Source organism: Adiantum capillus-veneris, chromosome 9, assembly GCF_014529385.1.
Source record: "Adiantum capillus-veneris isolate H3 chromosome 9, ASM1452938v2, whole genome shotgun sequence".
NCBI classification, from domain to species: Eukaryota; Viridiplantae; Streptophyta; class Polypodiopsida; order Polypodiales; family Pteridaceae; genus Adiantum; species Adiantum capillus-veneris.
The window spans coordinates 113461021-113533109 of record NC_140939.1 but is presented as its reverse complement, the minus strand read 5'-3'; the positions used below and the strand labels follow the sequence as shown (position 1 = coordinate 113533109).

Genomic DNA, 72089 nt, shown 5'->3' with positions numbered 1-72089 from the left:
GCCAGTGTTGGACATCCCACTAGCTAGGGTTCACATATGCACGATGCATGCACTTTGTAGGATCATTGAGAAACCCATGTTTCTACGTTTGTTTAGCTTGGACCACTCGGCATGCACCTGCAAAGCAACGGGATATCTTGGCTCTAGAGACGATTTTCTCAAATATTGGCCTGCATGGAGGGTATGTAAAGATAGAGGAGTATGAGAAGAGGTCTAAGAATGGTCAGGATGTTCTAAAGAAGCTCTCTATTGGAAGTGTGAAAGCTCGACTTTTCCTATTAATATCGACAAGTGATAGATAGCGTAACAGCCAAAGTGCACGAGAAAGGCAAGCATTGAGATGCAATAGGTAGAAAAATCTCCACAGTGCAATGGTTGACCATGCAGACAATGGTGCAACAAGGACTTGCAAGGCAAATGTGTGGAAAAGCTTGGATGCAATATTCAAGTTCTGTGAACTCAATACATGGAGCGATGCTAACTATACACATTTTGAAGAGGCTTTAGAGACCTTCCACAAGTCTTTAATATCTATGTGGAAAAATCAGCACATCACTCATCGCATGATATAGTCAGTAATTTGTGCCAGAGTCTATGATTCCACATGCTAGACCATATGCTACTTGTGCCAAAAAATTGCGACTTTGCAAGCCATACACGCTTGGGCCTTGATCGAACATTGTTAATACCGCTTGCCTCTCCAGAAGCATAATCTTGCATGTATTCTATCTAATCATGGCGCCTCCTAGATGTCTTGATACGGTCATGAGAGGTAGCTCATTGTTATCATTGGATAAGGAGGAATGGAAGACCAGAAAGCTTGGATAGCTTAAATTCTTTGAGCAAGGAATTTTTTCCTAAGTATCCATGCCTCGCCCACGAGGATGAGGAATGAAGTTATCGGCATAAACAACCAACTGTGAGCAATTAATAGCAAGGGTTAATACATATAAAAGAACTGTTAATCCATATACAACTACAAAAGAAAAGAAAACTTCACCTTTTGATTTTCATCTTCCTCAAGTAGTGCCTCAGTTCATAAGTTAATGGCACTGTCCGCTTTGCTTGGCGCCCTGGATGTTGAGGCTGATGAGGACGTCTATGAATTCGTTTTTCCCATGTTTGTTATTCCTAGCTTTTCCTACACTTCCTTGAACTCCTCTTCCATTGGAAGTGTCGCCTCACACTTGGCTACATCATTGTAGATCATTGCAAGTGCACTTGGTGGATCTACGAACTCACCTTTTGACACATGGGCATATTACGAAATTATCCTCTTCTAGATTCTATGTTAATATGGCGAGGAAATTGTCAAGTAAAAAAGCTTCATGATATCATTGAGCATTACATACTGCAAATCACCAAAAGGGATGGTAGGAAGGACATTGATAGGCAAAGCGCCTTCCAAAAGTTGTACACCCTCCAAAACCTGTAAGGGTCCATTTCGATGAGGCATCAACTTGTCACCTTTGACAGACGGCCAGTGCCTGCTCTGTTGCATTGACATGCTCTTACAAACTAATGTGCAAGTATAGAATGAAACCTGCATAGTATTCAACCATCCGATATTTGTGGTTATGCATGATGCATTTGATGTCATTTCTTTGCATATGCGTCGGAAGCTTCAACCATCTCCTAGAGAAGATGTGTTTGTTTGAGAGATTAGAACTTATGTCCTTTGTATGCACAAAGAATATTCCGTGCATCTTAACTGTTCCACTAGTAGTTTATTGTTGGTAGGTGTGCTCAGATTTTGCAAGGAAGTTGTGCCCGACAGCTATCCATTCTTGCAACAAAAACTCTGGATTAAACATTGGCCTGATTTTTGCCTCACAGTGTTGGAGCCCAATACGGTAGAGGAAATGAGAAATAGCTTGTTGTATGGCATTTCTTGAGAGCAAGGCACCTCCTCTTTAATCTCGATTTGGAAAGGGTCCATTGTGGACGATATGGCACACAATAAGAAGTAGGGAGTGACTAAGAAATATGGCGCGAAAGATGGGGGTGCATGCTCAACTCACTCAGACGATTATGGGCACATAGGCGGTTCTTATTTATAGGCTTCTCACAAAAGGTCATGATGCCCATTGACGTGACGACCACCCTCATCATGCCCATTGACGTGACAACCACCCTCATCATTGCCATTGACGTCATAGCCACCCTCATCATTGCTTTGAGTAGATTGCAATTAATGCCCTACACGTATGCCTATACATATATTTAAATATATGAGAATGTATATATAGGTGTCTATATCTATACACACATATGTATGTGTGTGTGTGTGTGTGTGTGTGTGTGTGTGTGTGTGTGTGTTACAAGGTCACAATACAATGAGAGAGCGTGGTTGCAGTTAAAACATGAACAAGGTTGTGGTACAAAGCGAGGATAGTGTGAACAAAAAATGTACACAAGGCTCCTCGCATTGTGCGACAACAGGCAGTTGCGCTACAATGCAATGATGTGTGAAACTTTTAAACATACCCATGGCCCCTCGCGTTGTGGCACGACTGCCACATGTGCCAAATACATATGAAAATCACACTACAACACGATGAGGTGTGAAATGTTAAACATACCCGTGGCCCCTCGCATTGTGGTGCAATTGGTGGACTATCACGTGTACCAGTCGTGCCACAAGATCAACACTCATGCATGTGATTTAAACTGCCTTCGGCTCATGAGGTTTAGATACGACAAAAAATTGGTGCCTGTGGGTATATCCGACAAAAAGATGAACAACATTTTGAGAATCCTATCACTAAACAAGGTCAAGGTGGTTGATATTTCTTCAGATATCCAGCAGTAGAGTAGAGCACCCGTCTAAATACAAAGCGGGAATTTCAAAGAGAAGAGGAAGCACACGAACTAAATTTCAAGCAAAGGAGGAAGCGTGTAACATTGACCTCCATGAGCAACAATTGGCAGTGGCGCAACACAAAGCTAGTGTTGACGCCCTGGAGTGTCTTTACCCACATTTTGATGTTGCCATTGTGGTATGGAGACACATCCTCTATTTTGGTTTGGACCCCATGAAATCGACATTTTGGGGAACCTTAAGAAGGAGCCGACAAACCAATAATTAACTGTTTTTTGTGGTTAGTGATTTTTTTTTCCATCTTGAGTTGGTTGCAAGTATATTGTGAATTTTGCATGATATAATATATATTTTCTCACAATTTTGTGGTTTTGAACCTTGCATGGAATGTCCAGGGTGAGGTTGCTGTTCTTGACTCCCAACTTTCTCTAGTTCTCTCATCCGAGAATACATTGTTGGTGGAGGTAGTTGATTGGTTTCAAACCGTCAACATGGAGATATTGAAGTTTTTTTTGCTAGCTTAAAATGAGGAGCAAGAGTTGGTATTGATAAAAATCTACCTTCTATGTGTATGTTGGAGGTTACCATATACATGTGGTAGTGATGTGTGTGAACACACTTAGGACCGCTGAGGCATTTTTTCCTCACTAGGAGGTTTTCCCCCCCGTGTAGTATATTTACACCCATCATTCTAGGGCTATCTATCTTTCCAGTGCACACTAAGTAAACACTCCCTGTTGTGTGCCTTGAGCTTCCTTCGTCTTCTCCAAGCTGTGTGCGTTTTCCTACAACCCTAATTCCAACAATTGGTATCGGAGCAGGTTGCATCCTCCCGGGCTTAGTCGCCAGTAGTTCCATCACACGCCTGCTCACTTTCTCTGATTCAATGAGCTTTGGCGAGCGTTTGCAGATCGACAAACATTCTGGCTCAGATTTTTGATTCGGGCTCATATCGGCATCCGTTTCCACTACAGACAGTATTGTGCAAACTATTTCGTCATTTCGTGCAAAAATTATGTCACTGCCATTTTTTGCATAACAAGTCCTTACAGTCTTCTACAATTTGTGCTATATAGCATGTGTTGTTCCCGCTTTCCTTCTCCTCTTTTCGGGCAGTTTTCACATCAGGTGCAACATTTACCATGGTTGACAACAACACAGGTGTGTTCAAGATGTTTGTTGCTGAGGATCGATTGGATAGGGACAATTACCCTATGCGGGTTTATATGATGCAACATGTTCTTGTGTCAAAGGGCATTTGGAACATTGTGCAGGGCATTGATGTACGTCCTGGTTTTGGGGATACAGGCAATGTTGAGGATGTTGCAGGTCTTGCTGCAAGGATTGTTGTTGTTAGAGTTGTTTTGCCTATGAAAAAACTAGCACGTTGGGATGTAAAAGATGCGCAGGCTCATGCCTTGATTGCGTTGTTTGTGAAGCCCACTATTACTCCTCACATCTGTTCAGTGAAATCTGCAAAACATGCTTGGGATATTCTTGCTGGTCTTTATGCGTTGCAATGAGGCAAAAATTGCATTGTTGCGTAAAGAGCTGGAGTTGAAGATTACGCATGAGGAAGATGACATGGACACTTTTCTTGCTGGTGTCAAGGATATCAATCAACAACTTATTTTTACAGGAGAAGTCATTTCAAACAGTTCCCTTGTGCAGACTATTCTTGTTGCCTTGCCAAATTTGTACCAGACTTTTGATAGTACGTGGAGACTTATGACCCAAGGAAATCTTGAAGTTGTCAATTTTGATGCATTATGCACATTGCTTGCAAGAGTCACTTTCTAAAAAAAACATGACCAGATAGCATGCAATTGAACTAACATGACTTTATTGCTGCTTAAAGAAAAGGTGGTAACAATACTTCTTATGGTTCTGCTGCGAGTGGAAAATCACTTTTTCCTAAAGCTTCTGTTGACATAAATTCGTCTAAAAATTCTGGTGATAAGGGTAAAAAGAAGATGTGTTGCCATTATTGTAAAGCTAATGATCACTTGATCAAGCAGTGTCCTAAGTTGAAGGCCAAAGAGGCTAAGAAGAAAGAGGGTGGTTCCACTGCAAATACTGGTTCCACTATAAATGCAGCTATTGTTGAGTCTTCTATAAAAGGAGATTATGATGTTGATGTTGATGTTGATGCAGAATGGGCTTTTAGTGCAGAGCGTACCTATAATCTTGCTATCCATGATGCATGCATGTCAGTTGCTCCAGATTCACATGTGTGGTATTTTGACAGTGGTGCTACAAAGCACATTACCTCACATTGTGATTTATTTACCTCTCTTGAGTCTGTCCCTCATGGGAATTCAGTCACTTGTGCCAACGATGCCTCTTATCCGGTTCAGGAAGTTGGAAAGATTGTGCTTACTGCTGCAAATGGCAGTTCTTTCACACTTGTTGATGCACTTTATGTACCTGGGATCAAGAAGAATCTTTTGTCTGTAAAACTGCACTTGCTAGACTTGGTCTTGTAGTCAAATTTGTGGATGAAAAATGTACTATATATGATCTCAGTTTTGGTGATGAAATTGTTGCATCTGGCATTCTATGTCGTGGAATGTATAAGCTCACTTTCTATGATAGTGCGGGCAAAATTTTTCAAATGTAATTGTGGATTCCAAGGCTATTTCAGATGCAAAGCTTTGGCATGCACGTTTTGGACATTTGAATTTTGTTAGTTTGCTGCGTTTGCAAAAACCTGATATGGTTGCTTCTTTGCCGCCTCTTGAAGCACTTGTCAAACATGTTTGTGAAGGCTGTATTTTGGGTAAGATGCAGCGTTCTAAGTTTCCAAAGGATGGTTCAGTTAGGGCCACATGCAGGTTGTAGCTTGTGCATAGTGATGTTTGTGGGCCCATGCAAACTCCGTCCTTGGGCAATTACCTTTACTTTGTGACTTTCATTGATGATTACTTCAGGCATGCATGGGTATTTCCGCTTAAAGCAAAGTCCAAAGTATTTATGTGCCTCAAACAATTTTTGGCTATGGCTTAAAATGTCTCAAAATGTCCTCCCTTCCGATTGAGGGGGGTAGTATATGTCACATGAATTTAATGCATTTCTGGCTAGTCGTGGGATAAAACACCAATGTACAGTGCCTTATACGCCTCAACAAAATAGTGTTGCTGAGAGGAAAAACATGTCACTTATGAAAATGGCACGATGTATGGTCAAAAGTCAAGCTTTGCCGCATTCGTTGGCTTGAGGTCATCATGTGTGCCACTTATGTACTTAACACGTGTCTTATGAAAGCTTTGCAGTCTATTACTCCATATGAAGCATGGCATGCTAGAAAGCCTTCTATTGAGCACATGCGTGTTTTTGGCTGTTTAGCATATGCTTTGGTGCCACAAATACAACGCAAAAATTGAATGATAAGGCTGTCAAATGTATTTTTGTTGGTTATAGTGTTGAAAGCAAAGGTTACAGGTTGTATCATCCGTAAACAAAGTGTATCTTGGTCTCACAGGATGTTGTGTTTGTGGAAGATTTTGTTCAACCCTTGTTGCGACAGTAACGTCAGCTCACAGGACATTTATGACACTTTGTTGCCTTTTAGTGGTGGAAGTTTAAAAGTAAATTCCAATGAGGCAAATGTATCATTGCCGCCAGACTTACATGCTTTTTCGGACTCAGATTGGGCTGGTTGTTTTGACATGCGAGTGTCCACAAGTGGTTTTTGTTTCATGCTTGCCAGTTCATGTATATCATGGTTGAGCAAGAAGCAACCTAATGTAGCCACTTCTAGTTGTGAGGCTGAGTACATGGCAGTCTTCACAATTACGGTTGAGTGTGTATGGCTCATACTTCTTATGGCTGATTTGGTACCCTGACAGTCAGAGTGCATTGGCAGTTGCGAGGAACCCAATTTTTCATGCTCGCACAAAGCACATTGAGGTGCATTACCACTATGTCAGGGAGAGGCTCTCAACAGGAGAGATCATCTTGGCTTATGTGCCAACACAGGACAACCGTGTAGATCTTTTCACAAAGGCATTGTCCCATGAGAAGTTTGAAGCTCTCTGCAAAGCTTTGGGCATACTCCCCTTTGTGGATTTATCATGTCCTCACGGCATGGCACTTCCCTTTACTCTATGTGCCAGCTCTCGTTCACCACATCACTCGAGGGGGGATTTGTTACCATATACATGTGGTAGTGATGTGTGTGAACACATTTAGGACCGCCAGGGCATTTTTAGAAGTCCACCCATCAAATCATATCCACCATCAAATTGGGACAAAGTAGCAAAAGACAAAGGATGACCCCCCATCACCACCCTAAGAGAGGGCCTACAAGTGCAAGTTAAGAAGACACACAACATAGAAGAACTCCCCCTTAGAGAGGAAATGAGAAAGAACAGTTATGGAACATCACCCTTAGAGAGGCCTACAAGTGCAAGTCAAGAAGACACACAACATAAAAGAACTCCCCCTTAAAGAGGAAATGGGTAAGACAAGTATGGAACATCAAAGAGGATGCATCGGGAAGAATGGCCATCGGTGTAGAAGCCATAATATTGGAGTAGATAGCTTTGTCAAGAGTAGAAAGAAGCATCCAAAAGGTCTTCACCATGAAAAGTGACAAAAGGTACCTCCAAGCTACAAGAGATAAAGAAACCTTATTGATATGTACACGCCGAAATATTGTTCAAAGGAACATGTCCAAAAGATGTGTTTGATGTGCAAAGATGATGAGGCAGGGATCAACCAAAGAGAGAACCAATCAAGGAGCTAGAGGACAAGGCAATCCTGCATAACAAGGTAGCAATCGACAAGCAAGAATCAAGCAGCAACAAGGCTTGTATTTGCTTATTGCAATCTATTTTTTAACGGGGAGGGAGAGCTAGATGGTGCAAGGGGGAAGGTTGAAGAAATCGATTTGGTGTTTGTGCTTGTGTTGTTTGTGTGGATGTGTGGAGATGATAGGTGACTCTTGATGCTCAAGATTTGTGGAAATGGCCATCCTACTTGGCAGTTCACATCTTGGTTGGGAGAGGGATATGCATAGGGTACACACACACACACACACATATAGAGAAGGTCAAATCTGACATATATGGGATCAAAGCAAATTTATCATATCTATGTGGGTGTGGAGATGATAGGTGACTCTTGATGCTCAAGATTTGAGGAAATGACCATCCCACTTGGGAGTTCACATCTTGGTTGGGACAGGATGTGCATAAGGAGAGCTCATCTCTCTCTCTCTCTCTCTCTCTCTCTCTCTCTCTCTCTCTCTCTCTCTCTCTCTCTCTCTCTCTCAACTCTTGGATGATGGCTTTGCCTCCTCTGTAAACTGCCCATTTCCCTGCTGTGCGCACTTCTCGCATCTTTTGGAGTTCGGTCTTCTTTTGTTTGAGTTGGGTGGGTGTGAGATCTTCGGCAAACCAAATTTTTGTGTCCTTGAGAAGCTTTGATTGCTCAAGGAGCTTGACTCGATCCGCTTTGGTCTTGAAGGTAAGAATTGCATGGTTGGTGCGATGCTCGTGAGCGAGAGTTTTGTTCTGGTCCTATAGGTCATATATGACCTCCATGGACGATAATTCAATCTATCTATCTATCTATCTCTCTCGATATATATATATATATATATATAATATAGCCATAAGCTCTCCTTATGCACATCCTTCTCTATATATATCTATATAGAGAAGGATGTGCATAAGGAGAGCTTATGGCTATATATATATATATCGTTGAAGGTCAAATATGACCTATGGGATCAAACCAAATATATCATATTTGTGTGGATGTGTGGACATGATAGGTGATTCTTGATACTCAAGATTTGTGGAAATGACTATCCCACTTGGGAGTTCACATCTTGGTTGGGAGAGGGATGTGCATAGGGAGAGCTCATGGCCACACACACACACACACACACATGTGTGTGTGTGTGTGCAGATATATATATATATATATATATATATATATATATATATATATATATATATATATATATATATATATATTCAACAATACTTTAAAGGATGCAACTTCCTTTTGCAAGGACAAAATTTGCTCCTTTAACTGACCAATTTGCATGCTTGTGCATTGAGTTCATATTTCTCCACCAATTTTTTTGCTGATTGTACTGATGCAGCAAAAGGACCTAAGGGTGTCATTATAATATGTAGTTTTGTAACCATAGAGGGCACCACACGTGCCTGCTGAAAGACCAGAACTGGAAGACACTTTAACACTTCAACACAACTTGAAACTGAGAGAGAGACAGAGAATCCACACAGTGGACACAAAGTGGCAGATTTCCACACCCAGATGCATTGGCCCCAAAACCTTGGCGCCCTTGTTGGAATTTCTTTTATATTTATCTTCAGATGGTACAACCATTGGGGGGAGCACTCTCTCCAAACTGCAACTGCAAGTCTAAGAAGAGCCTCCCTCAAGGCTCTTATTTAAAGGCCATTGATTGAAAGGGGTCAAGTACAAAAATCTTGCATGGACAGAAAGCAATTTTCAAAATATTAGCACCCTAACACATCTTTTTGCCTTGTGGAAAATTTGCCACATCACCACCTAGAAATGCGATGTAATTTTTGGGATTTTGGATAAGGCTACTATGTTGTCCCTTATTGAGGTGCCATGTCATCAGTGGGTAGTCTTCATCTTAGGGTATCTACCACGTCATCATTTTTGTGACAAACCCCCTCTTGAAAAAAAGTAATCACCTCCCATTACAGTTGCAAAAATTCCATCCGATTTTTTTGTAGACATCGCCTTCATGCATACATGCCAATGGCCATGGTCACCAAAAAACACATTCTCTGCTGGCATGCATCACATCATACAATTACACATTCTATCCAACAATCTCATCCTCATCTAATCTATTGATATTCTAGCATAGCGATGTTAGCCATCTCACTTAGATTGTTCGGATCGTTTATTGATGTCTTGATACACTAAGACCACATACCCATTCTATCTCATTCAAGTTGGAACTATTAATGCACAAGATTCACATGTTTCACAAAAGCTATACAAATGACATTCACAAAACATAAGCACATAAACTTAGCTTATTTCGACGTCCCATAGCCTAGCCAAACAAATGTTAAATTCCAATTACAACCAAATGATCTGGAGACCACAGTCTGCAACGTTCATAAGGTTCAAGGCATGTGGCATTATGCAAGAAGTTGATATAGGTGTGATGTGAGATCAAGGCGGTAGTACATATGTTGGAAAGAACAATGCTCTTGCCAAGCTCCCGGTTCAAGACGTCCTCTCTAGGATTACACATATTGTAGAGTATGTCCCAACATGGGAAAGGCACAAAAGCTCTAGCTATTTGATGCAAAGTGAATGCCCCTTGGCAAATGTGATCACCTATGCTTGCATCTTGAAGGCAAGTATTGTGAAGTGTGGTGCACTTACACAAACGCAATCAGCCGTTGAGGGCATTGCCAAGTTAGGTTTGAGCATGACCCACAATGCAAGGGAAAGAAGGTTTATCTAGAAAGGATGTAAAGTGAGGACTCCTTTTTAGATTGGATCCTGCATGTGGAATAATGTAATAAGTCGCGAGGACTCTTTTCTATGTTCAAGGGCTCTTGGAAAGTAGGTTGTGCTTTGCAATGCTTTTGTTGACATGTACACCAAGTATGGCGTACTCACAAAATCTCGACAAGTTCACAACATCTTGATAAGTTCTTCATGAGCTTCATGTTACGAATGTTGTCTCTTGGAATGCGCTTATTGTAATATCCCCAACAAGGAAAAAGTTTTAGGATTTTTTCAGAGGAAGCAAAGTGAGAAAAATGTGAACCTTGACCACTCACCAACTTAAGGCACAAGCTAAATCTAGCAAATATATTCTTGAAGAGGAATTTGAAACATTTGCTTTGGTGTTGGGCATTGCCCCTATTCAGTTTATCAAATGGTTTTCCCTACAATTATACTGGGACATCTTAGTCCCTGTTTTCAAGCTACAAGCAATCAATCTTCACCCATAGGCTCCACCTTGGGTGGGTAGAATTCACTTCTTTAAACCTTTATGTGAATTCTTCTTTTGGATTTCTAAAGGACAGGTAGATTCATGGGGCATATGCTCGCATGAGAACCGAGGCACACCTACACATGGAGGAGGCTTTTCTACAAAGAGGAGGATTTGGATGCATAGGCTTACTAAGAGGCAATTATACCATGCTCATGAGAATTATGCACCATTACAATTGAAAAGCTATTAGTATATTTGTTCATTTATACACATATGTGTATGTATACATGCATGACATGGAACTCAATAAGCCAGGTATACCACGAGAAATTTTTTGTTATTCACTTGTGTATAATGGAATATGAAATAACAAACAGTACTTATGCCAATTGCACCTTCATAGGTAGGCGATAAACATAAAAGTAGGCAGAATATAAAGACACCTTTTTTGTTGAGCATTAAGTGCTTGTTTGAAGAGGTTAAGCATAAATTCTTTTCGAAGTTTGTTTTCAACACCTCAAGGCAAGATTGTCATCATGGACACAATATTTGGTAAAATAAATGCAATTTTCCTATCAATTTGACTAGGTTGGACACTTACTCTTGCTTTGAAAAGTCAATAGCTCCATTGTCATAAGATGTGGTTAAAGAACTCAAAAATTCCTACTTGCACACAAATAAGAGCAATGTTGCAACCACCTGTGTGCATGAAACATGCTCATTAAAAATTCAAACAAAAACTTGTAGCATGATTAAAATTGTAACCAAAAACTTTACAAATAAAAAGCTAGTGTTGCTCCATTTCCATGGAAAAAAATGTAAGGTTAACTAAGTTTCATAAAGGGATTTTCTTACTCCCAAGATATAAGAACAAACACAAGACTTGACAAAAGACAAAGTCAAGCCATAACTTTATACGATGCTGTGAATAAAAGCAAATACGTGCTCAAAGGTTTATACTCCACACAGTAAACAGCATTACAATCACATTGCTAAATTAGCTAGTAAATTTTGTTGAATTACCAATGCAACCGTATTGAAGTAAAATTGCAAGCTCCCTATTCCTCAATTCAAAAACTTTAAAGTCAAGAGCACAAAGAATGTCAAATTTCGCATCGACTAGGAAAATTCAATTTTCCTTTCTACTTAGACGCGATCCTCTTCTATGTCATAGAGGCCTACAATGAAAATCTTGCCTCTTTCTTGAAAAACATTTCAACCACATCTCTTCTTTCCTTCAAATTGCTTCACATATTCTTTATTGTCACACACCAAGTGTGATGAGAGCAGCAAGGATCCCAAGAGTTCATTGGAACTCCTTTGTACCAAAGCTAGTAATGTTAGAAAACCAAAACTCTCATTCCACCACCAACAAGGCTATCCCCCTCATCCACTGGTCAGGCTAGACTTCCTTTTAGAACATAATTGAAAACTTTAAATAAATTCCCACAGCTCCGTATAAGTTGCACTAAACCCTTTACAATTACATCTCAATCTTGGGTCCCACATATTAATCAAAGTATACATTTATTACAATTTCATTTCCTTTCAAAGAAGGTCAATAAATACAATTCATTTCACCTCAAGAACAACACTTACAAATACTACCAAAAACAATTGATTGATAACAAAATGTGGTGTGTGATAAGCAAAGAAACTGTACAAACCAACAGCACGTGTTGTTTATTTGTCAAAAAGATGTAATGGAAACAAAGTTGCATTTGAGCGTTCCTCTGATAAGACCTCATAACTGCATCAGGTCTCCAAGGTTAGGTCGTAGGTACGGAAAGTCGCCAGTATTTGTGAAAAACATGCACTCGGTGTTTGCAACTGAGAGTTTGAGGTGCAAGACAATCCATCGGTAATTGTAGAATCAAAGCCTACATTTCATACAAGCGACCCGACCCTGTTTTTGCCATCAAATTTTGAGTCGCAAGACAGCCCATTTGAGAAGACTGTAACAATGAGATGGCTGGCATGTCTGAAAATTAACCCTTTCAATCGACTCAAAGGGATCAAAACCCAGAAATTATGCAAGCTTTTAATTTTCAGCACGGATGTCAAAACCTTGGTGGTGATTGTGAAGGGAAACGATTCTCCATCATAGACAATATAGGCCCAAAAGTCACCCAAAAAACCTACCTCAACTTCAGGAAGTTCATAATTGCAGGCCACCATCCATGTCAAATTTACAATCTCATGTACAAAATTGCAACAAAAATCTTCGTAGCATCAATAATGCAAGACAAATGGTATACCTTTGCTCCTTATCTTTGCATACATAGTCTACATATTAACATACATTGTCAAATCTCTCTGCAGTTACCTAAAAAATACCATGTGCTTCAGAGTGCATGATGTTTGTCCCCAAAGTCACAAACAAATTTACTGAGAAAATTGGCTTCCAGATGAGTGTGTTGCAGCTCTTATGAGAGCAAAACTTTACTAAGCAACTATGGTTCACAAAACCTCACTTGGGAGTTGCACTGCAAAAGCTCATTATGCTTCTTGAGAAAGGGTTGAAGCAAAACAGTGTTGGCAATCAAGTTCCTAGTGCTCTTAAAGATTTCCATTAAAAATGACTCGTTTTATACATGTAATCCTGACGACTTTACAATTGCCAAGGTCTTTTCTTTGAGCTCCTATTTCCGCTCACTCTCAGACGTGTTGCATATATATGTCCTTTACAGTAAACAAACATGTGTCAAACATCCAAATAAGAAATGAATGTTCATTGGGATAGAATGAGTGGGAAGACGAACTCTAGAGACTTTATTCATGCCGAAAATCGCACGCTTGACCCTTTTTACAAAGGCCCCTTGAGTAATATTTGCAGAAAAGATCCTTTTTGGGCAAAAATCTGCCATCACTACCCTGAAAATGGTCAGAACCTCTAAAATTTTGCGAGCGACCAAACTGTCCTCGGTTATGTGCATCCCGATTGTCATGACGAGATGCACCAGGGCCACCCTGTCTCCAGGAACCGCGTGTTGGGATAACCCTGGCTCCACCCTCATGGGCTGCCTCCATCATATTTGATGGCGGCGGACCACCAAACTGTTGATCTGACCCAGACCTTCTACCTGTATCTTGCCAGTCATTCATATGCCTGTTTGGCAAAGTTGCATTTCTGAAGTCACTTGAAACTACCTGACCCATTTGGGGAGCATTGTTATGAACTGCTCCTGTTGCTGCACCCATGGGAAAATGGTTAGTATGTGGTCCACGTGGATGGCCTAAAGGTGCATTGCCTACATGAGACCCGTGCATAACATTGGGAGCCTGTGCATGCCCTGGATGAACATTAGGCCCCTGCATTTGACCAAGAGTCATGCTAGGACCCTGCGGCCGCCCTTGCATTACCATAGGCGCTTGTACTTGTCCAGGAACAACATTAACCCCCTGGGCAACATTAGGAGGATAACCTGGTCCTTGAATGGGGGTTCCTTGTAATGGAGCTGCAGAGAAGTTGTTAACATAGGGACCCTGTGTGGGTGGTGGGGCAAAAGCACGAACATTAGCCCCTTGCGTAGGGACCCCAGGAAAACCATGAATGTTTGGCGCATGTACAGAGGCAGTAGATGAAAACCCCTGGGCATTAGGTCCCTGCATGGGGCCAGGTGTAAAGGTATGGACATGGCGCCCCTGTACAGAGCTTTGAAAACTCTGAATGACAGGACGTTGTGGTGGAGGCACTGGACCAGAAAGGATTCCTTGTGCTGAGCCTGAGGGGACGACACCCCCACCATTTTGTCCTATTGAAACATTGTTGGCATTAAGGCCCTGAACTGGAATGCCATTCACATGAGTTCCTTGTGCAGAGCCAGGCAGGAGATGAGACGGACCAACTAATCCCCGGCTAGCAAACCTTCCCGCAAGAACATCTGACAACAGTACAGCAACATCTTGAGACTCATTTACTCGCCAAATTCGCAAATCTAATGGGAAGAGGTTAGTTTTCTCCCACTTTCTCAATTGCTCCATGGTGAAAGGACCCTGGACAGTCCTAGTAGGATCCAGGTAGCACCATACCTTCTCCTTCTCACTATCTATCACCATAGTCCCAGTATTAGCTCCAGAAACAAGAGGAGCAACAGGCATTGCAGGAGTTGGTGTCTGTATTGGCGAAAATACAGGTCCTGAAGCACGTTCCGCAGGAACATCTGCTTGGTGCACTGGAAACCTTGGTGTCATCTCAACATTTTCACTCCTCCTCCAACCACCCCCACCACTGTTCTGCACATTACCACCTGAATTGCTTGTCCATCGCACTTCCTTTCTGCCAAAGCTTCCTTGATTCCAGCCGGTCGCTTGATCCCGTACTCTACCACCATCTCCCCAACCGGCTTTAATTTGCCCTGGCAATGTGTTTATGTCATTTGGCATGTCAGGCAAAGAGTTCCAGCCCTGTGTTTGCAAGTCTGCAGTTTGCCTCCCATTGACACCATTACCAGGATCTTTTTGAGCCCAAGAAAAAGTTTTCTGCTGAGTATCATGCAAACTTTTATGAGATTCAAGAACACCTCCACTGTCCCGATGATTATAGAGTTTCTCTGCACTGTTGCCCTTCTCAGAAAATCTTGTCGTTGGCAGAAATTTTTCTTGTGTGCTTTGAGGTGCATTCATTTCTACTGCACATGTGAAATGCACAAAAATCAATCTCCTCAATAATCTTCCTTTGACCAATCAAGCTAGTTGCCTAGTTAATGACAGGAGAAAAGCGAAATAATGACTATAAACCTGGCACATCCTCTGCTGGCAGGTCCTCCTCATCAGACTCATAATCTGGGTCCATGAAAGGATCTGCATCAATGTCAAATGGTGCATTTAACAGTCTCTCCTTCTCTTCTGGGGTGCTTAAAAGCTGAAGTTTCTCTACACACTCTCTTAATGTGCTGAGAAATGCTGGGTCAAGGACACATATACCCACAAGAGAAACCTAAACCACAGCTCAAACAGCACAATTTAGCTAGTTCATCCGCATCAAAAGGATATTCTTTTTTTCGACCCTTCTCACTCGCTCTGTCTCGTAGATGGCTGAGCCTCAGGAGTTCAAACTCTCGCCACTGCGAGCAATCACAAAAAGGAACAGGCAATCTATTTGAGCAGAAGTACGGTTGTACAACATCTGAAGTCTTAAAACGCAATGTCAATATCTGTGCTAAGGTTGATGATTGACACAGGCAGCTTAACAATTGTTTCCAGAGTTTGATAAAGCAAGAAGGCAAGAACTGTAGTGAAAACAACCAATCGTCTATAGGGGGGTGAATTACTTACATCTTTAACTTTTGCCTCCCTGAGGGCCCGGGCCCTCTCCTCGAGCTCACCCTGCAAGCAGTGCTTCTCAAGGTTAGCAAGAAAAGAGCAAACCTTCAAGTACTTGCTTCAACCACAGGACAGACGTACCACTCTCATGGGCTTAATCAAACCACACCTTACGCTTTGCCGAAGTCGTCGGCATTCCTCCTGTTCCAGTTCACACAAAATAAGTAGAGCTATTCATACAAGTGTAAGAAACATGGCAATGCATATTTAGTGATACACATGCATGAATTCATGCAGTAGGCTATCCACACAACTGATGTAAGAAAGATGGCATGGGGTAGTTAAAATGCACGCTGTAATAGACATAATTACAACTGGCCTGAATTCATGCATGTGTAATAGCCTACTGCATGAATTCATGCAGTAGGCTATCCACACAACTGATGTAAGAAAGATGGCATTGGGTAGTTAAAACACACGTCGTAATAGACATATTACAACTGGCATTGTGCTAAACATCAAACAAGCGGTTAGATATACTATCACAACTCACACTAAGAGGATCAGTTTACAGACGGCTTCAAAGTATGTATTAGATTTCAATGTCACTCTCAGGAAAAGACTGGATGCTTATAAAAGGTCAGACTAAAAGCATAGTTACCCGGAACGGGAAATCGGAACGCGGAATGGGGAACGGCAACGGGCGTGAAATGTCATTCCCTGTTACAGATACTCACGTCTAAAACATGGAACGGAAATTCCAAACGGGAATTTGGAATGGGAACATGGAATGGAGACTTGAAAATGGCCATTCCCTGTAACTATGACTAAAAGACTTGTCCAGATTATGGCTTCCTACAGGATAGAAATTCTACTGCATGGAGTATCTAGTCAATTGTGTTGACCATAATTAGAAACGACACTGATGTATGCTTGAGAACTGCCACTCCAAAACTTTCTGCGGATACTATCAGCAGATCACCACTCAAGAGTAAGTGGGACTACTGATTATATTTAAAATTCTTAATACAAACACTGTCGAAGTTCCCTGCTCTGATTAAAAGGGGCCCGGTGAGCATAGTTACCGGGGAACGGACTTTATAGGGCCTGGAACGCCGGAATGGCGTTCCGGCAGGCCTCACAAGCAGGGAATGTCCCAGAGCTACGGGCGTTACGGCAGGAGGGCACTCACTGGAACAACGGGTCTGGAACGCCTCGGAACGGCCACGCAATGGCCAATTCTCAACGGCTATAAATGGGCAGCCTTTATAAATTGCTCCCCCCTCACCCCTTTCATTCACAAGTGCAACAAGCTCTCAAGCTCTCTCTCCCTTGAGGCTTGCTCTCAAGCTCTACCCTCGGGCCTCAAGCTCTCGAGCTCTCTCCCTTGGGCTTGCCCTCAAGGCTTGAACAGAGTCAAGCCTCTCTCTCAACTTTCAAGCCCTTTCTCTCAAGCCCTCACTCTCAATTTTCAAACCCTCAAGGAGCAAGCTCTCTCTTTCTCGGATAATCCAATTATCCATGGCCTCTACTTCTAGTACAACCCCCTCCGTTCATGCGAGCAACACCCAAAAGGCAAAGGAATGGTCGTGGTGGGACGAAGTGACCTCGGAGGGCACCTTGTCTGCGGCCGGATGTTCTCGTGCATGGGCATGCAAGCTATGCTAATACACGCGGAAAGGGGGGCATGACAAAGTCAGGGCACACTTTCTTCGAGTGTCGGGACATGAGGTGAGATTTTGCACCAACGTAATATCGAGAAGAGGAAGGAGCTTGAGGAAAAGGATCGGCAATTCAACCATAAAGCCAAGCCCGCACGTATAGGTATCGACCCAAAGACCCTCATTTTCCCTTCTTCTTCTCTACCCAGTGGCGGTGGACCTTCATCGGGTCCGATTCGTCGCCATAGGACCCTTGCCACCTCTTGGGACCCAAAGAAGGAGGAAGAGGTGGATGCTATCGTGGCCCGATTCTTCTATTACGACCATATCTCATTTGTGACGGAGAGGTATGCTTTATCAACCTTCTCTCTCATTTCTTCAGTTATCGTCGTTTACGCCACTATGATCTCTAAAGTTTAAACTATGAATAATCAATTACCTTACTAACCTCTTCTATGTGTGATTGAAATAGGTCTGAGCATTGGAAAGTTATGGTGTAGTGAATAGGAGAGTACGGCACCGGCTATGTGCCACCGTCTTCAGAGGCTCTCCGAACCACTTTGCTCAATCAAGAGAAGGCGATTGTGGAGCAAACAACACTCATATTTTTTTTTTACTTTTTTTACTTTTTTGGGCTAGAGCCGGCAAGCCAGCAAGGAACTGCCTTTGCTTCGCGTGCACGCAAACGAGTCAAAGACAAATTACCTTGCGGACTTGCCGACAAAGGGAAAAGCGCCTCCATGCCGTATCGTGGCATGTCAACGGGGAATGGAAGCAAGTTTCCCCCTCGGGGGAGTAAAAAGTCTTTTCATGCCATGTTAGTCAGTCCATGTTCCCTTGTTAGTCACGCCACCCGAGGGTAACGTCGGGAAATCACCAAACGAATTCAATGATGCATTTAAGGACCAAGGCTGAGAGAGAGGGACAAACCCTTGTAACTCACAGGATTTTCGCCTGGTAGAAAAAGGCCCCCGTCCAGCGGATGTCCGGTAGGACTGCCATACCCAAGGTGGGCGTCGGCTCAGAGGAGGCATCCCGATCCGGCCAACCATGGTCACCAAGGCCCGCTCGGAAAGCCCCAGGACTCATATTCAACGGCTTTGGACAAAACATTGTGTTTCCCTCATTGCCGATGGGTGGAGCAATACAAGGAAAAGATCTATCCATGGCCTTGTCGCATACTCGAGTGGAGAGATGTACTTTGTGCACTCTCATAATGCCACCGAGAGTGGAAAGTCCGTTGATGTCCTCTCTGCAGAGTGGACAGCCATAGAAACGATCGGTGAGCAACACGTGGTGGCCTTTGTCACAGATAGGGAGGCATCAAACACGGCAACAACAGCTATTGTAGAGGGCAACTATCCGCATGTGACAGTGTGCTTTTGCATGGCACACTCCTTGAACAACCTTCTTAAAGACATCGGAAAGCTAGAATGGATCGCTTCAGTCATTGTTGATGCAATGAAGATTGTTACTTTCATCAACAATCACAACTTGGTTCGGAGCGAGTACCTCAAGAGGTCGGGCGGCAAAGTGCTTCTAAAGTATTTAGACACCCGCTTCGCATTCAACTTTCTTCTTGTGCACAGGCTGTCTGAATGTCAAAATGCGGTCCGACAGGTCTTCATCAGTGATGAGTTCACCACCTCCCCTTATGGAAAGACAGTTGTAGGGATTTTGTGCAAGGAGAAGGCAGAGGATCTTGAGTTCCCGAAGGAGCTCAAGAATCTAGACACATAGGTAAAACCGGTGGTCCATTTGCTTCGAGTTCTGGATGGCATGGACCCTTGCATTGGCAAGGTTTATGAGGCAATGGACCGCATGATCGAGCAGCTTGCACAGCTTGAGCCCAAAGCAGAGCAATATGAAGAGATCCATGCTCTTTGCAGCTCGAGGTGGAATTCATATGCCTCTCCTTTACACAGGGCAACGTACATGGTGGATCCAGAGTTCCAAGGTGCACGGCACGAGACAGATAGAGAAGTCATGAACCAATTTACTGAGATCTTAAACAAGATGGTTCTAGACAGAGATGGACAACGCATTGTCAGAGATTAGTTGAGACAGTACAAAGAGATGCGGGGGTCATTTGGCAGTCCAGATGCTCACATTGATCGCAGGAAGATTGTCATGATTGTGACTATGTTAACAGCAATACATCTACTCCTAGTTGCAGATACGCGAAGTGGAATGCCAAGGAGGACCCTTGCGCTTGGATGGTCACACCCCTTCGCCCAAAGGACGTATCTCTTCGCCAAAAGCCACACTCCTTCGACTACTGGTCACACCCCTTCGCTCTACGGGTGCAACTCTTCGCCCAATGGTTGCAGCTCTTCGCCGAAAGGATGTGTCTTTACGTCTAAAGTCGTGTCTCTTCACCAAGAGACGTGTCTTTTCATTTATGTCTCTTCGTCTCCTATATAAGGAGCACTTGTATCACGCATTCAATCAATCAAACACAGAGTCTTCTAAGTCTTGTCTCAAGTACAGTTCAAGTTTCTTAAGTCTTAATCATGAGTTTAAGTACTTAATAAAGGATTAGTACCTAGAATCCTCAGAGTGGTATCAGAGCAAAAAAAATTTCCGAGACCCGAAGGTTGTGAGCCTCTCACCCTCACCACTACCCTCTTCCCCCCCCTTTCCCGGAGTTGCATGGAAGCAGAAGAAAGATGGTACACATGTGCATACAAGCATGAGGTAACTTAAATCTATTTTGTTCCAATTCTATACATAAAGGATACAGGACAGAACACAGATGTGTGTGCATGGCGTACCCGGAGAACCCTGCGTACCCTTCATCGGATTGCACTCCTTCGCAACCGTGTGTTAGCCCCTCTTCATGTGAAAGGACAACACCTATTCGCGAGAGGGCACCAAGGAAGGCACCCCTTCACGAGAGGGCCCCCTTCCTTCCCCCAAATCACACCCCTTCATTCACCCAAATCGTTGGCTGCTGCAAATTCCCAAGCGGCAAAATTTCTTACGCTGCACTTTATCAAACGCTGGGCAGTGATGAAACGTTGTGCTGCTGAAATCCTTAAATGCTGGTCTTTTTCACCAAACGGCAGCAAATTTCAGCCACGCTGGTCTTTTATTCTACGCTGAGGCTTTATTTTACGCTGGCAGCAACCTTATAAGATTGAGAATTTAACTTATTAAAACACCCCAAAATTTCAGCCCCAAAGTGGCCGGCCAACATTGATTGACATGCCCTAAATTTTTAAAGCCCATGTGAACACACTTAATCACTTAAAAGGCCCCAAAATTATTAGGTGCTCTAGGTGCTCCTCTTCGTGCTCACAGTTGCATGGATGCCGACGCCAACGAGTTCCGCGTGCCAGTGCCATACTCGAGCTACCTTGACGTACTCCCAGAAGAGCCTATTCCCAAACCAAATCCTGTTCCGAACTTTCCCTCAAAAATTCCATCGCCGGTCTACTCTCCTGAACTCTTGAACCTTGCGAAATTCTCGGAGCGCAAACTTATTCCAGATAGATTTTTCGCTCATGGATCACCAGTCCCATAACCTATTCCCGAACCCGAACCTGCACTTATTCGAGTTCCTTTTGAGGCGTAACCATGCCAAATTCTCAGGATGGAGGTGGTCAATCTGATGAGGCCTTTACTCTTATCAAGGAGCAGATGACCACACTTTCCATAAACCTCGCATCACTTCACACTCGCTTGGATGAGATGCACATGGAAAACACTTCTCGAAGTCGACTTGTTGTTTCTCGAACTACTAATGCAGCATCTTCAACACATTCTTCCGAAGCTTCAGTGGATGAACCGAACGAACCAGATCCCTCGAAGTCGACCTGCTGTTTCTCGAACTACTAATGCAGCATCTTCAACACATTCTTCCGAAGCTTCAGTGGATGAACCGAACGAACCAGATCCAACCGATGAGGTAGACAATCGCGAACTTCAATTACTTTATAAAATTTTTAATGCTGCACAAAAGAAGAAGCTTGATGTTAAACTACCAGAACTGTATAATGGTCGTTGCGACAAGCGCGTGCTGGACCAATGGCTGTCAAAATGGAGGTTTACTTAACAAACATGGACTTGATCGAGAGTAAAAAAGTTGCACTTGCTAGTTCTCTGCTCAAGGACACAGCATTTCTTTGGTGGCAACGACGGGTTGCTGATGGTAAACACACACCTTGGGATAAATTTCGGCGTGATATTCGCAAGGTGTTCGAACCTGCCAATGCGGATTTTCATGCCCGGTCTTCTCTTCGCCGCCTGAGCCAGACAGGTTCCTTGGCCACGTACATCACAGAGTTCCAAAGGCTAACTCTGGAGATAGAGACTCTTAGTCCCTCTGAAAAACTTCACAGCTTTATCGACGGACTCGAACCCAACCTGGAGGATGATGTGCACAAATACAACCCCACCACCTTGGATGCTTCAATTGCCTATGTGGAGCGTCTTGGCGATAATCGACGCCCTACACGAAATTCTCCCTGGTAACAGATCTTCAAATAGCGCTCGCTTTTCACAGCGCGATCGCAGAGACAAATATAGCCAAAGTCAGCAACATTAGTCTTAGTTCAGACAGCAAGCAACGCAACCTTATTCAACTTCAAGGTTCTATTCTCAAGATCGACAATCTGAAAGCAGATCTTCTATACATGTTCCTCCACTTGATCGTGGTAAAGAACGTGATTTTTCTCAAGATCGGCATTCCAATACTCAGCAAGGCTCTTCGTCAAATAGATCTTCGACTTCAAAGAAGGAAGGATTATGTACAATTTGCAGTGGTGACCATAGATGGTATCAATGTCCAAAGAGACCAAATCCGTCTAATTTGAAAAGAAATTCCAACGCGGAAACATCATCGAATTTTGAACAACCAGATTCTGCTAAGGATAAAGGAAAATCTGTGGTCGATACGATTCGTGTCTCAGAGGATACGACTATTCTTATGAAGCATGCTCACTGCTATTCTTCACTTTTGGAGCCTCTCTCAAAGCAAGTTTTGAGCCTTCTTGGAACACTCAATGGTCGCTCCATCAATATTTTGGTGGACAACGGATGCTCGAATAATTTCGTCAACACTCAGATAGTTCGACAACTTGGCTTACCAACTCAGAAGGCATCCCACTTATATGATGTGGAATTAGCAGATGGATCAATTTTGACTTGTGATCAACCAGTTCGACAGTTGCAGTTTGAGATTCAAACTTATGCAGATCAATTGGATTTCGAAGTCATGCCTTTATCTTATTACAATCTGATTCTTGGTCAACATTGGTTATTCCAATATGATCCAGCAATTAGCTTTCGAGGACATACTATCAATTTGTTCAAAGATGGACGTGAATTGACTTTACACGAGCTTTCTCATGCGGAAAGAGTGATTCAAGCCTCACGTATACAAGTCAAACAGCATGATACAGTGGATTATGAAATGAATATGATCCCCGATGCAAATGCAGATATTATTATTGATGAATTTTTGAATTCATTAACTTCTCCTGAATCAATTGATGAAGACAAATAAAAAAGATATAGTTGCAGATTCTGAGTCTGAAGACGACTATGCTTTCTTTGATTCTTTACTGGATGATGATATGACAATTGCAAGTCGTGAAGTTACAGTTCCAGAAGATGATTCTGAAGAATTTTGGGATTCGTTTTTGGAAGATGATTACAGTCTCAAGCCAAAATCCTCTCCAGTGATTACTAAAGTTGAAGTTACCCCATCTGAAGAATGTCTTGAGAAGATTTCCTCTTTGCCAAATATTTCACAGTCATTGGAAGATTTTGAACTAGAAGTCTTACATCACACGAAGGATTTTGAAGATCAACCTCTTGTTGCAGTCAACCTGATTATGCCAGATTCCTCTAAAAAGTCTTTGAATAATGCAATGACATAGGATTTAGCAGTCAAAGCAAAACAGGTTTCGCAAGAAGCAAAGATTCAAGACAAAGACTTCAAATAACTCAAAGACTGAAGAATTTCAAAGATTCAATGCCTTTCCAGAGTTCTATCAACATCAGAAGTCATTTCTTTGACACGGGCTCTCATTTTAAATGGGAGGGAATGTCACAATTGTGACTATGTTAATAGCAATACATCTACTCCTAGTTGCAGATACGCGAAGTGGCATGCCAAGGAGGACCCCTGCACTTGGATGGTCGCACCCCTTCGCCCAAAGGACGTATCTCTTCGCCAAAAGCCACACTCCTTCGACGACTGGTCACACCCCTTCGCTCTACGGGTCGACTCTTCGCCCAATGGTTGCAGCTCTTCGCCGAAAGGATGTGTCTTTACGTCTAAAGTCGTGTCTCTTCACCAAGAGACGTGTCTTTTCATTTATGTCTCTTCGTCTCCTATATAAGGAGCACTTGTATCACACATTTAATCAATCAAACACAGAGTCTTCTAAGTCTTGTCTCGAGTACAGTTCAAGTTTCTTAAGTCTTAATCATGAGTTTAAGTACTTAATAAAGGATTAGTACCTAGAATCCTCACAAAGATAGGTTCAATGCTATGTTGGGAGGACTATGGCTATGATGGCCCTGAGCTTGAAAGATTGGCGATCTGTATTCTCAGCCAGTCAGCTAGTACCTCGTGCTTGGAGCAAGTGTGGAGTACCTTTAGCCACATTACTTCTAAGAAGAAGAATCAGCTTGGAGTGGAAAAGGCAAATGATCTTGTCTTTGTCAACGCAAATTTGGAAATGCTATGCAAGAGTGCAAGTAAACAGACAAATCCTTTTACACAGTGGGAGATGGAGCAAGAGGCTCCTCAGGCAGGTGGAGATACAGAGGCACCGACACCAGGTACTTCATCCATGGATGAGGTCGAGCCGGGCCTAGAGCTCGATGATGAGGAATGGGTGGAAGTGCATGACAGCCGGCTACTACGAATTGGGAGGCTTCTTAGGATAGTGGCTCTTGAGTCTTGAGTCTTGAGACTTGAGAATTGAGACTTTAGGACTTCCATAATCCATTATCCTTACCTTTTTGTATTGCGGCTTGCCCTCTTTGTAGCTTCTTTATGCCATATGGTATATGTCACCTTTGATCTTTTTGTAGTGTGGTTTGAACTTTGCCCCCCTTATAGTCTCATTATGCCATACGGTATATGTCACCTTTGGTTTTTTTGTAGCGCCTTGGCGGGCCTTGTCAGCCAAAATTAAGCGAAAAGTGTATTTTGCTCAATGTTATGGCTCAACTTTCAAGTCTTATCTCTGACTTCTACTCTTGCAGTTATTTGAGAGCTCTAATCTCTAATTGCATGTGTTATTGTGTATGGGCATTGTGTATGTACCATGACCGCGGCGTCGCACATCACATTCAAGTCATAATAAGGTTGAATTGTCTTCAAATCGTGTTTTTTGTGGGTATTAGAGTCAAAGGACTCTAGTACTACTTGTATTCAAACACATAACGCTAAAAATTGCATTATTTGGGTGTTTTTTAAGCCTCCCGTTCCGGGCCGTTCCCGTTCCCCCGTTCCACAGGGAGGCTCGACGCCGTTCCCATTCCGTGTTCCGGGTAACTATGCCGGTGAGTCATCACGTGGACTAGACACAAACGACGATTCCAACAGTCCAGTCACTAAAAAGCTGACATTCGGTAAGTATGATGGTAGGATGGATGCATGGGTGATTGGTAAGATGAAACTCCACTTATGTCTTTTTCTAACCATTTTTTGCAGATTGGTATTCAATTGCGTAAGTTGGATGAGGATCGTAAGGAGGCCTTTCTCTTTGGTTTGGACGAGTATACTAAATACGTTGTGCAAGTCTTCAATCCTAAGGACTACAATGACACCGTCATAATTGCTCTCAAGAACGAAATGAAGTACAACAAAGGTAAGCCTAAAGAGAATAAATCATCTTGAAGTACCCCGTAGAACCAACAGAATCAGCTCAATGGTGGTAAGAACCACAATACCTCTTCTTCTCGATCTTCCACTTCACCTAACAATGATAATAAAGGAAAGGCTAAAACTCAAGAAACCTCTAAGTTGAGACTTGATGAAAAAACTGCTCAAGAAATTGTAGGAGGTTGGTTAAGTCTTGAATAAAGAACCCGTATAGAAAAGAAGAAAGATGTTTGAAGTGTCACACTAAAGGTCGCATGAAAAGAGATTGTCCTAAGAAAGAACCATAGCAACCACGATACGGGACGGGACGTTTAATACGTGGTGTATAATACACGTACTAGACGTATTTTTGAGAATCAAAAATAATATACGTCAACTTTTAGATATGATACTTTAATAAGGACAAATGAAGCAAGTCATGCCCCTCCTCAATGACTCTTCAATGTTTAATTGTAGCATACATAAACAAGCACCATGAAGCTCTTTAACGCACTTGATCAACTAGCAAAAGACATTATAATAGATTACGTTTTCAGCAAAAAAACACTAGAATAAAAAACGTTATGAGCCGTACTGTCCCATATTCTATATAAAGTACGCATATTATAGTTGCTATGTGTAGCAGACTTGGACACTCCAAGTCAAGAATCTACCACGACAGCACCAAATAACCACTTCCAAACAGTTCACAATTCATAGTTCACAATTTATTCGACACTGGTTCGGCGGAGTTCCGTGCCTAGAGATATTGGCCCCAAAGACTAGCGCCCCTTTCGGTATTTCTTTTTGTATTAATCTGAGTTTAAAGTACAGAGTGCGAGCAGGCGCTCACACTCAGACTCTGCGTCCAGATGCTCTGAGTTGTGAATTGCCTGCTTAGATATTTAAAGTTACAAGGGATGCCAAAAGCAGAGCCCCAAAAGCTGAAAATCAAAAGCCCATAAATAAAGCAAAGGCTCTTTCTCTCTCTTGCTTATAAAATAAAGCAAGTTTCCAAAAAGCTGTCCAATCAAAAGCTTTTAAAATAAAGCAGAAGCTTTTTCTCTGTCATTCTTCTATGCTTTTATAAAATAAAAGCAAAAGCTTCTCTCTCTCTCTCTCTCACCTGTAAAAGCAAAAGCCAAATCTGCCCAGCTTTCCGTAAACCACGCTGGTGTTCATACAGCAGGCCACGCGTCAGCCCACCACGTCAGCAAATCAGGGTTAGGGTTAGGATTAGGGTTTCAACAGAATTAGGGTTTCGGGCAGCCACGTCATCACTTTGTGACATACCCCCCTCTTGAAAGCATTGTAATCGCCCTCGACTACACCTGCAAAACAGACAGAGGCCATAAACCGTCTTAGCAGACACTGACTCTTAGTACCTACGTACTAGGAACACACATCTAGCACATGTACCAATCGACAGTCACATCACTCGACATCATAGGACATCACATGACATTCAACATTCATTCGGATCTTAGACCGTGATTTATCGGCAATGTAGCTAGCAATCGCATCTAGATCCAGTCGGGACCTTATCATGCCTATTCACTAACCCCTATTGCAACCATGTCTATTCGAGATCAATTAGACCAAAATGCTGCAGTCATTTCGTCTATCACTTCTTGCACTTAAAAACAAGTCAAAAACCACTCAGTTTCATATTCCGGAATTCCATTTCATAAAGTCATCCAGCAGAATACTGTCAGCTCTCAGTATCCCTGAAGCTCAAAGAGACATCAGTGACTCTAGTATTCAAAAATCGAGGCATCTGTTGACAAAGGAGCGGAGTAACTCCCCTCTTGTGCAAACCCACAGCACCAGATCTCCAGCCAAGCTGAATTTTGGGTTCCATTTGGAGTAGACTATGCTAAACCAAAAGCTTCGAGGTAAAGATTCACATTCCGAGGAATATCTGCTAGGTCTTCCTCCATTCGCTTCGCATCCAATGCGAAGTAGGTCTTGAATTTAACCAAGAACCGTCAGTTCCCTTTACCTTCTTACTTTCTTTCTGTGCCAATGTCTGTTCTGGAACGAGTATCTGCTCGTTTTCGTCCATTTCGGGTTGTTCATCATCAGGCACATCGCCTTCAAAATGACGGTTTCTTGAATTTTGTACCATCTTTGTGTGTTCCCTTCTCATAGGAAAGCCATATTGCAGGATGCATATGATTCACTCACGGGTGAGCATAGAAGCATGAAGATCACTCTAGAAAAGGTAGAAAGTTTGCATTCAGGAAATACACAATGTTTCACAATTGTTTGTCTTGTCAATAAATTTTGCATGCTCATTCCTTGGTAGGACACAATCACACCACAAGCAGTAGCGCGATTGTCCATCAAGCATGGGTATTTCCTTTGTGGTTTTCCAAAGTTTATAGTTTCAAGTAGAACAATCAAGTTTAGATTGCATTTTTTGCAAGCACTCTTTGGAAAATACGACACTCTCATCATATTTTTTTGCATTTCATATACAGCTTTTCAAAACGCATAGTCCTTTTCCAGTCATGAAAAAGGTAAAAGATGTAACTATGAATTTGCGATTGCCTGACACATGGTCAATGCACACCATCTTCTGTGTTTTTTGGTTGACATTGTTTCAGGGAGATCCTCCCAAGGAGATTCTTGGAGAGCACGAACCGGAGATCGTAAACGAAGTAGAAGACATGGAGCCGGAGCAATTTTTCCTACATCACTTTCAACGCGGCTTAAGGAAGCAAGCAAAGCAATTCTTTTTGAAGTTCAAGTATCGCAGGAACCTCGTAGCAGAGTTTGCGACGAAGATTTCTTTGCAGATTCCCATGAGTTGTTGGCAGACCACACGAAAGCCATGCAACTCAATACCAATACCTCACCTTGAAAAGAGGGGAATGTCACGTGCACATCTAATCCTATGTACAAGTGGACAAGCTAACTCCTACTTCTCGGGTTTAGGACAGCCTAGTAAGTGTTTTGGCACCCTTGTGGGCTTGTATGCAGGACCTGCATGCCCGAGCACTTTTAGAGTAGTTACATACCCTCCGATTGCACATGAGCACTGCCAGTGTCTGCTAGGTGTAGGCAATGGGGAGTGTTCCCATTAAGTTTATAGTACCCGGCCAAGGTAGTTTACGTGCATGTGGAGCACCTCTTATAAGTAATTTTAACTTACTAACAAGTGACATTTTAGCAAGTAATTACCAAATCTGAAAGCGCGAAGCAGAGGGTACCGGTAGGTGAGTGTCGCAATGTAGTGCAAGATTGGGACAAGAAGCAGGAGGCACAGTGCAGCAGAGAGCTAGCGCTAGAGATCGAAAGAAGAGAGAGAGAGAGAGAGAGAGAGAGAGAGAGAGAGAGAGCTCGTACGATTTGGGGAAAACTCAATTGATGAGTTTTTGGGCTTTCCCACTTTTATTATAAGTGACTTTAAAAAATGTGTCCAACAAAGTATAAAAATATACAATAGAGGTCATTTAGGGTCTTTAATCCAACAATCTCCCACTTGAAGGCATAAATGACGCCTTTAAGTTAACCAACTCCCACCAGTTGTATGCAATGCTAATGTTGAGCCTTGACAAGACTCTTGGTGAGAACATCTGCAGGGTTATCCTGTGTATGGATCTTAGTCAAGGTGACTAGACCATCCTCCAATACCTGACGTATGAAGTGATAACGCACATCTATGTGTTTGGTACGCGTATGAAACATGGCATTTTTTGCTAAGTAAACAACACTCTGGCTACAACAACCCAACATGGGTGTATGTATGAGCAGGCATGCCAAGTTCTTTTGCAAGTCTGTCCAACCAAATGGCCTCCTTTGAAGCCTCTGTGGCTGAAATGTATTCAGCCTCAATAGTACTCAATGCCACAATTTTCTGCAACCTAAAACACCAAGAGACTGCACCACCATCGATAGCAAATACATATCCACTGGTAGATTTCCTGGTATCCATGTCAATTGCCATGTCTGCATCACAATATCCTTGCAACTTTAAGTCACTTTTGCCATAACAAATACACTTTGATTGTGTACCTTTCAAATATCTCAGAATGCATTTGACAGCTCCCCAATGCGCTTTGCCAGGATTCGACATGTATCGACTAGCAACTCCCACTGCATAAGCAATGTCGGGACGAGTGGAAACCATAGCATACATAAGAGAACCACAAGCTGATGCATAAGGGATTTCCTTCATTACTTTCAATGCCACCTCATTCTTTGGGCAATCTGCCTTGCTAAGCTTAGTGTATGGAGGTAAAGGTATATGGAGGTAAAGGTACTCCAAGAGGCTTAGCATCAGCCATATTAAATCTGTCAAGTACTTTTGCAATGTACCTTTCTTGAGATAAAAACAACAATTTCAGCTTTCTATCTCTTTTAGTACGCATGCCCAAAATATGCTCTTCATCTCCTTCATAGCAAATGTTGAATTTAGCTTACGTTTCATAGCATCAAGACTAGTCTTATGTTTCCCGGCAAGCAGCATGTCATCAACATAAAGAACAAGTATGAAGGAACTACCATCTTCATCCCTTTTCGTATACAAACAATGATCTGCATGGCTGTGTTTAAAGCCTTGAGACAGCATAAAAGTGTCAAATTTCTTATACCACTGTCGTGATGATTGTCTCAAACCATACAAAGCCCTTTTCAGTTTGCATACAAGTTCCTCAAGTGTAGGAACTACAAAACCTTTAGGTTGTTTCATGTATATGTCCTCTTCAATGTCACCATGAAAAAACGTTGTCTTTACATCCATTTGATTCAATTCCAAATCAAGCACCGCAACGAGAGCAAAAAGGACACATAAAGTTGTAAGCTTTACAACTGGGGAAAAGATTTCTTGAAAATCAATTCTTGCATATCCTTTTGCAACCAATCTTGCCTTGTACTTGGGTTTTTCATCCATAATATTAATCTTGTACACCCATTTGTTAGGAAGAGCCTTTCTCCCTTTAGGCGATGGCACAATCATTTGCATACAAGGATTTCATTTCCTCTTGCATTGCAAGCTCCCACTTACTGCTTGACTCACATGACTTAGCCTCTTTATAAGTAAGAGGTTCACCCTCATGTGTCAACATTACATGATGCAAAGAGGGATTAAATCTCTACGATTGCCTTCTCAAGCGAGTTGACTTACATACCCAATGATCTACATTCTCCAGGCAACGGTTCTACATCATAAGGCAACTCATTTTCAGCTCTATCATGCTGCTGAAAATCATTTTCAGCAAATTCAAGTGGCTGTCCATCCTCATTAAGAGCATCAATATCATGTCCTACCTCTTCTAGCTCAAGGTTAACCGGCTGATTAAGAGATAAGCATGTCTTTTGCATTAGCGATCACCAAATCTGAGGGGCATGAAGCCGCAACCAAGATTTCCTCAACGTCTGACAACTCCTCAATGACCACACTAAAGGATACATTTGCATTCTCAGCATCCTTGGAGGAATCACCTGCTGATTTTTCCCCTTTCTTCTCGTTTTTCTTCTTCTTATCTTGCGTTTTCTTCTTCCTTTCTTGCTCTTTCTTGAAATACCTGCAATCGGGTTTCTTGTGACCCTTTCTGCCGCATTGATAACAAGTGACATCCTTATCCTTTGTCTTGCTCTTACTTCTATTTCGAGTCTTGTTGCCCGCATCACGCTTTTGATTCCTACCTCTTGCATTATGCCACCTTCCCAACTAAACTTGCGTCTAATCTCTTCATTGAGAATAGACCCTCTCACACCGTCATATGTGAGGGTGGGACTGTTACTCAAGGAGACAACCAATGTTTCCCAAGTATTTAGCAATGTCATAAGCAAGAAAATAGCTTTCAGCTTATCATCAAATTGCTGAAGCCCACTATCCTCCAACTGACTCAACACACCTGTAAAAGCACTTAAATACTCAAAAGCTGGCTTCGAGTCATCAGACTCTGTTCTTCAGTGGTTTTGACACGTCAGTAATTTGTTACATCTCCCCTTCTTGAAAGGGAGTAATTGTTCGCGATTACAGCATATCTGCAAACAACGTTAGCTGAGAAAAAAAAATCCGAGGGACATTCAGTTTGCTCTTTTTGTTAAGAAGTTAGCTTCTCCTTTCGGCTGTTTTGATCAAGGAGTTAGCTTCTCCTTTCGTCCAAATCAGAACTCTTGATATTCCGGCGTAGTCAAATTAGCCATCACACCCAGACCGTATTGATCTTCCACGTGTGTCTTGATGCACTAAAATTACATACCCAAGCAATCTCATCCAATTAGGAATATTCAGTGGTTGGCACATCACAATGCAACACAAATGCTTACATATGCATGTTACAAGACATAGAAACATAACGCCGCCGATGAACACTCCTCTCGCATAACCTAACAAGGTCCGGGCCGAGAGATATTCAACGATTCCCTCATCACTCCTCCCGCATAACCAAAAAAGGTCCGGGCCGGGAGATATAGATGCCTTTTACAACCAAACGCCCCCCAGACCGCAACCTGCGTCGTTTGGAGGTGCTGAGAGTAACCACTGCTCAGACTTCTTAATACTCCTCCCATATAACTATCGAGGTCCGGGCCGGGAGTCACAACAACAATTATTTTACAAGCATACAACCAAACGCTCCCCAGGCATCAGCTTGCGTCGTTCCGAGGTTCAAACAATACCAAAACAGTATTTCTCACTTCTCCACCCGGGAGTAAAATCACCAATCATTGAAACCAATATTAAAACCAAAGTCAAACAATTCAAATCGGCACCAAGACAGGTTCAAAACAGATACCATCCATTTCAAAACAAATTCCAAGTAGGATCACCAAACAAGTTCTCAAACAGATTTCAAACTTAAAAAGCAATCTCGACATCAGTCGAGCTCGAAAAGTCGACTGACTTTCCATCCTGAAACCTGCACCAAAAAATTAGGGCTAGGTTCATTCCATAGGGTCATAGCTGAGCACAACATGGTCCATCAGCTCTTGGACAAACAGTGTTTCTTTGGCGGCGATGGTAGTCCCAAGATAGCAATCGCACTGGACCTCCAAGGTCATCTAATCGTGAAGAGACATCTACTAGGAGATGTCGTGAAATTTTAAAATAAAATCTGCTAGGTTTTCCATGGCAAGCATTTCAGGATACCCCACTCTGCCAGAAGTTGCACTCCGAAGGAAGATGTCAGAAACCATATAACTTTGGGCAAATTTTTTTTTTCTTGAAAGCTTGCCAAGTACTTGGTATGCTGCTTGGTAGCTGTAGACATCAACATCTGCATGGCACTGCTTCTAAGAAAAACAGTGACTGGAAACAAATCTGGATCCTTCTCTTGCAAGTGATCTTAATTGGCTTATGCCATGTAAGACATGAGCGGTGAAGACGGGAGCGCGCCCGATGCACGATGAAGTAAGGGTGGGAGTGGCTAATAAGTCTCTGGTTTGCTCTGTCTGCTCTTTCGTAGGACCGGTATGCTTTCAGAAAAGCACACGCCTGATGATCTGATACCACTGTCACAAGACGGGCACCACGTGCCAATAGAAAAGAACAGACTGAACAAACTTTTAGCACTTTAATAACAAGTGTTCAATAACAACTGAACCGAGAGAGAGAGAGAGAGAGAGAGAGAGAGAGAGAGAGAGAGAGAGAGAGAGAGAGAGAGAGAGAGAGAGAGATGACACACGACACGGAGTGGCGAAATTCCACCCCAAAGAGTATTGGCCCCAAACTTTGGCGCCCCTTTCAATATTTCTTTATATTATTGCTGATTCGCAAAGTACAACAGCCGGGGAGCACTTCCTCTGCAATCTGCGTGCTGAAGAGTGCCAGAGAGGGCCCCCAAGGCTCATATTTAAAGGCCCAAAGCCTAAAAGCATCAAATATGAAAAGCTGGCCCCAAAAAATCACTTTTCTAAAATTTCGGGATTTCCCTAAAAATCCGCCGCGAATTCCGGAACGTCCGTACAGGTGCCACGTCATTATATTTTGATGTGCAAAGTCTTTAGACTGTGTTCCGCTTTATTTTTAATGCCTTTATGTCACTTGGGCCCCATCGGACGGGGTCCCGTAAGTTGGTGGGAACTCCTCTTTAAAAATAGGCCACTCGTTAAGACTTTGTAAGTCTGTAAAACTTCTTCTTCTTCTGCTGCTGCTTCTTCTTAGGGTTTTGGCTTCTCGGCCGGGATCTGCACGTTGGCTCTGTTCTTCAGTGGCTTTGACACGTCAGCAATTTGTTACACCCCCCGTCGCACTTAGCAAGTTCATGGATACTAGGAAGTGAACTCAATAAAGGCATAAAGTCAAGGTGGGATCACCAACAGAAAGTATCCGATAGTTGGGCCACATTGCACTTTTGGATGCGGTCCCAATGGGGATTGATGGTCAGATGACCAATAGGAGCCCAACGGAAGCATCTCCTAAAAATTAGGGAACTGCTATTTTAAGCCGTGAAATGTGTTCGCGTCATTACCTTCGGAATGACAAGGGGAACATTTTATTACTCTGCTGCAAAGTCAACTAATGTACCAGTTGAGAGATTTTTAAGCAAGAAGCCCAATGCGGGGAAATTGCATGCATGAGTGCCAAGTGGCACTTTTTGGCAAATTTACCAAGTTTGGGAGAACAGAACTCGTAACTGACTTTTTGGAGCAGTTTTGGAGGCTGATAATTCTGATTTTCAGCATCTCTCTCCATTTTTAAGCTTCCCATGACTTCATCTAGGACCAAGGAGCTCATTTTCAACATTGAAAGGCTTCAGATGCGTGTTTACAAGGCTGTTTGGCCGCATTTGCAGCGATACGCAGGTTTTGGCAGCCATGGAAATCTTCCCCTTTTTGCATCTATTTGTTCACAAATGCATTACAGGTCAAGGGCAGAAGAGGGGGGCGCTCGATTTATGCTTGGGGGATGCTTCATTGAGAACCGGTCACAGGTTAAGAGCTATGAAGTGCTTTCTTTCCCTCTCATGTACAATCTTGTGCTAGGAGTGATGCCCTGCACGCTACAGACTGCTCTCTCTCCCCCCTACGTGCAGTTATGTGATGCCCCACAAGAGGGCTCTTCATTTGACTGATGTACAGCTGTGTGGTTTCATGCTTTTGTGCTAAGGCAAGAGCCTCCTTGAGCAAGAACAGGGGTAGCTAATTGCTACTCCAAAGCAGGCACCGATGAGAGTCATAACCTCACCGTGCAGGTGCGTTTTCATCGCTGTGTATGCGCTGTAAATTGATTGTTTTCAGCCATATGGACGCCATAACCATTGGGAATAGTGCCCCACTAGCAAAGGACAATTAGGAGACTGTCTGGGGCTGAAAACAGGGCAAAAACCACTAAATACAACGTGCTGAATTTACTGTTTTTGGGCAGGAATCAGAGGATTTATGCCAGTGGAAGTGAGTTCTAGCAGGGGAATTGGTTTCGCACAAGTTTTGGGACTGTTATGCTACCGAAATTTGGCCAAAACAAGTGGTATCTAGCGGGATACTGGTAAACAATTCCCAACACTCTACTTTGTAATTTACCCTCTCAAAGTATAAAGAAATACCGAAAGGGGCGCCAATTTTGGGGCCTACAGGTTATCGGCGTCTGCTCGGAGCATTCTAGCTTCCAAGCCGTGTGTGTGCTTAAGTGTTAATTCCCGTTGCAGGTTTCCTTTGCACGTTCTCTCTGTGTCTAAAGTAAAGAATTTCGGGTGAAAGCCAAAGCCTACCGCCCCATGGGCCGGTTTCAGACGCCTCCCAAAAAGTGAAGATGTTGTCAAGGATACTGCGCTCCCTGACAAAACTTGTCAAGGCCCCATGTATAATGCTCTCTAGAAGTGGTTCAATCCTCAAACTCAGAGCCTTGGCTAGAATTTTGCAGGCTGAGTTGAGGATGGTGATGGGCCGCCACTGCCAAATCTCATCCAAGGATCCACCCTCCTTGGGTATGAGGTAGATCAAGCCCTCACTCATGCTGTCAGACATCTCTCCTATGTACAAGATGTAATGAAAAGCGCTACAAAGGTCTGAGCCCAGGAAGTCCCAGTACTTCAGGAAAAAACTCGGGATCAAATCAAGTGCTCTGAGGGCCGCATGGAGCTCCTCTAGCTGGAGAGGCAACCCAAGTCACGGTAAAAGTCAGTAGGAACTGCACACATATCCTCTGGCTCTGGAGCAACTGACCCGTCAGGTCTCCTCAATTGGTTGACACTGGAGTGCGCATGACGGGGTTCCACTACCTCAAAGAAAGACCCAGTCACCCTGTCACCCACTTGGGTCCACTGAGATGCATGTCGATGGAAAGCAAACTCATGACGCCTCTCATCTATGTTGGCAAGCTCTTGGCGAGCCCGTTGCAACTGCTCCTCCAACCAAGGACTGTCTGGGTGCTCCTCCTGCATCCTCTACAAGGAAGCAACGCCCCCTCGGAGATGCTGCTCCTCCTCCATTGCTGCAGCCAAGCGGGCTGTAGACTCCTGGAGAAAGAAATGACTAAGCTGAGCAAGTCGAGAGGCCACTCTGTCATCAGGAGAGTCCTGCGTGTCCAAGCCCTCTGTCCAGAGAGCTACCACTCGCTCTTTGAGCTCGAAGTCCAACAAGATCCTCTCTGGGATGTGTGGCATCGTGCTACCCCTCCTCTGTCTATGTGTCACCTTGAGGATCAATGGTGCATGGTTCGAAAAAGATATCCCAGCCAAGATGCAAACTCACCCACCCAAGTCACAGATGTGGTCACTAGCGTACAAGCGATCTATCCAAGATAGATTCACTCCTCCCGCTCTGCGGTCCGAGCGAGAGATGGCCAAGCTGTTTGGGGGTCTCACAAAGCCAGAGCGCTGCCAAACATCTGAAACCCTCAAAGTCATACATAGCCTCTCCCAGGCTACCAACTTAGCTCCGTGCACAGTAGCATGGCTACCTCCAATCCTGTCAGAGGGATCTTCCAGTGTTGGGGTTAAGGCCTATGTGCCTTGACCGGTCGCCCAGGTCATGGGCACCCGCCCACTGTTACCCTATACTTATAGTGAGTATACTGTATAGGGGGAGCTGCCACTTCACAGTCTCCCCACCCACGTCGTGTGTCTCCTTCTCTCTCTCATTCTCCGTCTGTGGTGCTCCTCGATCCCCTTCAATTGGTATCAGAGCGACAGGTGTGAGAGCGTAGATGGACGGCTTCGCGATGAACTCGTCAGCTATGGCGGAGAGGTCACCGATCTGAGCAAAGAAATAGAGGAGGTTTGTGGACAGCCATACAGAGGCTTGCAGGAGAGCTCTCAGGAGCTTCCTAGTGCTCACAGATCAGAGTTCCTCTACAGATCAGCCCACAGTGTACATCATTTTCCCTCTTCTCGGCAAGCTTTGCAACCGCTACATCGGCGACAACAGGTTGGAGCTTGGAGCTTCCATAGACATGGAAGCATTGTGAGATTGATGCATTCAGATCATGCATCGAGGTGGGAAGTGAGTTTGAGCCTTTCTATGAGCTCAAAGAAGCACAGAAGAAAGTCGTTCAGTTTTTGGCAGTTTGACAGCAGTCTACTGTTTTGCTCATAACTTGAGCTACAGAGCTCTGATTCCAAAACTTTTTGGTTCAAAACGGAGCTGGCTTCGAGCTCTACGACTTTGTAGAAGGAATTGTTTTCTAATTCAGAGTGCAGGTGGGTCTGAAATTAAAAACACAGAGACTGTTTTTCATGACAGTTTTGGGCTCTGTTGTTTTCTTTGCTGCAGACAGCTTACCCGTGTACACTGCAGGTAGCAGGCACATATGAGGTGTTACAAGATCGGGTTTGACTCCCAGGTACAGGTTGAGTCTAGTACTCCCACAGGTGTTGCGAGTTGCAGTTGAGTGGTTCTTCTGCAGTGTTGTGGCTTGCATACATGGTGTTTCAGCGGGTAATGCTCTATGTATGCTTATGTGGTGAGCAGTAGATCTTATGAGCAAGTGCAGAGGTTGGTTATGGATGACATGTATGATCACCTGTGGTACTCTTTGTGAGCATTTGTTGGACACAGGTTTGCAAAGCTTATGCATGTATGTTGAGTGTAGTTTGATGCGCATTGATTGCTCGTTGTATTGAGCTTGCAGGACAATGGTTATTTTGTGTTGATAGCCATTGTGCGTCAAAACTTTGGCGAAATTTTCCCAGGAGTTTTATGCGTATCATTTATGCGATCTAGGTAGAGATTGCGGGTTGCACTCAGCATTTGCGTGCGGTGTTCTCTGCAGGTGGGAGATTTGTGTGTGTGTATGCATCGATACCGCACAGTGTGGGCTTGGTGATTAGCTCACGGTTTGACAGGCGTACAGTTATCTTGCCACACTCACAAGAGTGAATGTTGTGATGTATGCTTGTGTGGCTACGAGCTAGGTAGCCGGATTCGAGCACTAATGGCTTGAGGTTTTTCAGCAGGTTTCAGCTGCAGGTTTACAAGTTTACAGGTAGGTTTGAGGGCTTATTTGGGCGTTGAATTTTCAGCCATTGTTTCCTCTTTGCACGTGTCCATGTATGGCTCAGTTGTAGGCTGATTTGGGACACATTTGTGACTTGTTTATGCAGCTGTTTAAGAGCTGAATTTTGGGGCTGTTTTGGGGCTGATTTACAGCCATATTTGCAGACTTTTGTTGATGCGATTCGAGCCAGTTTAGGGCTAATTTGGTTGACATTTGCTACTCATTGTTGGTTGCTCTTTTGCGAGCATTATGGCTAATTTTTCATTTGACTTCCAGCGTTATGGTCTGACACAGTTTGATGGTGTAGATTTTGTTGCTTGGAAGGAGCATATGCTTGTTGCATTGGCGGATTTGAGGCAGGATAAACCCTTGCGTGGTTTATCGGCAAAGCCCAATTCTATGCGTGATGATGATTGGCAAGATCTTGATGAGTTAGCAACGTCTACGATTCGTTTGCATCTGGTTGAGTCTGTTGACTGGCAGGTCTCGAGGGAGACTACAACTCATGCTTTATGGCAAAGTTTACATGCTATGTACGCGACATCCATGCCTACAGAGGAGTCTAGTCCCACTTCTATGTCCATGGGAGAGATTGGTCCCACACGCAAGTCTGGACGGCATAGAGACTCGACATGTTGGCATTGTGGACATAGAGGGCACATTAGGCGTCGATGTTTCAGGCATTTGAGACAACGGAGGCGACAGATGCGTGATGCAGATTTGGGCATGACAGATGCTAGTGAGATCAGTACGGTGGTTACTGAGTATGCTTGTGACGGCGATGTCACATTTACATCTAGCTTGTCTTCAGACGATCTTATGTCTACGGATTGCATATCGGATTGCACATTGTCTTCACATTGGTTACTAGATTCAGATGCTACTTTCCATGTCACGTCGCATCGTGAGTGGTTTAGCACATTTTCTAGTGGGAGACTTGGTTGTGTGCACATGGCTGATGGTGTTGTGTATGACATTGAAGGTGCAGGAGACGTACGTTTGTCCTTGCCCAGTGGTATGAGATTTACCCTGCGTCATGTGCGTTATGTGCCAGATCTAAGACGGGATTTGATCTCGATTGGTCGGCTTAGAGATTGTGGATGTCAGATTTCACTACGAGAGCGAGATTTTGTGATGCATTTGGGTTCGCTAGTGATTGCGAGAGGTGCCAGGAGTGGTACAGGTTACCCATTGCATGTGGATCACGGGAGAGACGGTGTTGTCTCTGTGATCATGCAGCCACGTAGAGAGCGAGAGAGCAGACGAGTCTCTTTTGCTCATGGGTTGCAGGGTACTTTGCATGGAGTGCAGAGTAGTGAGCTCGTTGTGCACACAGTTGGGGCACGACTTGAGCAGTCACATAGAGAGGTGACAGAGTCAGACATGCATGCTTTGCTAGTGACTGACAAAGCAGAGACTCAGTTGTGCTAGATACTTCTATGCAGGATAGACAGGTAGAGCGGTCTTGCTCTAGTGAGTCACGACAGGAGGACGTTGTGCAAGAGTCTATGTATACGGAGTTAGAGCATGAGAGCTCTAGTGAGTCACAACAGATTGAGTGGTCATGTTTGCAGTGGATGATTGCAGAGGAGACTGAGATGTCAGCGATTATGCAGTCATTCCTTTCTATGCTCGACAGTGAGCATGGGGATATAGTTGTGCAGGATATGTCTTCCAGCAGACACCTAGAGCAGCTGGTTTGCTTTGAGGTTGCACGACAGGTTGATGCGTCTTTTGCGGACAGTCAGGAGATGCATATGGCTGACACGCCTTGTCAGTCAGAGATGCCTATTGCCAGGGATATATATGTTGATGCATGCTCCGTAGAGCTAGCAGGGCCCGCTAGCATTGCATCGGCATTCGGTGGTCTCATGTGTCACCAGCGTGTGACTACTATCTATCCTTTTTGTTGATTTCTTTCTTATTATCTATTTACTTTCACTTTTTGGAAACACCCCTCGGGAAATCTAACTGCCCTGCATTGCATAGCTAGTGTGGAACTGTCCAGAGGGAGTCCAGGCCTGAGGGCAAGAGAGCACTAAGGTTGGACAAGGACTATGGTTAGCCAAGTGGGGTCATTGACTAGCCAAAGTGGAATCCTTTGCTACAGAGGCTACATTTCAGTTTTGGATGTGGCCACAGTGTACAAAGAGGGTCGGATGACCTAGAAAGATATAATGGCAGCATCTCCTAAAATTTAGGGAACTGCTATTTTGGGACCTGAAAATGTCTTCGCGTCATTACGTGCAGTTTGACATGGGGATCATTTTGTTACTCTGTGGCCAAGTCAACAGAGGCTGCAGGTGAGATATTTTTAGACCCGAGGGTCTAAAGCGGGAAAATGCACAAATGAGTGACACTTGGCACTCTGAGGCCAGTTTACTACTTATAGAGAAGGCAAAAACGTGATTTATAGCTGGGAGGCTCATTTTACAAGTCTCTGTCACAGGTTAAGAGCTATGGAGTGCTTGCTTTCCCTCTTATGCACAGTGCGGTGCCAGGAGTGATGCCCTGCACGCTACGCACTGCCCTCTCTCTCCCCTTTGGCAGTATGTTATGCCCCTCTAGTGGGCTTTTCATTTGACCAATGTACAGTTGTGTGGGTTCATGCGCGATTGCCGAGGCAAGAGCCTCTTGCACAGGTACTGGATTAGCTAGCGGCTAATCCCCCCGCAGGTACAGGTGAATTCGGAGAGGTTTCACGCCAGAAATCTCGTCCGATTCAAAGGGCAAGTAGCCCTACAGGTGCGGGAGCTCGAGGACTTGCTAGGGATGCGACCGGCACGCGAAACGGAGCCCGAAACAGTGAATTACAGCCTGCTGTGTATTTTTGCAGGTTTAGGGTTTTGGCCCTAAACGGACCCTAATACCCCCAGGAGGTTCGGGGACGCAAGGGGACCGCTGTACAGGCGATCTGGAGCATTTTCAGGGCTGAAAACAGAGAATTCAGCGTGCTGCAGATTCTCGCCAGGTTTTGCAAAGTGCCCGTAGGCGTCGGGAAAGTCAGTCAATGCGTGGGAATACTGACCGTGAAGGGTTCTAGTACAGTTATGCTGCCGAAATCGGGCTGGAACAGTGGAAATTCAGCCGAGTTTGTGCGGGGCAGCTTGTAGGAACCACAGCGTTTATTCCCTCTTTTGAACAATAAAGAAATACCGAAAGGGGCGCCTAAGTTAGGGGCCAATCTGGTGTCTGTCCACTCATACAGGTGCAATCTAGCAGCCTGTATCCCTCTCCCCTTTGTTGTGTCTTGAAAGTACAGGTAAAATAGACGACTAATAATGGGTGAAAGCTAAATCAAGGTTTAAAGTTATGAGATGCTGATCTTGAGACCGGATATAGCAGCTGCAGTGGGAGCATTTGCAGCAGGGTTGATTAGTTGTTCGATGACTGATCTTGGCATAGAGCATAGGGGAGGTTTGCAGGTATTGGACCGATACTTGCAGGAGTGCATGAGCTCTTGTAGACTCTTTGCAGAGCTTGGAGCTAGCTCTGTGTGGCTTCCGCAGCGGGATGTTTGTCTATCAGTAGAGCCGGATGCACTGGCTCATCGAGCGTCAATGGGCATAGGTTGAGAGAATATCTCACCTTCTATTAGTTGTACACTAGTAGATCTTGCTTAAAGGCACATTGGCCTTTAAGTGGGAGGTTGTTGGGGTTAAGGCCTATGTGCCTTGACCGGTCGCCCACGTCATGGGCGCTCGCCCACTTCATGGGCGCCCGCCCACTGTTACCCTATACTTATAGTGAGTATACTGTATAGGGGGAGCTGCCACTTCACAGTCTCCCCACCCACGTCGTGTGTCTTCTTCTCTCTCTCATTCTCCGTCTGTGGTGCTCCCCGATCCCCTTCATCCAGCATGTTGAAGTCACCCCCAATGCACCATTGCTCTGCATGCGGTAGAGACTCTACAATGTGAGACCAAAACTCTGCACGTGCACTTGCCACATTGGGCGCATAGATGTTCAGAAAGTCCAAGAGGCAGCCGTGAACCTGCATAGTAATTCACTGAGCCCTGCCAGGCACAATAATACCTCTGCCCACAATGGCCTGCTGCCAAGAGTCCGCAATAGTCATACATACCCCTCCCTGGATACCACCAAGTCCGAATGCAGCTGACCAAAATGTCTCAAATCGCCCACGCAAAAGCTGACCACATCGTCTAATGCGACTCTCACAAAGATGATGCAGGATGCTCCTGCATCATAGGAAAGTCAATCTCTCCGCCCACAAGGCAGTGTTGAAGCTCTTGACGCTGGCAGGGGGGCAGCACACTGAGGGCTGGCGGGGGATTACGCGCAAGGCACAACACACTGGGGCGGGCGGGATGGTTGCGCGCAAGAGGTGGGGCTGGAAGAGGCTACACGAGGGCAGAGAATGTAGCGATGGCGAGGGGGGGGTGCGGGCAGCAGCAACAAGCGCAAGGCCAGTTCTCAATCCTTTTTTGTTTGCTAGGGGAACACTCTGGGGCTCTACTAAAGTGTGAAGTTTGCAGTTATCTTTGTATTTCCGTCCGACCCCTCGTCGGAAGTGATTGCAGTGGTGTTAAAGCTTCAGGTGTGTGCTTTTCTGAAAGCATACCTGTCCTACTAAAAAGGAGACAGAGCAAGATAATGCTTCCAAATTTTTCAGAAATTTTCTATCAAAGAATCTTCGTGTCCCTACTCCGAACTTACTAGCCGCTCTGTCTTAAAGGACATAAGCCAAAAAGAAACCAAGATCTTATTGACATGGACGGAGAACAAAGAGTTTCTATAGAAATTATCTATTTTTTTACCCTTTTCAGGAGACAACTGATCCTACGTCAACTTACACATGGGAGCTATGGAGTGAGATGAAGAAGAAACGAGAAGAGAGTGAGGAAAAGAAGATACAAGAGTTCGTTTTTGCCCTACAAAGGTCTAAAAACATGCTTTTTGACGCTAACTTGTGTTGCAAAGACCTTTAAAAATCTCTTCAACCGTTGAGAAGTTGGATATGCGACAGAAGGCAAAGTTGATCCTCTCGATGAGCCCTACACATTCACTCAAACGGATTTTAATTCCAACACTACTGAAAATTAGGGTTTTCATGAGAAAACTAGGGTTTCTACAAAAAAACTTCAGCATGTGTAAAATTAATGTTTTGGAAGCTCTTGTTATTTGTGTATATATAATGTGTAATAGGAGCAAGGAACACGCATCTGCAAGCATTTGGAAGCATGGAGCTGGACATCTACTCTTTTGCAACGAGGTGAGTCATCTCCTTGAAATTTTACCTCTTTTGCAGGTGAAATCGAGGATGAGATGGTGAGGAATTTGCATCAGAAAGCAATCGAGAGCGACGATAGCTCAGAAATGAATCCGATAACTTTTTGATTCAAGATAAGAATCATGAATTTTGTTTTGAAATTTGAATGTGATGATGCATGAGGAATAATGAAATAAGATTCTAGTGCATCAAGATTTCCATATGAATGAGATGACTGGGGATATTGTGGTGAGCCATGGAAAGTTCCAGCGGGATGAGATGGCTACACAGGAATCTAGGTGTATCAAGACTTCTGGATGAGATGACTAGACTGAATTATTGAAAAATTGTGTTTAGAGTGAAGTAAGTGTGTGATTTAGGAACTGCATGTTCAGTGAATGTACGTTGTTGTGGACTCTAGTACATGGGTACTTAGAGTCGGTGTCTACTAAAGAAAGTTTCTACTGTATAGCTTTTTTGCACGTGTAATCAAGGACGATTACTCTTCTATAAGAGAGGGGTATATGACAAGTCAGTGATGTGGCATCTGGATGGACATCCGGATTTTGCGATGGCCGGTGATGTGGCATATTTTCGGAATTTGTGTTGATGCTGATGTCATGAGACGGGCACCACATGCCAACGGAAAAGAACAGATTGAACAGACTTTTAGCACTTCAATAACCATTGAACTAAAAGAGAGAGAGAGAGAGAGCACACGTGACACGGAGTGGCGGAATTCCACCCCAGAGAGTATTGGCCCCAAACCTTGGCGCCCCTTTCGGTATTTCTTTATATTGATTCAACTGAGTACAATGCCGGTACTCCAATCCTTGCACCTTCACATTGAAGCATGCCAAAGAATGAGCCTTTGGCTCATATTTAAAGGCCCTTGGGCATAAAAAGCAGTTACATGAAAATCTTTCAAACTTAAAAGCAAATGGTCCAAAAGCAGGTGCTCAAAAGCTACCAACGCAGAAGTAGGAATCTGTACAGCATTGCCACGTCAGCAGCTAGCGTAAAACGCGGAAATCTGTACAATCTGCCACATTAGCAACCAACGTAAAATCCGAAAATCCGTACATTCTGCCACGTCAACAAGCCAACGCAAAATGCAAAATTTTGTACAAGATACCACGTCATCAGCTTCTACGCTTTTTTATATGTGTGTGTGTGTGTGTGTGGGTTGCTTTACGTTTGGCCCCATCAGACGGAAACCTTAAGTTGGTTGGATCTTCTACTACTACTTCTGTTGCTTCTCTTAGGGTTCATCCCCTCGGCCGGGATCTGCAAGTCGCCTCCGTTCTTTAGTGGCTTGACACGTCAACAATTTGTGACAGCTGATGTGTCAGCATGTACGAATTCGCAAATCATGCTGGTTGAAATTAGCAGTTTTTACGTGAGCGCTTCAAGCAAGATGCTTTTAGGGTCAAGTGCTTTTGAACATGATACTTTTGGGGCTCTGCTTTTAGCATCCCTTGTAATCTTTAAAAGTGCCCACATGCCACTCTTTTGAGAGCATCGGAACGCAAAGTCTCCGAGAGAGTCGGACCTTTGGGAGTTGTACCTTTGCGAATCAATAATACACACCATATGACACATTAGGAATACCCATCACCTAGTCCTTTCTCGTTGAACTTATGGTACAATCTCCTTCGTGATGCTCTCTGTCACCCATCCCATGAGGCTTCAGAGATGTCCATTCCAACGGCCGAATACTTCTTCTCCATGCCCTTTGTCATCCATTTGATGTACCCGTTCTTGGTGACCCTACAAATATTCCCTTTCACAGTGCCCCCGTTATTTCTTGGAATGACACACTAGAAATATCTGTACTCGGATGTCTCAAGCAAGAAAAACCCCTCACTTATAAATCCAATACTTTATTTAGAATTATATTTCCTCATGTCTCAAGCGAGAAAACCCTCACTCTTGTAAATCCAATAATACAGTTAGAATTATATTTAATTCATGATTTAGCATATATATATATATATATTTAGCATATATATATATATATATATATATATATATATATATATATATATATATATATATATATATATATATATATATATATATATATATATATATATATATATATATATATATATATATATATATATGTGTGTGTGTGTGTGTGTGTGTGTGTGTGTGTGTGTGATATACCAATGATGGTAGAAGTAGAGAAAGACAAAAGCAAGGAGGCAGCGGGTTGGACAGTTTTTTACAGATTTGACCAGCGTTGACCAAGGGTTGATTAACAATCGACTGACACAAAAGTGCTCAGAGAAGTGTGGGGAGACCTTGGGACATTGATTAACAATCGACTGACACGAAAGTGCTTGGAGAAGTGTGGGGAGACCTTGTTTTGATTATGTCTTAACTTGTTTAACATTATTTTCAACTTCTTTGAAGTTTATTGAAGATTGGATTGAGTACAAACGTATGATGATGAGAAATGATGACATGGTATGGTCGATGGCATGCATTTGTCATACTATGAGGTGGATGCTTACTACGGTGCCTCCCCACGGACTTTGGATGGATGATCAAATTTAAAGAGACATTAATTGGGAACTTGCCCTCAGGTGAGATTCAATGTCATTTTTTTATGCGTTGGAATGGTGTTCCACCATTGGAGGTATGAACTTTTGGTCATAGAACATATTTTCAAATACAAGCGACTTGTTTAAAGCTAGCTTAATATCCGTGGACTGACACTGCACATGAACACTTCAAATTTTATTACATCTGTGCATTGCAGAGTGTGATGCATCGCATGTAGCATAAGCATTTATTGCCTGTGGTATGACATGCTAACGGTTTTGCTTAACATTGTACTATGTTAGTGTACGTAGTGTAATCAAGGACGATTTCCATTCCTTTAACAAAGGAGTATGCGACAAGTCTTTGAGGTGGCACCACCAATCAATGAAATCCAAGAAGAGGCCGAAAGACCAAAGACCTAAATATCAGTTGAGCGATGCGTGAGCCCTATCGCTAATCACGAGGGAAATCATGGGCATTGTACGCAATTGTTGACGTGGCAGTTTTACATGCAAGGTAGCTTCTTAGGTGATTTAGCTGTTGATTGAAAGACTTTGGGGATCAACTATTAAAGCAGTTGGATTTCTGAGAAGTTATTAAAAGCAAAAGATTTTGGAGTCTATTTTTAGATACTTTCAAAAGCTGCCCTTAGAGCCTAGGGCTGACCTTGTCTTGGAATCTTCGAATGTAAGGATGTAATGTGCAGCCGAAGTGATTTTAGATGAATGCTTGGGATGAGTTGCTCAATACACGTACTGAAGGTTCCTTTTTACTGCATGAGAGAGTTCCTGTTACTTCAAGAGAGATGTGTGCAATAGACTAGAGAGAGGAGAATGAGTGAAGGTTCTGTGAGTGATATAGAGAGAAGAAGACTTAACATTTGATGGGGTCGCAAAACCCCCTCCAAGGGCCCCCCTCTCTATCGCTAGAGAGGTATTTGCTTTAGATTGCACAATGCTGATACAATGGTCCTAGATGTTGCGATACTGATGGGATCTTGCTATTGACACTTAGGTCTATGAAGCTAAGGATTGAATTGCAAAACGCTAGCGGAACTGATTGGAACTGCAATTCTTGATGAGGCTATGGTTGATCTACTATGGCCGATGTCACGAGACAAGTACCACGTGCCAACGGAAAAGAACAGACTGAACAGACCTTTAGCACTTCAATAACAATTGGACTGAAAGAGATGCATGACACACGAGACGGGGAGTGGTGGAATTCCACCCCAAGAGGGCACTGGCTCCAGACCTTGGCGCCCCTTTCGGTATTTCTTTATATTGCTTGAACTCAGTACAATGCCGGTACTCAAGACTCTGCACCTTCACGCGGAAGCGTGCCAGAGAATGAGCCCTTGGCTCATATTTAAAGGCCATGGGCCATGAAAAGCAGTTATATGAAAAGCTTCAAACTCAAAAGCATATGGTCCCAAAAGCAACCCATCATAATCCGTACAACTGCCACATCATTAACGTAAAACATTGAAATCTGTACATGTGCCACGTCAGCATGTCAGCACATTTTGCGGGTTGTCCGCACAGCTGCCGCATCATGATCTTCTACGCTTTGTGTGTGTGTGTGTGTGTGTGTGTGTGTGTGTGTGTGTGTGTTGGCCTTGCTTTAATCTTGATGCCTTTAGGTCCCTTGGACCCCATTGCACGGGGTCCCATAAGTTGGTGGGAACTCATCTTTAAAAATAGGCCACTCTGGCAAGACTTTGCAAGTTGGTAAAACTTTAAGGAAAGGTATATGAGAAGCAGTAAGCTTTTCCCTAATGCCATGTGTAGCACAAAAAGTTTGGAACTCCACACGAAGCTCAAATACCACTTTCACGAGACAGGCACCACAAGACTAACGGAAAAGAACAGACTGAATAGACTTTAGCACTTCAATAACAATTGAACCGAAAGAGATGCACGACACACGAGACGGAGTGGCGGAATTCCACCCCAAGAGAGCACTGGCCCCAAACCTTGGCGTCCCTTTCGGTATTTCTTTATATTGCTTGAACTCAATACAATGCTGGTACCCAGACTCTCTACCTTTACTCGGAAGCATGCCAAAGAATGAGCCCTTGGCTCATATTTAAAGGCCCTTGGCCATGAAAAGCAGTTACACAAAAAGCTTCAAACTCAAAAGCATATGGTCCCAAAAGCAACCCAATGTAATTTACAGAAATTCGTACAACTGCCATGTCATCAACGTAAAACATGGAAATCTGTACAAGTGCCACGCCAGCATGTCAGCTCGATTTTGCAGGTTGTCCGTATAGCTGCCATGTCATCATCTTCTACACTTTGTGTGTATGTGTGTGTGTGTGTGTGTGTGTGTGTGTGTGTGTGTGTGTGTGTGTGTGTGTGTTGGCCCCGCTATAATTTTAATGCCTTTATGTCACTTGGGCCCCATCGGACGGGGTCACGTGAGTTGGTGGGAACTCCTCTTTAAAAATAGGCCACTCGGCAAGACTTAGCACGTTGGTAAAACTTTTTCTGTTGCTTCCTCTTCTTCTACTGCTTCTTCTTAGGGTTTAGGCTCCTCGGCCAAGATTAGCAGGTTGGTTCCGTTCTTCAGTGGCTTGATACATCAGCAGTTTATGACAACCGATGTCCAAGGTGGGTTGAAAATTGAAAAACGTTGGCTGATCTGAGGACTGAACTTGAGAACGTTGGTGTGAATGGCTAGATTTGTAACAGTACATGTTGAAAACTGAAAACATTGGTGCTGAGTGGCTAGTCGTGCTGAGGATAATCTGCTGGGAACTGAACTAATCCAATTGGTGACCTCTTTATATCTAATAAATGTTGGATTGGCAGCCAAGGCTTATAAAAAAGCCCCACGTTTTTGTTGGGTTAAAGGCATAGTCACATGGGGACGAGGACGGGGACGGGGACGTGGCAAAGCAGGGGACGGGGAACGGGCCAAGGGACGCATGTTAAAAAAAACTTGTTCTATACTAGACAACTAAGAATACAAGATTGCAAAGAAAAAATTGGTTTTGCACTCATAAATACCAAAATATGACATGCGGTAAGAACGCGGCGAGCATGCGCCGCACATGTTGACATGATGATCAATCATCATACTCAGAGGGAAGAAATTAGTGATGTACAAGTGAAGAGTGGATTAGTAGAGTCTAGTGGGCAACATTGACATATACCTCAAGACTCTGAAAGCCCTAGAAAAAAGGTGTGGGATCCCCTGCATGCGGGGACCCGCCTCCCGGGACGCGTCCCCTCTGCGTGGCGTTCCCCCGTCCGGGACCCCTCAAAAAGGGCCACATCTCCGGGTCCCCTGTTTCTATGGTTAAAGGCCCTAAATGACCTCTATTGTATATTTTTATACTTTGTCCAGGTTCAATGGCCACATCCCCGGGTCCCCTGTTTCTATGGTTAAAGGCCCTAAATGACCTCTATTGTATATTTTTATACTTTGAACCTGGACACATTTTTTAAAGTCACTTATAATAAAAGTGGAAAAGCCCAAAAACTCATCAATTGAGTTTTCCCCAAATCGTACTCTCTCTCTCTCTCTCTCTCTCTCTCTCTCTCTCTCTCTCTCTCTCTCTGCGCTTTTTGTAACAGACTTGGACACTCCAAGTCAAGAATCAACCGCGACAGCACCAAATAACCACTTCAAAACAATTCACAGATCACAATAGATTTGCACTGGCCCGGCGGAGTTCCGTGCCTAGAGATATTGGCCCCAAAGACTGGCGTCCCTTTCGGTATTTCTTTATGTATTAAATCAATGTCAAAGTACAAAGAGCGATTTCCGGAAATTAGGGTTTTTGGCAGAAATTAGGATTTTTGTTGTTCGCCACGTCATCACCTTGTGACATACCCCCCTCTTGAAAGCATTGTAATCGACCGCGATTACACCTGCAAAACCGACAAAAGCCATAAACCGTCTTAGCAGACACTGACTGTTAGTACCTACGTACTAGGAACGCACATCTAGCACATGTACAAAATTGACAGTCACATCATAGGACATCACCATACATCACATGACATTCAACATTCATTCGGATCTTAGACCATGATTTATCGGCAATGTAGCTAGCAATCACATCTAGGTCCAATCGGGACCTCATCGATGTCCGATTGACTAACCCCTATTGCAACCATGTCTATTCGAAATCAATCAGACCAAAATGCTGCAGTCATTTCGTCTATCAGTTCCTGCACTCACAAGAAGTCAAGAACAAATCAATATCATTATCAGGAATTCCATTTCATAAAGTCATCCAGCAGAATACTGTCAGCTCTCAGTATCCCTGAAGCTCAAAGAGACATCAGTGACTTTAGTATCAAAATCGAGGCATCTGTTGACAAAAGAGTGGAGTAACTCCCCTCTTGTGCATCCCACTGCACCAAATCTTCGGCCAAGCTGAGTTTCTGGGTTCCGTTTGGAGTAGACTATGCTAAACCAAAACATCGAGGTAAAGTTTCACAATCCGAGGAGTATCTGCTAGGTCCTCCTCCAACCACTTCGCATCAAATGCAAGAAAGTTCTTGAATTTAACCAAGAACCGCCTTCGGACTTTACCTTTCTTCGTATCGTTATGTGCCAAAATCTGTTCAGGAACAAGGATCTCCTCGTTTTCTTCCACTTCGGGTTGCTCATCAGGCTCCCCATCATCAGGCACATCACCCTTGACAGGTTTCAAGAGACTCACATGCAATGCATTGTGAATCCTCCAAGTATCTGGCAGTTTCAATCGGAAGGAGACATCATGTATCTTGTCACTGATCTGGAAAGGTCCGTAGTATCGCATACTAAGCTTTGGAAAAAGCCTCTCCTTTCCCTTCTTTCGTAGGCGTGCCTTCTCAAAAGTAAGAGCACCCAATCATCCTCCTTCAGTTTCAAGTCGCGACGATGGCGATCCGCTGCCTTTTTCTGTCGTTCTTGAGACTCCTGCAAAGTCTCGCAAATATTCATCCGCTTCAAATATCTAATCTTTCGTGCTCAGGAAGGATGGAACCTTCGCAGCACTTTCAACAATCTCACATGGCGTCTTCCCCGTCGAAGAGTGTATCGTATTATTGTAGGCAAATTCCACCAAAGGTAAGTTCTTTTCCCATTGAGTCTTCTGATCCGAGATACAAACTTCAATAAATCTAAAATCACTGAATTGGCAATCTCAAATTGCCCGTCAGTCTGCAAGTGGAACGATGACGAGAACTGCAACCGCGTGCCAATGTTCTCCCAAATTGCCTTCCAAAATAAACTCATTAATCTGGGGTCTCTGTCGGAGACAATCGTCTCAGGCGTGCCATGTAATCGGAAAATCATCATGATCATTCTGTGTTCTCGGGAGATCAAAAATGAAATCCATTTCAATATGTTCCCAGGGGCGGGTGGGTATGGGTAAAAGGGTGTAACAATCCTTGTGTCTTATGCCTGTCAAACTTGACCTTCTGGCATACTGCGCACAACTCTTCCACGTCCTTTTTGAGTCTTGGCCCATAGAAGTATCTCTCTACCCGCTTCATGGTGGTAGCAATGCCGCAGTGACCCGTAAAAGGTGGATAGTGGCATTCAGTCATAACCTTATCCCTCAACGGCTGTGTAACGCACAACATAGTCTTTTTCATCAAGTAGCCTTCCCGAAGGGAGTATCCAGCTACTGTCTCCCCATCCCGTATCCGTGTGAAAATATCTGCAAAATCTGTATCTATGGCATACTGATCGACCATATCCTCGAAGCTCATATGATGTATCGCGGAAATAGTCAGAACCAACGGTTTCCGAGACAAAGCACCTGCCATCACATTCTTCTGTCCCTGCACATGGACAATCTGGAAGTGGAACTGTGACAAGATGTTCGCCCACCGCATTTGCTTTTCCGAAAGCTGCTTCTGTGACAAGAAGTAGCGCAAACTCTGATGGTCTGTAAAGACAATAAAATCTGCTCCGAGTAGGTAATGCCGCCACTGAGTAAGAGCATGGATAACCGCCAAAAGCTCTTTCTCATAGATCTGTGTTGTCATCTCCAGCCTAGAGAACAAACGGCTCTTGTAAGCTATGACATGGCCTTCTTGCATCAAGACCGCACCCAGACTACGACCACAAGCATCACAATATACTTCAAATGACTTCTGCAAGTTCGGCAAAGTCAAAATAGGTCCCGTAGTCAATTTCTCTTTCAATGTCCGAAAGGCAGTCACCTCTATGGGTCCCCACAAAAAAGGTACTCCTTTCTGTGTCAAGGTATGCAAAGGGGAAGCAACCTCTGTAAACTTTCGTATGAACCGCCTGTAGTACGAACACAATCCCAAGAAGCTTCTAACTTCATGGACATTCCTCAAATCGGGCCAATCACGGATAGTCTCTATCTTGGCCCGGTCCATTTGCACTCCTGCTGCTGATACACTGTGTCCCAAAAAGTGTATCTCTGGTAGGAAAAATTCACTTTTCTTTGCATTAATCACTAACTTGTGATCTCGTAATGCCTGAAAGACTTGAAGCAGATGATCTCTGTGTTCTGTCTCATTCTTGGAGAAAACAATGATGTCGTCAAAGAAAGTGCCAGCAAATAGCCTGTACTCTCAAAAAGAATCCTGTCCATCATCCGGTTAAATGTCGCAAGAGCATTGGTTAAGCCAAAAGGCATCACCAAAAAACTCAAATAACCCAAAAGTCGTCCGAAAAGCTGTCTTGTAGACATCTCCTGGCGCTATCCTGATCTGATGATATCCACTCTTCAAGTCTATCCTACTAAAGCACGAGGATCCCTGTAACCTGTCGAGTATATCATCGATCCTAGGAATCGAAAATCTGTTCTTGATGGTGATTTCGTTGAGAGTGCTATAATAGATGCACATTCTCCAAGATCCGTCTTTCTTCAAAACCAACAACACTGGAGAGCAATACGGTGAAGTACTAGGCTGGACAAGACCCTTTTCCAACAGGTCTTTCACTGGGTTCATAATCTTTTCATTCTGTACTCGGCTTCACACGGTAAGGTGGCCGATTCGGTGGTGTGCTTATAGGTATCAGATCAATGGTTTGATCTTCAGGCCCTCTGAAAAGCAATCGGCATGAGTGTGGAGAAAAATCTTGGCGTTCTTTTGATCAGGTCAAAACATATTCAACCTTTATCCATCGTTCAGTTCTCTCCCAAAAGAATGAGTAAGAAACTGAAGTTCATCAAGTACAATCTCTAAGCCCTTCATTTATCAAAGTCGCTTTCTCGGCCCGGTAGTCAACCATGGCGTAGTTCTTGTGGTACCAAGGGATCTGAGTAGACGTCATTCGCGTGCCCTAAACCACCCTGGCATTGCAAACGAAGTTTGCCAATGCTCGGTGTAATGGCAACATCCCATCCGGGTGCCACTCGAACTACCTCCACATGTGGCGTCACTCTGTCGAGCGTAATTCCAAATCGAGCCGCCAATTCCAAGTGAAAAGAAGTTGGCCTTGGCTCCTTCAAAAGAGCTTCTTGATCCTTCACTTTGCCCCAAAAGCGGCAAAGTTTGTACTTTCATTCATTAGATTCGGTGCAAGTCCCACGCCATGTGGTACCAGTTCTGCTTTTCTATCTGCCTTTTCTGCCACATTCCTCAGCTGCTCTTGAACTCTCAGGCCTGTCCTCGTCTTTATCATTCTGTTCTTTCTGTGCCTTTCTAGGGCACTTCGCGGAGATATGTCCATGTTCCCCACATCCAAAGCACTTCCCCTCTCTGATGAAGCGAGCTCTCTCCTTAGGAGTAAGCTTGGGTCGTGCATCCTTTTTTCTCTGGGTTGCTCTTTTTCTTTCTACTTTCATTCCCAGAAGTCTATTCGGCTCGTTGTGTCATGGCCTCATCTGTGGGGTAGGTCAGACTGCCAGAGTGAATGGCAAAGCCCCTCTTCGCATGACTCATCAACTCCTGAATAGAAGCTGACTTCTGTTCCAAGCAGTGATCTCGGATCTCTGTAGGTAGACCCAAGGTAAACCGCTCAATCTGTTCTCTGAACGAGACCTTCTTGAATGAAGAGGCGGGTAGAAAAGAGCTCCAGAATCTTTCACAATAAGTATTGATTGTATCTTTCTTGGTCATCCGAAGATGGTTCCAAGCAGCTCGTACATCTCATTCATATTCTTGCGTCAACCAAGAAGAAATAAAAAGCTTCTTAAATTTCAGCCATTTAACTGGCGCAATCTTGTTTAAAAGAAGCGTGGACCACCAAGTACGAGCATTCCCCTTAAAGTAAGAGGCAGCTCTCCGAATCTTGGAGTGCTCTGAATAGCGTCCTCCCGCGAAAGCGATGTCAAACTACTGTATAAAAGACAAAGCCTTCGAAGCATCTAAGTATCCTGAAAAAGTATCAAACTTGATCGAGTGGCCACCTTCCTTAAACTCTTGGACTTTCTTGCTTTTATCTTCGAGAAAGTCATACTGGTTGGCTTTGTAAAAATTCTTCTTGTTCGCATGAAAGTTTCCGTTGTCAGAGTCTGAACTGTCCGTAGACGAGTCCTCTGTAGAAGTGTCACTCATTGGGTGAGACTTAGACTTCCTTGCCTTTTTCTTGCCCTTTCGGAAGCGTTGTTTCTTGCTTCACTTTTTACCTTTTCTGTCTTCTTGGCTCGAATCTGAAGAGCTAGAAGAACTATAAGAAGAAGAAGAAGAAGAACTGGGTAGACCTTCAAACTTGACGCGCTTCTTCAGTTTCTTTGCCTTGTCAAATGTGGACCGACGACCCAAACATCACGGGAAGTCAGTGCCTTTCTTCTGCTTTTTGCCGTGCTTTTTGCCTTTCTTTTGCACGTCGAAAAGCTGAGCAATCCGTGCATCAACCACGTTCTCCAGTTCCTTCTCCGTATATTTTCTTGGAGGAAGAAGGTTTCTTGAGAGCGGGTTTCGGGAGTGGTGTTGTGGTTCTCTGCCACTCCATCTGTACCTCTTCCAAAGAGGTCTAGTTCATATATTTTGCCATCTTCGGGTCCTTGGCAAAATTGAGCATCATCTTTGTTGCATCGCCAATCAATTGACGACGCTCCATCTCTCGCCACTCCGCCTGAGTAGGCCTTGGCGGGCCATACTCTCTGTCTAAATCTTCGTTGTGATCCCAGCCCGCATCTCCAGATGCAGAGGGAGTCAACTGATCATTGCCTGAAGCCATAGGTGCCGCGGAAAAAAAAATTCGGGGATCGGATTTCCCGTAGAAGAGAAATCGGCCGTGCTCTGATACCACTGAAACGGACTTGGACACTCCAAGTCAAGAATCAACCACGACAACACCAAATAACCACTTCAAAACAATTCACAGATCACAATAGATTTGCACTGGCCCGGCGGAGTTCCATGCCTAGAGATATTGGCCCCAAAGACTGGCGCCCCTTTCGGTATTTATTTTTATATTAATCAGATCAAAGTACAAGAGAGTGGCTAGGGTTTCACTCTCAGACTCTGCGTCCAGATGCTCTGAGAAGTGAAGCCCTCACCACTTATTTAAAGATACAAGGGATGCCCAAAAGCAGAGCCCCAAAAGCTTTTAAAATAAAAAAGCATCAGTTCTCTCTCTCTCTTAGAGAGTCTTTTCTCTTTTTTTTATAAAAGAAAAAAGCAAAATTCACGTCGCTCATCATTTTTCCAGCCTCCGCGATTTCCGGAAATTAGGGTTTCTGGCAGAAATTAGGGTTTGTAGGAATTTTAGGGTTTCTGCTGTCCGCCACGTCATCACCTTGTGACACTTTCAATCTCTATCGCTAGCTCTCTGCTACACTGTGCCTCCTGCTTCTTGCCCCAGTCTTGCACTACATCGCGACACGCAGTGCTCTGATACCACAGTCACAAGACGGGCACCACGTGCCAATAGAAAAAGAGCAGACTAAACAGACTTTTAACACTTCAATAACAAATGAACTGAAAGAGAGAGACGACACACGACACGGAGTGGCGAAATTCCACCCCAGAGAGTATTGGCCCCAAACCTTGGCGCCCCTTTCGGTATTTCTTTATATTGCATCAACACAGTACAAGCCGGTACTCCAAACTCTGCACCTTCTCCAGGAAGCATGCCAGAGAATGAGCCCTAACCTCAAATTTCAAGGCCCTTGGCCTAAAAAGCCATTACAGTGAAAAGCCTTCAAACTCAAAAGCATCTGGTCCAAAAGCAAAGCCAAAAAGCTGCCAGCTTAATTTACGAAAATCCGTACAGCATGCCACGTCGTCAGCCAGCGCAAAACGCGGAATTCCGTACAGATTGCCACGTCATCCTGCCATCGCAATTTTTGGAAATCTGCCATGTCATCAATTTTTGTGTGTGTGCGGGTCCTGCTTTATTTTAATCCTTTGTCGCTTGGGGCCCCATCGGACGGGGTCCCCATAAGTTGTGAGGACTTCTTCTGTTACTTGTTCTTCTTAGGGTTTAGGCCCCTGGGCCACCATCTGTAAGTTGGCTCCATTCTTTAGACTTTGACACGTCAGCAGTCTGTTACAAATAGTCAGAGAGGGTGCATCCAATGAGTACTGGAAGGGGGGCAATCTGTCCATGCTGAACCCATGTGCCTGAAACCATGATGTCATCTCATACCAGCATGTTGTATCTCCCTGCAAGGCTAACTGTCGGGAGGAATCAAGTGCTAGGTGGGCATATATGTCTCTGGGAAGGTCCCACAGGCGGTGTATAAAGGAGACTGATCTGGTGAGCGCCTCAACCATTGATGGAGGGGGCAGCCAGCTTTGCTCGGATAATGTCACATGGTACTGAAACCTTGGCCCTAATAAGCCGCGAGATCATAGAGACCAAAGGTTTCTCCATGTCCCCCCCATCCATCAGTGCGACTGGACCTCCCATGATGGTCCAATGAAGGTCCCCATATCTCAGCTCCATAGAGCAATGCGAAGCCACCAAAGTGTCAAAGAGCCAGAGCTTCGTCCGAGGCTCCTGAAACTGAACATGTGAACACATCCTCTCCAATCTACCCAATGCTGCATAGGCTCTGGTCAGTCTAGTCTCCGCTGCTCTCCTCAATGAAAATGCTGGTCCAGTAAAGACCACCCCAAGGTAAGTGTAAGCATCTGTATACTCCACTGTCTCCTGGCCGTATGTGAATGCGGGTGCTGACCTCCTGATCCACTGTGAGGTGGTATTAAACACCATAACCTTGGTTTTACCAAGGTTGACAAACAAACCATTTTCATGGGCAAACCTATCCAAGTGACGTTGCATCCCCTCCGGAGAGAGAGAGAGAGAGAGAGAGAGAGAGAGAGAGAGAGAGAGAGAGAGAACAATTTGTTAGAAAGAATTTTCACTTTGGTAACCAGACTCATATTGATTGGGCCTCAGTGAGGCTGAGGTCCTGTGTCGCTGGAGTGTCATTGGTCTTTTTTTCTGTTGAGTCCTACTGTTTTATTAAGTCCCACATCAATGACTCCATGTCACGTTTGAATGCTGGTCAATAACTTCCAAACCTTGCTGTCCTAAATGAACATTACTAAAGAGTCACAAAAGATTCTAGAGTCATAAGCATCTGGCTACTTTTAAACCTTGGAGTCAGATCATCTGTTGATTGATGAAGATGTATACTCAGCACGTAGCAAGAAGTTTCAGCAAAAAACATCGTACAATGTAGCACTTGAGGTTGGGCGAATTGTAGGCTCTTAAACTAACAACGGCCAAAAGCCCACAAAAACCTAGCAAAGTAAAGATCAGACAGCTAACGGCCTCATATAACCACACTCTTCAGCCTGTTATATGTCCCATGGTTAATACCACCTAGCCTGGACACTTATAAGATAAGGATCTGAAAAAAAGTGCATCAAAAAGGTTGTTGATAAAAGTTAATTTCAGGCCACACTCCAAAACAAGCTCTTCTTTCTACAAGTGAGCTTCTGCCAACAATTATATAAGCAAAATTAAGGAAAACTTCAATTGAGAACCAGAACTAGTTGGCCACTTCCCATGTACATACCTCCACAAGTTCCTGGTTTGAAACCAAATCAGCTGTGATTTCCTCACGCTTATGCAGGTTCATAATTTCCAAGATCACATCCGTTACTTTCTCCGGATCAAGGGCATCATAAATTTGCTTGACTCCTGCGCAATTGCGTATGTGATGTCAAGGAACCAGAAAATTTCTCAATGCATGAACACAAGGTTTGAAACACACCTATAACTTGAACAAGCCTGTAGCATGCATCGCTTTTGTTTGTTGTTCCAGGAACTCGTATTCTTACAAAAGCACCCATTGCTTTGCTTTCAAGTTCTGGATCATTCCGTAGCTCATCAAGTACAGATCGTTTTAAGTAGATCAAGTTGACATTTTTAACATTAATCGCAGCATACTCAGAAGGATCTGCCTTCAAACGTTTGTCATCCCCTTTCCTCCTAACTTTCTTCTTTCCCAGTTGGTTCTCTTCAATGTCATCAAGTTCCACCGCATCGTTGTCATTATATTGCGACTCTCCACCTTTGGACACCAGGAGTTTATTTGGTGAAGCAACATGAAGACCTATCAGCTTCATCATTTCAAACCTGCCGACCTGCTTCTTTCCAAAGAGCTTGCGCAACCTTTCATCACAAAGAATTTGTCCCCTTCGTCTGGGGTTGGTCAGCTTGTTATCATCTATATAGCGCCACAAGAGCTTTTTTACACCAAAGAGGGGTAATTGCTTTTTGGGATCCTCCTTCAAGGACCGTATGAGATCACCCAGCTCCTTCGACGCCCAACCATCAAATTCCGGGGCCTTCATTCGGCCCTTTTTGGGCGTACTCTCAAGTTTTACCTCATCATCACTCTCATCTTCCTCAAATTCACTTGCGCTTAAATCTTCTGCAACACTCTGTCTTGTAAACCTCTTTCTCTTTATTGACCGAGACTGCCTTACCATTGGCGGTCGATCCTCAGAATCAGTGCTGCCACCATTTTCATCTTCCATAATCTCTTCTGCCTCAATGTTCATGCCACCTTCATCATCGTTGATCTCACCTTCTCCAGAAATCCCACCAGCTTCTCGAGCCTTGCAAGCATTTTTGAAATCCGCTGAGGAAAGGGAATGTTTCAGTTTTAACTCTTCCCAATATTCTTTGAACAGGCCCTCATAAGTTTCCTTGTCGTTAAAATCCACCTGTACCTGTAGACAATAGCCTTTAGTAAAACCTGCAGGCTTGATAAATAACATGTGACAAACCAACATGAAACACTTTATGCGTAAACAAGCCAGTCTTAACGCCATGTTCGAGAACCTCGAAGCATTTAACTTACAGGGTCTCTCTTGACGGTCTCGTTGTACTCAATCATGTGGACAATTGGATAGCAGCCTTCACACAAGCCGCGGCTCTTCCTTATAGAAAGGAAGTTGGCTCCCTTGATGCAAGTATTGCACAAAGCGCTTGGGCACATGTAACAATTTAAGTTTGCCGACTTTGAGCACTGGGAACATACATGCCAACCTGCAAAATTCCCCTTGATTATTAAAGACCAGGAAGGGGCTCTGTTCTTTTTGCAAATATCAATGCTCAAAAGGTCCAGACAGGCTTCTTGACATTACCGCAAAACCACTGTCCCTTTTTTTCAAAAAACTCTGACTCACGTCCCGTGCACTCCACATGATAAGCCTTCGGGCAAGACCTGTTACCAATGAAAATTACCACTGACAAGCAATAATAAGAATCCAAGCAACATCAGTGTGGCAACACCTTCAAAACTCACCTCTTGTCACAAAGGATGAGCTTGCCACCATCAAAGCACACAAAACAGACATCTTCTTCCTCTTTCTGCACAACTTTTGCTGCAGCAGGCTTTCTACCCCGTTTCCGTAACTCTCGTTTCTGCTCATCCATTGGAGACTTTAACGGGCTATCTGCTGTTTCTTTTTCAGGCTCAGACTCTTGTAGCAACCCTGCAGTGGCATCCTTCTCCACATTCTTGACAAGTTTTTTGCCAGGTTTTCTTCCACGCTTCCGGAACTGCTGCGGCTCCTGGAAAACATCATCTGCAGGTACTACTTCTGAGTCCATTTGCACATCATTATTCTCATTATTCGACACATCATTGTTGGGCCCACCCTCAAAAGTCATGTCAAGGTCTTGTATATGCTTGTCAATGTCCATAATTTCATCTGTTTCCCCTTCCACCTTGACAGAAGCAGAACTGTCATCTTTACTTGCTCCCTCCCATTCAGTCTCTCTCTTATCTTCAGCTTCTTGCAATTCTTCAATACCATAATCAGCAGGTATTCTGCTCTCAGATGCAATGTTCTGCTGGTCAACAACCCCCAAACCTTTATTTGAAGCAAGGTCCTCACAAACCGAGTCATTTGCTGCTGTGTTTTTCTCAACTTTCTGAGATGCATCAAGAGAAAAACAATCCATCTGTTGAGCAGCCACACCACTAGCCAACCCCTGTTCATCAGGCTCCTTGCCCATGCCAGGATTCAGCGAATCTTCATTGAGGGTAGCAACGGCAATCTCACAGTCTGGCTCCACCCTTTCAACACCCACTTTGTGAAGTGCTGAGGCGATCTCAGGGCGGTTCAAACTGCTATCCATAAGCATATTCTGTAGTTCCCTGATACTGACACTTTCAAAAAGATCTACTGCAGGAATTGACACAGCAGAAGGCCCCTCTTCGTTGATACCAAGAGAGGGCCCAACCACAGTGACTGAATCAGGTTCCTCTTCCTTGATACCAGAAGAGGACCCGACCACAGTGACTGGATCAATTGCACAAATCGATGCAGCAGAAGGCTCCTCTTCTTTTATAACAGGAGAGGGCCCAACCACATCGACTGGATCAGGTAAAGGTGTGGCCCCACCTACCTGATTTTGGGAATCCACGTTGTGTGAAACTAGTGTCAAGCCCTCCTTCGCTGTTTCGTTTAGTGTTGCATTGATTGTACCTGTCACCACATCTTCAGCCTGCATAGGATTGGCATTTTGGAGAATGCCATCCTCACCCACCATAGATACATATGTTGATGCAGGCTCTTCTGCAACAGCCCAGTCCATGCTACTATTTTCTCTGGCACCTTCTTCTGCAAGAATGCTGCTCAACTCACCCCTTGGCTCTCCAGAAGGAACGTGCGCAATCTGGATCATGGGCTCTGCAGAAGATGCTGTGTCATTGAAGGAAGGTACATGCTCTTCACACAGAGGCGGGGCTGACCAACTATCGACAGCCAGTAATTCTTCATGCCTTGGAGTTTCATGTGCGTGATAAGGCTCACCATCCGAACTTTCCATTTTATGAACTTCGAGAGAATCTGCAAGTGTTTCACGCACACCTCCTACAGCTTCTTCTCCATTCAAATTCCTGGGCGAGTAGCACGATTGAGCCATGGAATCACCTTCTGCAGCCTCTTCTTGCACAACAATGGGTTCATGTGTTGCAGGGATCTCTTTCGAGCTACCGTTGAGATTCTGCAGAGAAACTTCGTCAGCAAGGCTAACTACGGATGCCAATTGCGGCACAGAAGCCATGGACTTGAAATCTTCTGAAGCTATTGGGTTGATTGGAGATAAGCGACCAGCATTTAAGGGAGTTTCCATGTCCATTTGCGCAGGGGCAAAACCCTAATTCTCATCGTCCACCACGACGCGCTGTTTTTGGAGCTTATCAGAATTTGCAGAATTTGATGTCCTGCTTCGATGGCTGCAGGTTTTTGATCGAGTGAGCTCAAGAAAAACACTTTCCATTTGATTTTCCTTTCTATTAATTACACAGCGAGTATGCAGGTTTTTTGATCGGGGGAGCTTAAGAAAAACACTTACCATTTGCTTTTCCTTTCTATCAATTACACACCAAGAGAGGGAGAGAACTTGAGTGAGAGAGAGAGAGAGAGAGTTCTCTAACAAGATACATCGAAAAGATCTACATGATGAGTCTTAAACTCAAGACTTGCTGCTCAAGAGGGAAATGGGATAACCAATCTACCACAATTAGACCATCTACCACACGACAGAGCGAGGGAAAGAAGTTGGGCAAGGAGAGAAACTACGTACCTAAGGAAGAGCAAAACAATTAAGGAGAAGTGTAGAATCATCTCACCATGTGGGTTGTGCATCTACACTACCATTTTATTTTTAATGTCAACGATTAGGTCTTTTGCATTTTGATGACAGCATTGGACTATTGGATGCGAAGGTGCAATGGCAATGGTAGGTTGATTGCAATCAAGCCAATCTCTCTTAGATGATATGTTGTGCGAGGATGATGTTGGCCTAGGCATCATTCCATTTGCAACATACCTCCGCAGAGCCTTTAAAAGGTTGGCAAACCAGGCATCAATGTCCTCTTGTGATCTCCATCAGCTCTTCAAAACCTTAAGTTGTATCAACAATGACTACTTATTTTCTCAATGCTAACTAGCCATAGCTCGTAGTGAGACATATATCAATTATCTTATGGAAGTATTGTCCTTTGTAATGAATATATAGAGACCAATTTTTATGACATTATGCATTGAATTTGAGTCACATGATACAAGCAAAGCCTAGTTAACTAGCTTTTTCTTGCTATAGGTAGTCTTTCACAAGTATAATGATTGGCTTCAAGGATACTCTATCTCGTCTTGACACAATTTTTATGACATTATGCATTGAATTTGAGTCACACGACACAAGCAAAAGCTAATTAACTAGCTTTTGCTTGCTATAGGTAGTCTTTCACAAGTATAATGATTGGTTTCAGGGGTACTCTATCTTGTCTTGACACAACTCCACATAAATCCCATTATCTATGAACAGCTTTCCATCATTAACAGACATCCTTACCATCCTCCAAGAAATCATCTATCTTGTCCACCTCTTCAATGACAATCATTGTTGCCTTGATCACACAATGACAATCTCTCCATTTGCCACAACTTTAGTAACTTATGCATCCCTCAAAGTTTTGAGCTCCTTGATAGCCTCTACGATCAGGAGGTTATAGCGCTTGTACACTCACACACTTTGTTAAGAAACTTTGATAAGAGTTGAAAACATACCACCAACACAACTCTCTCAATGCCAAATACCACCCACATAGCTCCTTAATAGCCTCTACAGTCAAGAGGTTATAACCCTTGTACACTTACGCACTTTGTTAAGAAACTTTGATGACATACCACCAACACAACTCTCTAAATGTCAAATAGAAAATGACCTGCAATATATCATATAGATCAAGCATCACTTATACATGTTCACGATGCTTAAAATAATGATACTGTTTTCCAAATTGCTTCTCAAAGTATACCTCTAGGAAATGTGTGCACTATTGCATGACACCCCCTCATATTCACCTTGAACTAGTGAACATCAAATATACACATGTCAATGTGCTCCACCTAAAGTGTCATCCTCCAGACCACGGTTTTGTATCTTGCTTGTATTGCATTGAGTGGTACATAAAACAAGGGGTTAGCAGCAAACATTGTGGCTACAACCTTAAGATAGCTCCCACTCTCTTAACTAAGTCGACATCAATAAACACGAGCTGCTAAAGACCGAAGCCTTATGAATGCACATTGAAGATGAATATGAAGAAGTAGTGAAGATTGGAGTTACATATTTTTCACATTTTCTTAAAATGGCCATGTATTGTAATTTCTCGATTTATTTAGCCATTGTGATAATTCTAACGTGTTACAAGCTCAATGAGATTTCCAAGATGTAAAGAATAGATCAGTTAGTGTGTCTAGGTTGTAAAATAAAGTAAGTTGTGGAGCCTCAAAGGTTTTGGGCGCACGAACATTACACATTTTAAACAGGGATTTCTTTAACATAATCACGATCGTGTAATTACGTCAATAACTCTAGTATTTACACAAGAAGATCACGTGATCACGTTAATTGTTACTGTGACTATGATTATGACGTGCAAAAACCCATAGAGCCGGTTAGCCCTCCGAGGTTTTTATTTTTCCTTGTAGGGCTCGTCGGGCTTTTTCATTTTCCCGACGGGCCCATTGGGTATATGTATTTGCCCGGCGGGCCCGCCGAGAAAATGAAAAAGGCCCACGGGAGTAATTATATATAGTAAACAGTGTGCTAAACGTGGTCCTTTAGCTAGGCAAATCCTTGGGGAGTGTATTCGAGTGTCAGGTATAGTCATCTCCTTGTGAATTGACCTAAGGTGACAGAGTCACAAGTCCTTTTGGGCCGAACGTGATTCTTAATTCGGTAACCACTTCTAAAATTTTTTAATTCGTTTACCCGACATAAAGGTACCAAACCAAAACAATTGAAAACTTGAAGAGTCATGCTCATTGCAAAGAAGCCATTGGTCCAAATGAGGGCTGTAATTGGTTTTATAAGATGAGCATATGAAAATGACGAGTCGATCGTCAAGGGTCGGATGTCCTGTACTAGTGTACTGGGCATATAAAGATCCTTGAACTCTTGCATTTTTCACCATTGTAGATTTGAGTTGATATACACTATCACTCCACAATATAAGAGCTATAATCCTTAATTGAGTTAAAATAGCTTTTATATATTGAATTGGTTGCATGGGGGGGCTACAATCCTTCACTGGGTACAAGTAGTCCTCAATTGAGTGATTATATTGAAGATTTATTTGTGTTAGTTCATGCATTGGTTTATACAGAGAGTGCATTATGTATTACGATAGATTATTAGTGCATTGGTTTATACCGAGAGAGTGCATTATGTATTACGATAGATTATTAGTGCATGAAATAACCAATCATATATTTTATTGCTTTCGTTTGTTTTTTGTAGCAGTTGATACTAGATGTGTCTTATTATTTGAAAATCAAAAGTGGCCATATTAATAATCAAAATAATAATAATTGCATTGAGAAACTCATAGCATTGTTGTAGTTATTATGTTGTGCATAGAGTGTATTGCAATGTGTATGTTTGCTCACAATATAGGTGATCGATGTGGATTGACTAGCGTGCATTGAAAATCTCATATTGTGCATCATGGTTATTTTCATATTGAATGGGTTTTTAATATATATTGAAAATAAGAAAAATGTTTCAAAAACTAAACATGTGGTTCTTTTGTCTTCAGTTTTAATTTAAAAGCAATGGAGCAAAATGTGGGCACAAGTGGTACGAAGAAGCCAAAAAATAAAAAAGCTCCTGGCAAAGAGTGGGATCATGCTCACAACATATGCGGCCAATACATAAAGTGGCAATGTAAGTTTTGTCACACAACAAAATCAGGCGGTGCACCACATATTAGGGACCATTTTCTGGATAGTGTTAAAAAGAGTTGTAAGAAATGTGAACATCCTCAGGCACCTACAGTTGCAAAGCGTTTGAGAGAAGAGATCGCCAAAAAAGGGTGGCAAGCGACAACAGATATATAGCTCTGTGGCTCTGAGTCAAGAGTTCTTAGAGCCAAATATTAACTCCGCAGTTCCCGTAGTGATGCCAACTAACCTTGGAGAACAACCTGCGCAGGGGGAGGGAATTTCAGGCAGTGTTCCTTTTAAGCGTCACAATGAAGGTTGACTTTGTCAACTGCGTCAAAAAACATTACATCAAAGCTTTCTGTTACCATATACATGTGGTAGTGATGTGTGTGAACACACTAGGACCGCCGGGGCATTTTTTCCCTCTTTAGGAGGTTTTTTCCCCCGTGCATTGTATATACGCCCATCACTCTTGGGCTATCTATCTTTCCATTGCACACTAAGTAACACACTCTCTATTGTGTGCCTTGAGCTTCCTTCGTCTTCTCCAAGCTGTGTGTGTTTCTCTGCAACCCTAATTCCAACAATTGGTATCAGAGCAGGTCACGTCCTCCCGGGCTTAGTCGCCAGCTGCTCCAGCACACGCCTACTCACTTTCTCCGATTTCAGTGAGCTTTGGCGAGCGTTCGCAGGTCGACAAATATTTTGGGTAGCTCAAAGAGCTTGGTCTCCTCAGAATTTTGATTTGGGCTCATTTCGGCCTCCGTTTCCACTACGGACAGTACTGCACAGGCTATTTCGTCATTTTGTGCAAATTTTATGTCAATGTCGTTTTCTGCATAACATGTGCCTTTTAGTCTTCTACGGTTTGTGCTATATAGCATAAGTTGTTCCCGCTCCATTTCTCTTATTTTCGGGCAGTTTTCACATCAGGTGCAGCATTTACCATGGCTGACAACAACAACACAGATGTGTTCAAGATGTTTACTGCTGAGGACAGGTTGGATGGGGACAACTACCCTATGTGGGCTTATATGATGCAACATGTTCTTGTGTCAAAAGGTGTCTGGAACATTGTGCAGGGCATTGATGTACGTCCTGGTTCTGAAGATGTAGGCGATGTTGAGGATGTTGCAGGTCTTGCTGCAAGGATTGCAGCTGTTAGAGTTGTTTTGCCTACGGCAGAACAAGCTCGTTGGGATGTTAAGGATGCGCAGGCTCATGCATTGATTGCGTTGTCTGTGAAGCGCACCATTATTCCTCACATCCGTTCAGCAAAATCTGCAAAACAGGCTTGGGATATTCTAGCAGGTCTTTATGCAAGCCGCAATGAGGCTAAAATTGCTTTGCTGCGTAAAGAGCTAGAGTCGAAGATTATGCATGAGGAAGATGATATGGACACTTTCCTTGCTAGTGTCAAGGATATCAATGAGCAACTCATTTCTGCAGGTGAAGTCATTTCGGACAGTTCCCTTGTGCAGACTGTTCTTGATGCCTTACCAGATTCCTACCAGACTTTTGCTAGTACTTGGAGACTCATGACCCAAGGAAATCCTGAAGTTGTCAAGTTTGATGCATTATGCACATTGCTGTTGCAAGAGTCACTTTCTAGAAAAAACAGGACTAGGCAGCGTGCAGTTGAACAGGCTTTTATTGCTTCTCAAAGAAAGGGTGGTAACAGTAATGCAGCCACTTCTTATGGTTCTGCTGCGAGTGGCAAAAATTCTGTTCCTAATGCTTCTGCTGGCAGCACTTCGTCTGGCAATTCTGGTGATAAGGGCAAAAAGAAGATGCGTTGCCATTATTGTAAAGCCAATGATCACTTGATCAAGTCGTGTCCTAAGTTGAAGGCCAAAGAGGCTAAGAAGAAAGAGGGTGGTTCCACTGCAAATGCTGGTTCCACTACAAATGCAGCCATTGTTGAGTCTTCTGTGAAAGGAGATTGTGATGCTGATGTTGATGCAGAATGGGCTTTTAGCGCAGAGTGCACTTACAATCCTGCTGTCCATGATGCATGCTTGTCAGTTGCTGCAGATTCACATGTGTGGTATTTCGACAGTGATGCTACAAAGCACATTACCTCACATCGTGAATTGTTTACCTCTCTCGAGTCTGTCCCTCATGGGAATTCAGTCACTTGTGCCAACAATGCCTCTTATCCAGTTCAGGGAGTTGGAAAGATTGTGCTCACTGCTGCTAATGGCAGTTCCTTCACACTTGTTGATGCACTTTATGTACCTGGGATAAAAAAGAATCTCTTGTCTGTATCCGCACTTGCTAGACTTGGACTTGTAGTCAAATCTGTGGATGACAGATGTACAGTTCATGATCTCAGTTTTGGTGATGAAATTGTTGCATCTGGGCTTTTGTGTCGTGGGCTGTATAAGCTCACTTTGTATGACAAGTGTGGACAAAATTTTGCAAATGCTGTTGCAGATTCAAGGGCTATTTCAGATGCAAAACTTTGGCATGCACGTTTTGGTCATCTGAATTTTGCCAGTTTGCTGCGTTTGCAGAAATCTGATATGGTTGCTTCTTTGCCGCCTCTTGAAGCACCTATCAAACATGTTTGTGAAGGCTGTATTCTGGGTAAAATGCAGCGTTCTAAGTTTCCAAAGGATGGTTCAGTTAGGGCCACATGCAGGTTGCAGCTTGTGCATAGTGATGTTTGTGGGCCCATGCAAACTCCGTCCTTGGGAAATTACCTGTACTTCGTGACTTTCATTGATGATTACTCCAGGCATGCGTGGGTATTTCCGCTTAAAGCGAAGTCCGAAGTTTTTATGTGCTTCAAACAATTTTTGGCTATGGCTGAAAATGTCTCAAAATGTACTATGGGCACCCTCCGTTCCGATCGAGGGGGGGAGTATATGTCTCATGAATTTAATGCATTTCTGGCTAGTCGTGGGATAAAACACCAATGTACAGTGCCTTATACACCTCAGCAAAATGGTGTTGCTGAGAGGAAAAACGGGTCACTAACGGAAATGGCACGATGTATGGTCAAAAGTCAAGCTTTGCCGCATTCTTTTTGGCTTGAGGCCATCATGTGTGCCACTTATGTACTTAACAGGTGTCCTACGAAAGCTTTGCAGTCTATTACTCCATATGAAGCATGGCATGATAGAAAACCTTCTATTGAGCACATGCGTGTTTTTGGCTGTTTGGTATATGCTTTAGTGCAGCGCAGAAAATTGGATGATAAGGCTGTCAAATGTATTTTTGTTGGTTATAGTGCTGAAAGCAAAGGTTACAGGTTGTATCATCCGCAAACAAAACGTATTCTGGTTTCACGGGATGTAGTGTTTGTGGAAGATTCTGTTCAGCCCTTGCTATCATGTACTAGAGACAATAATGTAAGCTCACAGGACATTTATGACACTTTGTTGCCTCTTTTCAGTGGTGGAAATACGAATGTAAGTTCCAATGAGGCAAATGTACAGCCTATGGGGGTTTCTGAAAATGTTTTAGAACAGCCTATTACTGATGCAGATGTACATGATGTACTTGATGAGGAAAGGGCTGAAAATGAGCAGGCTAGAGGTATGCCAAAATGGCTGGTGCACACTTTGCGTGACAGTAAATTGGATGCACCTTTATCTAGTCGTACTCGTTCAGGCTCTCGCCATGCATCTTATGCATCAGATTGTTATGCTTTGGCTGTGTCTAGTTTACATGATGTTGAGGAGCCTCTGTCTTTTGATGAAGCACAGAATTCAGAAAATTGGATTGCTGCCATGAAATTAGAATATGATGCACTTATAGAGAATGACACATGGACTTTATGTGATTTGCCTCCTGGCAAAAAGGCCATTGGTACGAAGTGGGTTTACAAGTTGAAACGCAAGCCGGATGGTGAGATCGATCGCCATAAGGCTCGACTTGTTGCAAAGGGTTATGCACAAAAAAAAGGCATAGATTATGAAGAGACTTTTGCTCCCACTTGTCGTATGACTCCTGTGCGTTTTCTATGTGCATTGGCAGCTCATTTTGGTTGGGATGTACATCAATCAGACATTGTTACTGCTTTCTTGAATGGTGACATATTTGAGGAAGTTTATGTAACGCAGCCTCGCGGTTTTGTCATAAAAGGACAAGAGGACAAAGTGTGCAAATGTAAGAAGGCTTTGTATGGGTTGAAGCAATCTCCTCGTGCTTGGTATGAGAAAGCTGACACTCATTTGGTTAAACGAGGCTTTCGTAACAGTCCAACAGAAAGCACATTGTATGTAAAGCGTGAGGATGATGTATTTCTCATTGTGGTTCTTTATGTTGATGATTTGCTGATCACTGGACCAAATGAGAGACATATTGCTGAATTTAAGGCTGATTTGAATGCCACTTTCAAGATGAAAGATTTGGGGCTGTTGCATCATTACTTGGGTATACAGTTTAAGCAGTGTGATGGTGGTATTGCCTTGTGTCAGAAAAGTTACATAGAGACATTGCTATGTAAGTTTGGACTTGAGGATTGCAAACCTATTGCCACTCCCATGGAAACAGGTTTGAAGTTGAGTCTACATGATGCTGGCGATCCTGCTGATGTCACTCTTTACCAAACTGCTGTTGGCTGCCTCATTTATGTATGCAACACGAGGCCAGATATTCAGTTTGCAGTCTCGCAGGTCAGCAGATTTATGCATAGCCCAGGGTCTAAGCATTGGCAGGCTGTCAAGAGGATTTTCCGCTACCTTAGTGGCACTTTACATCTTGGCTTGTTTTATCCCAAGGGGGGATCATTGCCGCCAGACTTACATGCTTTTTCGGACTCAGATTGGGCTGGTTGTTTTGACACGCGAGTGTCCACAAGTGGTTTTTGTTTCATGCTTGGCAGTTCATGTATATCATGGTTGAGCAAGAAGCAACCTACTGTGGCCACTTCGAGTTGTGAGGCTGAGTACAGGGCAGTCTTTACAGCTACGGTTGAGTGTGTATGGCTCAGACGCCTTATGGCTGACTTGGGTGTTGGACAGGACACTGCCAACACTAGCTACACTGACAGTCAGAGCGCATTGGCAGTTGCGAGGAACCCAGTTTTTCATGCTCGCACAAAGCACATTGAGGTGCATTACCACTATGTCAGGGAGAGGCTCTCAGCAGGAGAGATCAGCTTGGCTTATGTGCCAACACAGGACAACCTTGCAGATCTTTTCACAAAGGCATTGTCTCGTGAGAAGCTTGAAGCTTTCCGCAAAGCTTTGGGCTTACTCCCCTTTGTGGAGTGATCCTGTCCTCAGGGCATGGCACTTCCCTTTACTCATGTGCCAGCTCTCGTTCACCGCATCACTCCAGGGGGGATTTGTTACCATATACATGTGGTAGTGATGTGTGTGAACACACTAGGACCGCCGGGGCATTTTTTCCCTCTTTAGGAGGTTTTTTCCCCCGTGCATTGTATATACGTCCATCACTCTTGGGCTATCTATCTTTCCATTGCACACTAAGTAACACACTCTCTATTGTGTGCCTTGAGCTTCCTTCGTCTTCTCCAAGCTGTGTGTGTTTCTCTGCAACCCTAATTCCAACACTTTCGGGTGCAGCCTCTAGAAGAAGCACAAACTACACCCGCCAAAGCAATATTCTTTACTGTAAGTGCTTTGGTCATGGTAGACAGCAATCATTGGAAGGCTGCTTGGAAGAAAATCGGTGAGTTTGGCCCAAGATTTTCAGCTCCTTCTTATCACACGATACGAAATGTTTTCTTGGACAAATGTTACATCAAAGTCAAAGAGCGTGTTGGAAAAATAATACTTGGGAATATTTCGCTTTCAAGATGCACGATTGTGAGTGATGGCTGGTCAAATGTTCAAAGAAGACCGTTGATCAATGTAATGCTGGTTTGTCCAAGGGGAGAAACGTTTATAAAGGCAATTGATAATTCTGGTGCAATTAAAAGTGGTAAATATATTTCTGAGGTCTTGATTAATGTAATTAAAGAAATTGGTGCCGAACATGTCGTTCAAGTAGTCATGGACACCGCAAAGAATTGTAAAAACGGCAGTAAATTAATAAAGAAGTGCTTTCCACACATTTTTTTCAATGGTTGTAATACGCACAGCTTAAACTTGGTGCTGAAGGATTGGCACACTAGCAAAGAAATGTTCAAAGAAGACCGCTGATCAATGTAATGTTGGTTTGTCCAAGGGGAGAAACGTTTATAAAGGCAATTGATAATTCTGGTGCAATTAAAAGTGGTAAATATATTTCTGAGGTCTTGATTAATGTAATTAAAGAAATTGGTGCCGAACATGTCGTTCAAGTAGTCATGGACACCGCAAAGAATTGTAAAAACGCCAGTAAATTAATAAAGAAGTGCTTTCCACACATTTTTTTCAATGGTTGTAATACGCACAGCTTAAACTTGGTGCTGAAGGATTGGCACACTAGCAAAGAAACCACATGGTTCGCCAAAATAATTGATACAGTACGTCAAGTTGTGAAATTTATCTTGAAACGACAAAGAGTGCTCGATTTGTACAGAATGCGCATGTCAGTGATGTTGAAACTTCTTGTTGAAACTCGGTTCTACACGCACTTTATACCTTGGAATCACTTCTCCGCAATAAATGCGTTGTGATTGACACATTCAATTGCACGGCCTTTGATGAATGGCAGCTTGAGCAGAAAGAAAAAGTGAAAGATAAAATTACATGTCTACGTGGCAATGTAAACAAGGCTGCTTGGTGGAGGAGTGTAATGGATGCATACCATGTAATGATGCCCGTTATGTTCGCGATTCGCAACCTTGATCAAAGGGCGCCAAACTTGGGCAAAGTGTGGATGACATGGTGGTCAGTCCAATAGAGTCTTGAAAATCCCGAAGAGCTGAAAGAGTATGTAGTAGAGAAGGAGTGGCGACTACCATTCTCTGGTAAACAATGAAAAATTTTGGCCAGGTATTTTCATGCAAGGTGGAAGAGCGCACATAGCCCACTCCATAGTGTTGCTTACATGCTCGATCCATAGTATTGAAATTTAGATCTGATGTCCAATACAGAGGTGGTAAGCGATTTCTATCATGTGGTCAACACGTTCTACTCCAACGTTCAGGACCGAATTGATTGCATCAAAGAAATGAGTGCATTTAGATTAAAAGAAGGTCCTTTTGCAAATGATTTTGTACAAGTAATGGCAAAAGAGCAACCTGCATGGAAGTGGTGGATGAGGAATGGTGGAGAGCATTACTCTACCTTACGTTCCCTTGCAATGAAAGTACTGGCACAATGTGCAGTAAACTCAAGTTGAGAGAGAAACTGGAGTATGTACAAGTATGTTCATAGCACTATTCGCAA

At 43.5% G+C, this 72089-nt stretch overlaps 1 protein-coding gene across 2 annotated transcripts; it reads right to left on the bottom strand.

Annotated features, from left to right (window-relative positions):
- Nucleotides 1-13328: 13328 nt before the first annotated feature.
- Nucleotides 13329-61388, bottom strand: LOC147451005 (uncharacterized). Of its 2 annotated transcripts, none has more exons than XM_086519951.1 (10): nt 59358-61388; nt 59197-59276; nt 58911-59098; nt 57816-58779; nt 57618-57742; nt 16200-16259; nt 16071-16121; nt 15789-15859; nt 15534-15685; nt 13329-15424 (listed from the first exon to the last, which is right to left on the bottom strand). In XM_086519951.1, exons 1-10 carry the CDS (start codon nt 61199-61201, stop codon nt 13566-13568), a joined length of 5394 nt encoding a protein of 1797 aa, XP_086376077.1. In that variant the 5' UTR covers nt 61202-61388; the 3' UTR covers nt 13329-13565. The 2 variants fall into 2 exon arrangements, with proteins under 2 accessions (XP_086376077.1, XP_086376078.1); XM_086519952.1 differs by having other exon boundaries at nt 13329-15421; nt 59358-61380.
- Nucleotides 61389-72089: the final 10701 nt, after the last annotated feature.

Coding starts and splice junctions, on each gene's coding strand:
- LOC147451005 (XM_086519951.1), bottom strand. CDS start 61,201: ATGGACATGGAAACTCCCTTAAATGCTGGTCGCTTATCTCCAATCAAC. Junction 58,780..58,910: donor AGACCGTCAAGAGAGACCCT/GTAAGTTAAATG, acceptor TATTGTCTACAG/GTACAGGTGGATTTTAACGA. Junction 15,686..15,788: donor GAGAAGGGTCGAAAAAAAGA/ATATCCTTTTGA, acceptor ATTTCTCAGCAC/ATTAAGAGAGTGTGTAGAGA.